This window comes from Rhinolophus sinicus, chromosome 12, assembly GCF_057876585.1.
Source record: "Rhinolophus sinicus isolate RSI-liver-muscle chromosome 12, RSI-T2T, whole genome shotgun sequence".
In the NCBI taxonomy this organism is placed as follows: domain Eukaryota; kingdom Metazoa; phylum Chordata; class Mammalia; order Chiroptera; family Rhinolophidae; genus Rhinolophus; species Rhinolophus sinicus.
Window position 1 is genome coordinate 29,891,485 of NC_142512.1, and position 62,086 is coordinate 29,953,570.

Below are 62,086 nucleotides of genomic sequence, written 5' to 3' on the forward strand. Positions count from 1 at the left end.
AGGCGTGCCAAGGGCTTAGCACAGAGCCTGGCAGAACGCTAGCCGTCGTCGTGGTGCCCTCACACTTGGCCGGCTCCGCTTCCCTTTCCCATTCTGTGCTCCCTCCACCCTGCAGATCATGGAGGTGGCCTCCCCCACAGCAGGCAGCGTGCTGGTGGACTTGTCACAGCTGCAGCTGCTGCAGGCGTGCAGCGAGGTGGCCGTGCGTACCATGTCACCCCATGGCGAGTCCGCCGACTCCATTCCGGCTCCTGTCGCCCCAGCCCTGACTGCAGCCTTCCTGCCAGCCAGGGTCTCCTGCCCCTCACCACGACCAGGCTCAGAGGCCAGACCACCCCTTGCTCCAGCCACCCCAGGGCCTGGAGACCCCAGCTCCCCTCTCCAGTGCCCTGAGCCCCATAGAACTCGAGAGCCCCCCGGGGACCCCCGAGCAAGCCCACCCAGAGAGATACCAAAAGGATCCCAAGAGGAGCCCCCAGCACCTTGCTCCCAGGTACCCTGCTGAGGAGGGGGGAGTAGGTGGAGGCTGGGAGAAGGGCCTGGGACTTGGGCTCTTCCTTAGTGCCTCCCATTCCAGGAGGAAGCTGGGGCAGCTGTGCTGGGCACCTCAGAAGATAGGCAGACCAGCGAGCCAACCGTGAGTGAGAGAGCTCCTGGCCCTGCAGCTTCCTCACTGGCCCAGGAGGAGGCCGAGTGGACCATGGGAGAGGCCAGCCCGGCACCCTGCTCCACCCAGGGAGCTCTGGCCCCGAAGGTGCCTTGTGCTGAGGCCTGCCTTGGAGGAGACATGGGGTCTGGGCTGAGGCCCAGGGCTGAGGTACAGGGTTGGGGATACACTGTGCCATTTCAAAGAATCAGGACCTGCTTCCTTGATTTCTTTGTCACCTCATCTTTCCTGATTTCTTTCTCTTTTGGTTCCCATTCTTTTCCCCAGCCCCCACATCGTGCATAACCCCATTTGGGTTGTGACCTTCTCTCCCTCTGCCAAGAGACCTCTTTCATTCTGGCTGGGGCTGACCCACCCCGCCCCTCTCACTGCCCTTCCCCCTCTCCTGCAGAAGGACACGGCAGAGCTCGGGGTCCGTCCAGTGAGCTCCCTTGTGGACCATGGCCGCAACTCAGATCTGTCAGACATCCAGGAGGAGGAAGAAGAGGAGGAAGAAGAAGAGGAGCTAGGTTCCAGGACTTGCTCTTTCCAGAAGCAGGTTGCTGGCAAGAGCATCAGGGAGAATGGGATCAAGGTAATGGGGTGTGGAGGGCTGGTGGGGCCTAGACCTCGGGTTCCAGGGGCCTCTGCCCCATGTGTCAGCAGCTGCTCCAGCCGCCACTGAGTGCCAGCAACATTCTAGGTGTGTGGCCTGGGCCCGGTCCTAAGCAGCAGATAGGAAGTGGCTCAGGCTTGGCCTCTGCCCTCCTGGGAAGAAAGGGGAGGATAAGAAGCTCTTTGCTGCACCTTCTTCCACTCCAGCCCACCAGATGCAGCACCCTGGCCATCGGAGAGCCTGGTGTTGGGAGCTACCGGGGAAGGGGTGGGGAGGCCTTTCTGCTGTGACTGGCACAGCCTGCTCCTGTCCCTCTGGGGCCCGAGCATTGTGCGGCCTATGCCTTGGGTATGTTCCCTCATTCTTCCTCTGCCTGCCCTGGACATGCCATGTGACTTTGGGCCATCCCCTTCTCTGGTCCTTCCTCTCGGAGGAAGCTGAGGGAGGGCTAAAGGGTTGCTTGCAAGCCCTGCCCTCATTTGAGGGCAAAGATCACAGCTCTGTCCTTTTCCCATGGACCTCTCTTCCCTGCTGCCCTCCTCCCTCCTGCCCCCAGCCCCAACACCAGCCCGAGCCCTTCTGTGAGACTGACAGCGACGAGGAGATTTTGGAGCAGATCTTGGAGCTGCCCCTCCAGCAGTTCTGCAGCAAGAAGCTCTTTAGCATCCCCGAGGAGGAGGAAGAGGAGGACGAGGAGGACGAGGAGAAGCCAGGGGCAGGATCTTCTTCCCGAGACCCCAGCCCGCCGGAGCCTTTGTTGCCTGGGCTGGACTGTGATAGCACTCAACCCCAAGGACCTGGCCCATGTCCCTTGTCTCCTGAGCCCTCCAGTGCCAGAGACCACCTGGAGGACACAGCCGGACTAGTTGGTGGAAGCAGCTGGAGGAGAGGAAGTGGCTCTACCGAGAAACCCCCAAACCGCAAGCGGTCCCCAGATCCCCGTGAACACTGTAGCCGCCTTCTCAGTAACGGCGGGACCCAGGCCTCTGGACGACCAGGCCCCACACGGGAGAGGGGCGGCTCCACTGTGGGCGAGGGCACCAGGGGTGGACCAGAGGCTGGTGGGAGAGGGGGCCTGGCCCCCTCCCAGAGGTGCCCACGTGGCCGGACCCCAGAATCTGGCCTGGCCAGCTGCCTCTCCCCCAAGTGCTTGGAAATCAGCATCGAATATGATTCTGAGGATGAGCAGGAGGCGGGCGGCGGGGGCATCAACGTCACTAGCTCCTGCTACCTCGGAGATGGGGAGGCCTGGGGCACAGCACCCATAGGAAGGTCCAAGGGGGCTGTGAAGGCGAATTCAGGCCCCAACCCCTACCCACGCCTCCCGGCCTGGGAGAAAGGGGAGCCAGAACGGAGAGGCCGCAGTGCGACTGGCAGAACCAAGGAGCCAGCCTCCCGGGTCCGTGCCCACTCCCACCCTGGGCAGCCCCCTACCTGCTGCCGCCTGGCGGCTCTGCTTGCTGCCCACCAGCCACTCCCATTCCACGCTGCCGCCTCCATCAGCAGAGGTGGGGCTGGGCCTCCGGGCTCCCTCACCTGCCTCCTCCCACCCACATTCCACTGCTTTGCTGCTTCTGCTGATCGGAACTGGGATGCACAATATTCTGTTATCATTAGTCACCAATTGCCGCCAGGCAGCCCCCTGCCTACGGGCTGAGTGGCCCTTTCCTCTGCTTAGGACACTGACTGTGATGGCCAGCTGAGAAGAGGCCCTCCTCTCACACGCTCCTTGGCCAACTCTAAGCTCTCATCTTAGTCCCCTCTACTGCACACATCTAGGGTGGCTGGAGCTGGGGCCTCCCATCCTGCCCTTCGTCTCCAGCAAGGTTGGGCCAAGGCTCCAGGAGAGGAATGTTGCGTCCCTGCTCTGCTGTGCTGCTTATGCTGACGGGGAAGAGCTGGGGAGAGCGTGTGGGGTTCTACCCCGCTGAGGTGCCCGCCAGAGGGATGGTGTGACACTTCTACTGTCTGTTGCCCTCTCTTTGCAGGCACCAGAGATTGGGGAGCCCAGAGGGCAGGACAGCTCTGGGCGGAGGGGCCCCCTGCAGAGAGGGGGCCGGCCCCCCAGGCCAGGCACCACTGAGTTGGGTGAGCACCTGATGAGGGGTTGGGTAGGCAGAGGGGGCCTTTCCTAAGGCCTTCGCCAGAGCTTATTATTGCTTTCTCTCTCTCCCGACCCCTCCACAGCCCCTCCGAGGAGCTCCCCAGAGGTGCTGGCTTCCCAGGACCTACCTGTCAGGGTGTTTGTGGCTCTGTTTGACTATGATCCTGTGTCGATGTCGCCTAACCCTGATGCCGGGGAAGAGGAGCTCCCCTTCCGGGAGGGCCAGATCCTGAAGGTGACTCACTGTCTGTGGACTCCCTCGTGCCTCCTTTCCTGCACTGGAGGGAGGTATCATAGCCATGCATGGGCGAGAACGCATCTTCTAGAGCCAGATGATGTAGGGTTGCCACTTCTAGCTGTGTGACCTTGAGTACATGAACTCCTCTGGGCCTCAGTTTCCTCCTTGGTAAAATGGGGCTAGTGTTAGTGTCTGCCTCATAGGGTTGTTGGAGGTTTTACGTGATGTACTACCCATAGAGTACTTCAGCTGCCTGGCATATAGCACAATAGAACTGCTGCTGTTAATGTGACAACTTTTATTATACTTCCAAGTGTTTATGAAAGGCTTTTGCTATTGCTCTGAGGTTGGGGAGATCTAGTTGGGGGTGGGCCCGGGGAATGGACGTGCATATAGTGATGATAATACAGAAAGGGCTATTTTCTCTCATCCCTCTGACTCTGATTCTTGGCCCTTTCCCCCATTTCCTGTTCCATGGCCCACCAAAGATAGAACATTCTCCTGCAGTTCCACGTGCGGTGCTGTGGGGCTCAGAGCCTGGAGCACAGGGAGCTAACTGAACTGGCCTTCTGAGACACCTGGTCTTTGCCTCCAGGTGTTTGGGGACAAGGATGCCGATGGCTTCTACTGGGGTGAAGGTGGGGGCCGGACGGGCTACATCCCCTGCAACATGGTGGCGGAGGTGGCGGTGGACAGTCCGGCAGGGAGGCAGCAGCTGTTCCAGCGGGGTCATTTGTCCTCAGATGTTCTCCTTGAGGGCTCAGGTATGACCTGCCGCTGTTCCTCACCCACACCCCACCATCCTACTTCCAATTCAACTCCCTTCTGATCTTTGTATTTCGGGAGGAGGGGAATTGGTGTATCTGGAGTAGCAGGATGCCTCATTTATCCAGAATCTAGCAGAACCTCTGGGGCCTCACAGAGACTGAGTCCAGTGTGGCCACAGCAGCGAGCTCGCCATATGGTGTGAGATCTGCTGCAGAGGTGTATTTTGGATCCTGGGGTTTGGGGGTGGGAGAGGGATGCCCTTCAGAAACCTGAGTGCAGGAACCCTGGTGCGGCCCTATGAGGAGATTCCAGAGTCACTGTCCTATCCCCTGCCTCCGTTTCTCTTATGTCTACTTGCCTTCCTGAATCAGGGAATGGTCTCTTTCTGTACTCCACAGCCCGCACAACTGGGCCTCCCCCCAAGCCCCGCCGGTCCAAGAAAGGTGGGTGACATCTCCCCTTCCCCTTCAGGGGCCTGTGAGGATGAATGGGGGTAGGGGGCACTGCTTGGCTTTCTGGGGAGACACATGTAGGGTTTTGAGCAGGGAAAGGGGATAAGGGTAGACCTTCATTACATCCATCCCCTCCAGGGGGAAGCTTCATTTTAATGGGGATGAGGAGTGGTTTGCCAGGACCTCGCTTCCAAAAAGTACCTGACTATATAAATTCTGTGCAACCTGGAATAAGTCACTTACCTTTTCTGGGCCTTAGGTCACTACGCAAACCAAAGGGCTGGGCTCATGTGCTCCCTGAGCATCCTCCTCCTGCTTCCCTTGCGTGAGGCTGAGCAGGGATGTGAGGGGAGGGGCGCTCACACACGTTCTCTCCACAGCTGAGTCAGAAGGTCCTGCCCAGCCTTGTGCAGGTGAGGGGCCATCCCTGTGCAGGGGAGACTGGGGGGGGGAGAGAGGTAGGGTGGGTGGCCCCTCTGGTCTCTCCCCAGGGGCTACAGCTAGTTGGGGAGGTGGTAAATAGGGGTCAACAGGCCTCCAGTGCATAGTATGGGGTGGGAGGTCTAGAGAAAGTCCAGAGTCTTCTCCCCCTGCCCCTATAGGCCCCCCCAAGCCAGTCTCCTCTGCCAGCCTGAGAGCTCCCCGCTCCATGGTGGCTGCATTTGACTACAACCCTCGGGAGAGCTCCCCCAACATGGATGTGGAGGTGAGGACCCTCAGAGCCCAGCCAAGGGGGGTGGTGGTGGCAGGGCCTCCTTGGGCCTGACACCTGCCTTTCCATCTCTCCATAGGCAGAGCTGCCCTTCCGAGCAGGGGACGTCATTACTGTGTTCGGGGGCATGGATGATGATGGCTTCTACTATGTGAGAACATTGGGGTGGGGGGTTACCATACCCCTTCTCACCAGATCTTTCAGAGAGGGCTCTCCCAGAGCTGGGGAGAGAATGAGCAAGGGTTCCTGATGGACACCTGGAGGAATGGACGGGTCACCTCGCATGACAGAGTTGTTGACCTCAGGCTATTCCCCCAGGGGCTTTGGAGTCAAGGGGGATGGGGCTGAGGCCTCTTTCCTGGTCTCAGTCTCACCAGCATCTCCTCCCCAGGGGGAACTGAATGGACAAAGGGGCCTGGTTCCATCCAACTTCCTGGAGGGCCCTGGGCCTGAGGTGGGCAGCTCAGACAGGGAGCCTGGGACACCCCAGGCCGAGAGTCAGGTCAGTGAAGAGCTGGGCTCCCACCTCAGCAGTTGGGTCTCTACCCTGTTGGTGTGGCGGTGGGACCAGGGCAAGGTCGTGGGAGGGCCATAGCAGGTGATGAGCCAAGTGAGCAGTGTCCAGGCTGGAGCTGCTGAGTTACCGCCAGAGGGCGCCCAGGCAGGGCCAGCTCCCTCCCAGTAGGTGCCGCCCTCTGCAGAGGGGTGATGGCTGTGACCCTGACCCAGCCCATCTGACTGAGCTGCCCACACCCAGGGATTGACACAGGAGAGAGAGCCCTGTGGACAAGGACCCCTAGGACTCCCACTCCTCTAACCAGTCATAGCTCCAGTTAAAGGGCACCTCCCACCCTGCTGGATCTCTGTCTCCTGGGAGCTTTTTAAAGCCAGTTAACCAGCAAGGCCCAGCTTCCTGGGTTCCCGTGCTTAGAGCTCGCCTCTTCTTGGGGTGGGTGGAGTACAATTAAGCTCCAGCTTCACAGGGCAGGGAGTGGGTGAGGAGGCCAGGACCTTACTGGAAAACGCTGGGCTTCCACCTGCAGCAGTTCCCAAGGCACAGGCTATGCAAAGGAGGCCCAGCCCCTGTGACCCAGCAGCGACCTGGTGACTGGGCGGAGAGCATGTGGGTCTGTCTGTAACCCATCTCCTCTCTTTGTTCCCTGTTCTTCAGAGAATGAGGAGGAGAAGAGTCCAGTGCTAGATGGAGATAGATATATGTAGAGAGAGCAACATGTAAGTGGGGTCTAGCCCTGATGTCCATGTGACCCCCACTCCCCATGTCACCGTAATCAGACAGCATGCCAGAGCTGACCTGACTTTTCCACTCTCTTCCAGGGAATGGGGGAGGGTGATTTTGCTATGAGCCAAATTTGGGTGTAGGATCACCCCCTCCCCTTGCCTTTGGGCAGTGACAGATGTCATAGGAATACATGTCATCTTAGTATGTAATGTCCCATATTATCTGACTCCTCATATTCTATAGCATCTGCTTATAGAATATGATGTGACATCCGTATTATGACTCATCAGTGTATTCTGATACCATATGACTATGGTATTACAATATTATGATTATTATTGGTGACAGAAGGATGACAGTGTAATGCCACTGATAATAATAGTATTGCCACCCTTGTTCCCTACATCATGACCTGTTAGGAGATCAGATGCATGATTTTACTTCCAACCCTCCATTTCCTCTGCTGGAGGAGTAAAAGGGGGACTTAAACAGTTGGAGGCCATAGATAACCCCACATCATTCGTCTCTGGGGCTCAAAGACCCCCTCTGTTTGTTTCCCCAGCAACCCCTCCCTCCTGGGCTATTGTAGAAGGAGCCCTGGGAGGGAGTGGGAAGGGCCTGGGTCTCCTGGCCAGCCATCAGCCCTGGCTGGTTGGCAGTGGGCACTTTCACCTCCAGGTGCTAGCAGAGCTCTTGGTGGACAGGCCCTGCCCCATCACCAGGGCCGTGGTGAGGGCAGGCTCCAGGCTGGGCACCCAGCTCCCTGCCTCTGGTCTGGGCTCCCTGGCTGACGCTGGCCCGGAGACTGCCAGGCTCTGGTGGCAAGTGGAGGTTTGAAAAAGGGAGTGGGGAGTGGGGGATGAGGAACATGCAGGCTGGCGAGACCTGACTGAGCTATGCCAGGGACAGGAGGTCATGGTGGAGGATATGAGATATGGGGGCTTGGGGGAGGCTTCCTGGTGGCTCTTCTGTTTGCCCAACCCCTGTCCTTAGACCACTAACAACAGTGTCTGTGTGGGCCTGTGGCAGAGGGACCACTTATGGTTGCAAATGGAGCTAGGAGGAGATTCAGCAAGGGAGAGATGTAAAGGAGGGGCCAGGGTAGCCTCTATACTTGTGATGAGGGCTGAGTGATGCCTGACTGTCTCTGGCCCCAGGCTGCTAGCAGCCCTCCCAGGGGCCATTCAAGGAAGAGTCCTGATCTCCTCCCCATGGGGTGGGCACTGGCTCCACACCTGAAGGCCCCAGGGCACCGCGTCTGCTGGGCTGGAGGACATGCTCCTGTCTCTGAGGTGGTGCAGGAACCACCTTCCCGGGAAGGGACGGCTCCCTCTAAGCCATCCTGGTCCTTGCTCTCCTTTTGATGAGAGGGGATGACATGGGGGACGTTGGGGCACCCATCCCAAGGATCAGGTCCAAGTTCCGCCAGCCCTGTGAGGAGACCCAGAGAAGGGGAGGGGTTTGCCCAGGGCCCCAGTGAACAGAAGTAGAACTGACTCTGCCTTTGTCCCTTTGGACTCTCACCTCAGTGCTCCCTCAGCATCACTGTTCTCAGTGGCCTCTCTGTGCTCTGCGTGTGTGGGCAAGCGGCAGGGTGCTGGGGCTCTGGTTCTTGACCATGGCTCTGACACGGGGGACTGTAGGCACGTGAGGTGGTGGGATAAAGGAGTCAGCTTAGGGCAGGGAGTCGGGCCCTAACTTTGTCTGTTTTCTCTCACATTCCAGGACTGGGCCAGCTCAATACATGGGCCCCCAGTGCTGCCAGGCTGGCCCTGTGCCCCTGGGCCTGGCAGCTTCCATAGGATGCAACTGGGGGGGCCACAGGGCACAGGTGAGAAGGTGCGAGGTCTCTTCTCCAAGGGGAAGCAGCTCCTCAGGAAACTGGGGTCTGGGAAGAAGGAGTGACGCTGTGGCCCATCCTGCAGGAAGAAGTGGCCCCCCGAGACCCCCAGAGCACTGTCCTGGCTTGGGGGAGATGGGGGAAGGCCCTGGACTTCTGTTCTTCTGTGTTAACACTGTGGCAATTGGAAGGGAATCAGAGACTCGGTGAAGGTCAGAGCTGGATGAGTCTTGAGGATGCATCCTCTGGAAAGGCACCTTTTCTTATAGGCGGGAAAACAGCCCCAGAGAGGGTAACTCTGCCAAGGTGGCTGAGCACCACCTCAGTCACAGAGCCAGGACTAGACCTGGGACTCTTAACTTCTAGTCCACTCACCTAGGCCTGGTTTCCCACCATGCTGTACTAATCCCTTCTCTGGCCCTCGCCGCTCCCAGGACCGAGGACCCTAGGGGGAGAAAGGGGCCTGGTCCCTCTGATGGCTGTCCTGATCGTGTCTTCCCTCCCTTGAAGGAAAGTTTGCACTGGATTGTCCCCAGCCCCCTCCCCACGGGGAGGCGGCGGAGCCATGTATATATGTACATACTCAGTGCCTCAGTCAGCTTCCTCCATCTCACTTCCACTGCACAGGCCCAGGAAGGAGAAAGGCCATGCCAAAGCGGGCCTAACCCTGCCCCCAGAGTGCTCCACCGCTCCCTGCCAGCCCAGCCTCTGGCCCCCGGTGTGTCCCCAACCCCAAAGACCCGGGGGGCCAGCAGGCAGAAAGCAGGAGTTGGGTTTGCCTTATTTTGATCATCGGATTCAATTTCTCTTTTGCATCGTTTTCCTCTGGCCCCTGTGGGAGTCCAGGGCTAGGGAAAAGGACAGATTTATGCAGCTATTTTCATACATTCCCTGTTCAGAGTCGGGTAGGGGCTCTCCACCCGTACCCTAACCACCCATCCCCGCCCTCCTGCTGGGTGAGTGTCTCTGCATGTTTCCTTTGCTGTGGTGGGAGATTGTTTGAACCCCTACTCCCACCTTGGTTTCCAGGGGTGAGGAATGGTGGGGGCATTTGTTTAAAAAGACATTTTATTATAATAAAGTCTATTTTCACAAAACCCATGCTGGGCTTTCACAAAACCTGGGGCAAAGGACTCAAGGGGTGGGTCCTGCTGGGCTTTTGACTTGACCTGAGAACCCAGAAGTTACACGCCAGGGCGACTGGGGCAAAACTCATGAATGGCAAGAAGACCAGGCAGCTCTTGAGAGGAAGGTTTGGCAGCTTCCTGAGTCCCTGCTCCCAGGGCCAGGTGTTTGGAGTTGGGGCTGGGTCCTGGAGGGAGCAAGAGACCTAGACAAGAGGGAAAATAAGATGAGAGAAGGCACATCCTGCAGTCTTGATTCCCCTCTACTAAATTCATGGAAGTAATAGATGTAAGAACAACCAAACAAGCAAACACCATGTGTAGTTCTGCTAGAAAGCAAGAAGGGGTGGGAGGGAATCTTAGTAGACTAGAAATGGCAGGATTCCAGAAAAGACAGAAACAGATGGGAGATCATACTCAGAAGCCTCCAAGCAGGGTGACGTGGAGAGTCCTGCACATTGCTCCAGGCCTAAAGGTGGCACAAACAGCAGAAAAGACCCGCATGGTGAGCTGGGATTCCATGTGGGGAGCAAGCAGGTCTATTGACTCGGGTGCATTCTCCCCGCTCACGGGCCAAGGGGCAAAGGTGAGGATGTCTGCCTTTAGATGAGAACAGTGGAAGTGGCAGCTTGGATCAGAGCCCAGGTGGCATTTTAGATGGCTGGCAGCAGCTGGCAGAAAGGAGAAGCATCACTGCCCAGGTGAGAAGCCACCAAAGTGCAGCATATTGTGTCCCCCGCGGTCTCATGGAAACCCGCCAAATCAGCAGCAGCTCCCACCCGCCACCTCGCAGGGACTCGCAGCTACTAAGGCAAGGACACAAGAGTGAACAAACAAATCATTTTGGAAAGAATTGAGATTTGAGCAAGGTTGAGTCTTCTGACCTATGAACAAAGTATATCTCTCCATTTATTTAGGTCTTTAATTTCTCTCAGCAATGATCTGTAGTTTTCAGTCCGGATCTTGCCCATCTTTTGTGAGATTTACCCCTAATCGTTTAATATTTTTGATGCTATTATAAATGGTATTGTTCTTTTCAATTTCAATTTCTGAATCTTTGTGGTTAGTATATAGAAACACAACTGTTTTTTTTTTTTTTTTTAATTTTGGCCTCATAGACTGCAACTTGACCAAACTCACTTATTCTAGTACCTTTTTTGTAGATTTCTTAGAATTTTCTATATATGTTACCATATTGTACATAAACAAAAACAGTGTTAAATCTTCCTTTCAAATTTTGATGTCTTTAATTTCTTTTTCTTGCCTCACTGTACTGGATAGAACCTCCAATACAATGTGAAATAGAAATAACAGGAGGAGACACACTTGCTTTCTTCCTGATCATAAGGAGAAAACGTTCAGTCACCATTAAGTATGATGTTAGGGACATATGTACATATTTTTTGGTAGATACCCCTTTTTAGGTTTGGGAAAGTTCTATTCTTAGTTTGCAGAGAGGTTTTTCTTTCTTTTTTTTAAATAATCGATAATGGGTGTTGGATTTTGTCAAATGATCTTTCTGTATCTAATGAGAGATTGTGGTTTTTCTTTCTTAGTTATTGCAAATTTCATTGATTGGTTTTTGAGTGTTAAACCACCCTGAACTTTCCTGGGATAAATTCCATGTGGTCATGACCTGGGAGGAGGATGAAAGCCTATTTCCTAGCTCGCGCCCCTCTCGTTGAGTTTGAGGACTATGCACAGGGCAAAGATAAGGGGGTGGCAGGTGGGGATGGTGGGGTCTCATACCCTAGAGTAGAGAGATTCTGGGGTTACAATCTGGCCTCGTCTCTTCTCTGTTTCCCTCTTCCCCTCAACCGCGGGACCTTACGCATTACGGAATCTCCATATACGTCTGTCAAGGCAAGAACTTCCCCTTAGGTCGTAATACTCTAGTCCTCAAGGCGGAGGACAGGAGCTGTTGTTTCCACTCCCTAACCTGGGCAGGGTCCAGCACCACTGTGTAACATCCTCTCCTGCAAATGTCTGCTGGCCTTAAGGGGCGGTTTTCCTACCTTGCAGTCACTGCAGGACCCACAATGATCTGATGAGGGCAACGTGGCACAAAGGGATGGGTACAACTGGAAAGCCCTGCCTACCCACCCCCTGCTGGAGACACCTGAACCTGCCCTCCTCCCCTCTAGTCTACATTCCCCTCACCAGGTCCCAGGCTCCTTCTCTCTCCCTGGGGGATTCCCACAACTCTCGTTATTTTCTACTCTCCAACAATTTCCCTTCTGTGTCTCGATTCTGTGACATTTCCATGGTCAGGTATGGCCGATGGATTCTGCAGGCCACGTTAATTCTGCTTTTCCTGAAATAGGTGAATATCCGTATTTCAGGAACTGGAAGTCTCCTTGTAACAGAGAACTTCCCTGCAACCCTAGATGCCTAAAGGGCATACTCAGAAGTATGTAAGTAAGTAAAAGTTTTGGAAAGACAAACACATAAATGACCACAGTGTTTATGCCTAAGGAGTAAGGAAGGGCCCTAGAATTGGAGATGGTGCAATACCCAGTCTCAAGAGAGCTTTAACCTGACCTGTGACATTTTAATGCTATTCAAGATATCTGCAGGAATTACCTGTATAATTCAAAATTAAGTTTTAATATTTGAAAGCAAGAGAGACAACAAGGTCTTTGGGCTGGGTGCCATTGGGGTGTCTGAGGAGTCATTGATCCCTGTCCCCTCCCCAGCTTCCATAACCTTCTTCTCTCCAAGCACACACACAGGAAATCTGACTGTAATCCCAACTGAATTGTTCCCCAAGCAGCATTAAGAAAGAACAAGCTGTTTTGCAAGCAGTAGTGCAGAGGGCCCGTTATCCCACAGGCAGTTGGACTTCACCCTAGGGGTGGGATGTTTGTGTGTGGGTGAGGGGAGACACCCTCAAAGGACTATCATCCTGAGATGTAGCAGTTCCGGTAGGGCCCTCCAGAGGCCACCCCTAGGATGGGGTAACTTACGGGAAAAGGCTTGTTTGGAATATCTCCTCAGGCAGACATACTCTCCTTCTGGTTACTCTTCATGTTGAGAAGCCCTTGAACCTAAATACACCTGGGTCACAAATATAGGGCCTAGATGAGGGATCAACAGAGGTACACTGGGCGGACATGTAGTGATCCTGGTTGGGTGGTTATTAATTGATTGGAAACACTGAAGTCACAGAGCATCTCAAGCCTCTGCACACACATGCAGGCCCACAGCCCAAGCCCTGAGCCAAAGGCAGGTGGCTTGGGATTATACACCTTTAGAATTCTCTCACTGCTACTTGGGTAAAGAGCAAAGGGCATCTTCACGTCATTCTTTGTAAAGGCTTTAGTTTTTTAAACATTCATTGCCTCATATCCACCTGTAAGAAAGCAGAGCGTCCCAGAGAAGCCTTGGTCTGTGTCACCCAACTGAACACTAACCACAACCAGCTCTGCTCCTGAAGGCCCCTGAATCACTATGATGCCTCTTGCCCAGAGCTCGGCCTCTGGGCCTGCCACCCTGCCCTCCACTCCCATCCCGTGCACCCTCCACTCCACTGCCCAAGTGACCTCCTAAAATATATCTGATCGTGCACTGCACAGCCTTATGGCTCCTTATGGCTCCCTGGAGCCTTTAGGACAAGAACTTCTCAGTAGGTCAGACAGTGATGGGTCCCGGGCCTCTGCCTGCCTTACCAGCCTCATCCTCCTGCCCCACCCTCGCCCATGGTGGAACAGCCTGAATGAAGCCCACTTGTGTCAAGGCCTTTGCTGTGTCATTCGCTGGGGCCAGATTGCTGTTCCTTCCTGTGTCCACTTGGTCAACTTTTAAACATTCTTCAAGGTAGTCTCAAGTACGAACTGCTTGAGAAAAACTTCCTAGGTCGCCCCACTTGGTCCAGTGCTTTTCCTTAATGCTCCCAAAGAACCCTACACAAAATTCTTGAGGTGTCATTGGTTTGCTTTTCTGTGTCCTCCTGTGTGCTCCTTGAGGATAAGGCCTAAACTTTGCTCAGCAGAGTACACCCAGTGGCCAGCACAGTACCTGCCTAGCACGTGCAAGGGCTCAGTAAGTACCTGTTGAATAAATGCCAGAGTTGAAGGTCAGGAATAATCCTGCAGAGACTATTGGGTAAAGAGCGCTGGTGTGGAAGTCAAGAGACCTGACAGCTAGATTATTCTAAACTGTGCCACTCTGTGGCCCTTGGCAAAGCCATTTCTTTCCCTGGATTCTTTCTCATCTGTGATATGAGGGGCTTGCATTAGATGTTTCTTCCCTCTTGAGCCTTAACAATTCCCCTAAAATTGTTAAAGGACTCTGTCAGAGTTGATGAGGGAGACAGGGAACAGGTGCTTCCATGCAAGGTTCATGAGGTGACGTGCCATGGTCACAAGGACATCCGACATTTTTTTTAGAAAGCCTTAAACATGTGGACACTCAAATATGCAGCCATTTTACTTCTAGGACTTCTTGCTTAAGAAAAGCATTGAAGATGTGACTGGAGATTTAACTCCATGGATGTTGCTCCTAGTACTGCTTATAATAGTGAAAACAGGAAACAACCCAAGTAGCTAACGAGAGGATTAGTGAATAAATAATCGTACTTTTACAAAATATTATGCAGACATTAAAATGAAGTAAATCTATATTGATTCACATAGAGCGCTCTCTGGGCTAAATTGTCAAGTACTGAAAATAGCTTGTAAAACAATATTTAAAGTGTGTTCTTATCACTGTTTAAAATGCATATATCCACACATAGGATACCAAATTATTAAATGCGGTTATCAGTGAATAGTGGGATTGCGGGAAATTATTTTCCTTCCTGCTTCTTATTTATGTGAAAAATGATGACAAACCTGGAAAGAAAAAACAATCACCTGTGATCTCACTTGATTATAAGTAATTTTGATTTATTTTTATTTTTGCTTGTGTGCGGACAGAGTCCCAGAGAGCAGTTTCCAGGCTCTCGGCCTCACGTGGAAAAGTGCTGGCTCGGGTAGTAGATGGCCGTCAGCTGTGATCAGATGGCCAGTGGCCATCAGCTGTAACCAGTTAGCCATTGGTCACTGATATAACTGCTGTGGCTAGGTTAGGGGGTTGGCTGGTTGGTAGAGAAGTGGACGGAGGTTTGCGGCCAGCAAGTGGGTTGTGGATTTCGGATCATGTTGATCCTACTTCCTGTGTCTCCCCTGGCCGCCAGCAGGACTGGGGTGCAGGAAACCCCTCATTGGGGTACTGGTGGACGTTTGCTTTTGTATCTCCAACCCAGCCGTCAGCGAGAATATAGTGGTATGACTCCCGTATCTATGGCTCCGTGGGTGTTCCTTTTTGGCCTCACCATAGCCTGCGTTCTTATGCGGGGAACGGGATCAGAGTCCCCGCATGACACCTGTGTTCTCTAACTTTTCATGAATGGGAATATACAGTAGTACCTTGGTTTTTGAACATCTCCGTTGATGAACATTTCGGTTTACGAACACCGTAAACCTGGAAGTAAGTGCTTCAGTTTTTGAACACGCCTTGCATGTGGAACACGTCACGCAGCTTCCGCTGAGTGCAAGATCCTGAGGCCTCGCTGTCGGCTGTTTTCGAACGTTTCAGCACTCGAACGGTCTTCCGGAACGGATTATGTTAGAAAACCGAGGTACCATTGTATCACTTAATGGATTAAAAAGTATTTTCAAAAGTCTATAAAATTCTAAAACCTGATTCACAAACAGCCACTTGTCCCAGTTCACACCTAGCCCTTCAGTCACCGGCTGAGCAAGCCTGGAAGAATGATTCCTGTCTCATAGGCCCCTGGGCTCCGCTACCCAGCAGGTGACAGGCTCTCTGGGCACACTGGGAAGGTGTTTTGGACATGTTGTTGTCCCTTGTTCCTTGGCTAATAAGATGTTGTCTGGGCATAGAAGGCAAGAGTGAAGTCAGGAAGTGCCTGGAGTAGGAGGGTGGCTGGACCAAACAGGACATGGGAACCGTGCCCTTCCTGGTGAGGTTCCAGGGAGGCGGACAAACACAATCATTACTCATAGGGTACTTTTCCTGCCTGAAAATGGCATCCCCTTTGGCAGACTTCTTCAGGGGAGAAACTTCCCTCTCTTCTATTTCAGAATGAATCTAAAGTTGAACACCAGTTCTCCTGATTGCACTGATCTTGTCCCAGAGAAGCCCTGGCCTGTGTCACCCAACTGACCACTAACCACAACCAGCTCTGCTCTCTTCTGGTTTCTGAAATCCAGGAGCAGATGGCAGGGGTGTTGGAGACAGCCTCCTAGCAAAAGCCAAGAAGAAAGGGGAGGAGGAGAGGGATAGAGGAAGTTACCTTGGTCTTGAACCTGTAGCCCCCAGGGTCCTCTTTCCTGTGAAACCCAACGGTCTCCAGCCAGATTTCCTGTCCCTTTAGCCCTCACCAAGAATGGGGGGCTGCCAGCCAGGTTTGGCTGTAGGGGACAGGTTACTATTGGGGGTGGGGGACATCCCCTTGAGGCTGATTGGATCATCATCGTGCTAGGTCTCCCCTTTACCTTCCCTCCTCTTCTGGGGTCACTCTATTTCCCACTATTGCTTAGGCTGTTGGTTCCTGCCTTTTGTCCCTTTCAAAGGAACTCTAGAGATTCAACTGAATCAGAATTTTGGAGACGGGTTAGTTGTCTTACCCCCTGGGGACAGCAGTGGTCTTGGCACACATGGAGAGAAAAACTCTGGGGTGGGGGTACTGAATTCAAAGGCTAGGGACAGTTCTGGCCCCTTCTTTCCTGCCCCTGTCTCCCCTGTCAGAGCTCCTTTTCTGTGCACCCCAACCCTAGTGGGCAGGAGAGAGTTCAGTTTCCAGGGGCGGGTCTCATCTGCCCTGTCCCTCCCCCAGCTTGGAGGACATAAAAGCCTAGATTCAGCTGAGAAATGTTGCCAATGTTAGGTCAACTTCGGAAGTGAGGTCCTGGAGGGTTGAGTGACGGAAGCTAGCAAAGGAGAGGCACTGTGGACCTCTTCCTCAAGGAGGGCTGGATTCTGTCTGTAGGCAGGGACCACTAAGGTGGGCCTGGGCATGAAGGTGGGAGTAAGGGGCCCAAGAGAAGAGGGATGTTGGGGTTCTCTTCTCCCAAATGAACTGTGGGTTTTGGACACTTGCTGAGCTTGGGGTCTTATTGCAGAGATGAAGCTGCTCCTGGCCCTAGTAGGGCTCCTGGCCATTCTGGCTCTGCCCCAGCCTTTGGAGGGTACCGTTCCAGGTAACAGTTCAGGAGGGGAAAGGTGGTGTGTTGTGGGTGGTTCTGAGTTCCAGGGATTCCTTCCTCACTGCAGGCCATCCTGGCTCTGGCGCCTCATGGGCAGCTTTGGGCCTATTGCTGACCTTGTGACCCCATATTCTGGGCAGCTATCCTGGGAGAGGTGGAGACCTCTGTGGTGCTGACGTGCATGGAAGAGGCCAAGCGGCTGGTGGACAAGGCCTACAAGGAGCGGCGGGAAAGGTGGGGCGCTGGGCACTGTCCACCTCTGGGCAAGGCCTTTCGGAAAAGAAGCAGGCATGGGGAGTTTATAGGTGGGGTGGTCCCCTTTGTGTGTTTGGGTGTGAGAACATCTTCAAACCCATCCTTCCCATGGCCTTGCCTCTGTCTGGACACCCAGGTCCGTAATCTGTTTATAAAGGCAAAACTTCTCCCTGTCTGTGTGTGTGTCTGCACTGTCCTGAGTGTCCATCTCCTGGGCTGTGGCTCTGCTGAGCATGTCTGCCCACCTCCTCTGGCCCTCACTCCTCCCTTCTCCAAGCAGCATCAAGCAGCGGCTTCACAGTGGACTGGCCAGCCCCATGGAACTCCTGTCCTACTTCAAGCAGCCAGTGGCAGCCACTAGAACAGCTGTGCGGGCTGCTGACTATTTGCATGTGGCCCTAGGCTTGCTGGAGGGGAAGCTGCAGCCCCTGTTGCCAGGGCGATTCAATGTCACCGGTAATATTGCCCCCACAACCCCAGCCCCTGCTCCACTAGTGCCCTTTTCAAGTGACCCCACCACCTCCCAGTGATCCCCCCAACTCCTCCTTCCAGGGAGTTTCAGGAACATTGAGCCTCTCCTCCATGCCTCAGAGTGCACCCACCAACCAACGGTCCCCAGCCTAGGATAGGAAGTTGGGGGGCTCAGCTCCCACACCCCTCTTCCCCTGGCCCTACAGATGTGCTGACGCCTGCCCAGCTGACTCTGCTGTCCAAGTTGAGCGGCTGTGCCTACCAGGACGTGGGGGTGACATGCCCAGAGCGAGACAAGTACCGCACCATCACCGGGCAGTGCAACAACAGGTGTGGCTGAGGACCGGTGTACCCTCAGCGGGTGGGAGGCTCAGGGAGGCGTCCTGGTCCTCGGGCGGCCTGCAGCGCCACCTCGTGTCAGCGCCCTGTCCTTGCCTCACAGACGCAGACCCACGCTGGGGGCCTCCAACCGCGCCTTTGTGCGTTGGTTGCCGGCGGAGTACGAAGACGGCTTCTCACTGCCCTACGGCTGGACGCCCGGGGTGAAGCGCGGAGGCTTCCCGGTGCCCCTGGTGAGCCCTGGCCCACAGAGAGGGCGAGGCTGGCCCTAGGCGGCGCGGCCCGAGGCGGCCCCTGACGATCTGTGTCCCCCAGGCTCGGGCTGTCTCCAACGCCATCGTGCGCTTCCCCAATGAGCAGCTGACCCCGGACCAGGATCGCTCGCTGCTGTTCATGCAGTGGGGCCAGCTGATTGATCACGATCTGGACTTCACCCCCGAGCCGGCTGCCCGGGTCGCCTTCATCACTGGCCTCAACTGTGAGACCAGCTGCCTGCAGCAGCCGCCCTGCTTCCCACTCAAGGTGCTCCCTTCTTTCTGCCCTGCCACTGCCTGCTGGGTGGGGAGAGTAGGCATCGTTCCTGGGAGTGGCCACCTGCTCAGGTTTCCTTCAGCTCTTGAGTAAGGCTGGCCCTGCCCCCTCCCCCACCCCAGGCTGAGGACCTGCCCACTGTCCCTCAGACCTCTGTAGGTACCACGTGCTCAGTCCTCTTTCCTCCCCACAGAGGGACACCTTCTCCCCAGCCCACATTACACAGAGCCTGGGTTGTGGGGTTGGAGCAGGGCTGAGAGGGGGACTGGTTGGTTGAGGCTGAGTGGGGAGAGAAGGAGAAAAGGAAAGAGAATCTAAGAGAAAGACGGGCCAAAGTGAAAGACAGGAAAGGACAGGGAGGAGAGAGAGAGGAGAACAGGGAAGGAAAAGGAAGAGAAGTGACTGAGAATGCAGACCACGGGAGAGGGAGGAGCAGAAGCAGAAGAGAGAAATAGTGAGAGATAGGAGGTTTAGGGGGTGGGTCAGAGCACTGGCAGGTTCACCTCCAAGGGCCCCACAAGGGCCCACATTCCCCAGTCCAGCTTTCTAGTCATCACCCCGGAAACTCAGAGGCGCTGTGCTGGTGGGACCTCAGCCAGTGGTCCTTTGTGGACTTGAGAGGCCTCCCTGTAGGGTGAGGGGGCCAGAAGTCCCGAGGGACCCCTGTTTTGGTGTCTGGGTCTCTCCTTCTGGTCCTGGACTCCAGGCTGCTTTGGAGGTGGGATTGCGGCCTTCAGGAGGGTAGAGGGGGTGGGGGGGAGCCACTCCTGCCCACTGTCCCTGCCCTTGGCGAGCTGGTGGGTCTCTGTGCTGCAGATCCCACCCAATGACCCCCGCATCAAGAACCAGCAGGACTGCATCCCCTTCTTCCGCTCCTGCCCTGCCTGCACAAACAGCAACATCACCATCCGCAACCAGATCAACGCGCTCACCTCCTTCTTGGACGCCAGCATGGTGTACGGCAGCGAGGACCTCTTGGCCATGAAGCTGCGCAACCAGACCAACCAGCTGGGGCTGATGGCCGTCAACTCCCGCTTCACCGACAACGGCCGGGCTCTGCTGCCCTTCGACGAGCTGCACGACGACCCCTGCCTCCTCACCAACCGCTCCGCGCGCATCCCCTGCTTCCTGGCAGGTCAGACCTGGGCGGGGACCTAGAATGGCACAGGGGTGCTCCCTGATGGGGCCACAGCTGGCCTATTTGTAAGCAGCTAGTGGATTTGCATTGAGCGAGACTCTACCCTCACCAACTTCATGATATTAATTCAGTTGCCTTGGTGACAAGTTGGGTGGAGCCAGAAAGGAAAAAACAGAAAAAACCCAACCTAAGAAGACTCAGGGGTGGTTGAGGAGCCTTTGTCCACCCCCTTCTGTCTCCCTCTTTCCCTCTGGATGCTGGCAGAGAGGAGAGTTGAGTCCCCCAGGGACAGGGAACTAAAGGGACAGAGAGCAACGTGGTGCCCTCACCCTCTAGAACCATATTATCCAATGCAGTCACCACATGTGCTTTTCATTTAAGTTTAAGGAAATTTAAATAAACTTAACGTTAAAAATTCAGTTTCTCCACTGCACTAGTCACATTTCACATGCTCATTAGCCTCATAGGCTAATGGCTCCCACATGGAGCAGCACAGACATAGAACATTTTCAGTTCAGAAGGGTCTATTGGACAGAGCTGCTGCTCAGGATATCGCCTCCTGCCCATCTTGATTGCCTGTAATAAAAGAGGGTGGGAGTTTACATGTAAACAGCCGTCAGCCCCGGGGATACCCTTGGGGCCATGATAGTACCCATGCCCAGAAATTTTCTAATGTAAACCCAATAGTGGACCTGAAGCCCTTTCCTCCAGCCTTCCAACCCCTCTTCCTGGTGGCTTCTGGTGGTCAAGCCTTGGGGAGGAGAATCAAGGCCAGCACCAGTGTGGACTTTCCTTAGCTACTGCGAGGAAGAGCAGCTCTCCTCAGCCAGTCATGGCTGTCTCCAGCCTGGCGTTGACAAACTGCATGTCCGTGTTCCAGGCCTGGATAGTCATGGGATGGAAAAGCTGCTCTCATGGAATTTCCTTCTCACCAGCCTCTATTGCTGGTGAGGACTGAACCTGGTGTCCTGCTGAAATGGGACTCAGGCCCTTCCAGAGAAGGTTTGGGAGAGGACTAGAAGGATTAGGAATCTCACTGAATTCTTTTGAATAGTCTCAGGTGTGGACGTGAAACATCCTGTGCCCTAGTCCCCTCCCCTGAGCAGGCTGCGTGATTAGCATGTAGTAAGGGTGGGTGTGGCAACTCTGATCAGATGGTAGTGGCTTTCTGGAGTCCTGTGTTAAGAAGGATGCTGAGGTTGCATCCAATTTTAGCAGGAGAGAGTGCTGGGATCATTAGCTGTGTCAGACATGGGCATGGAAGTAGGGAGTGCTGACTTTGGCCTCCACTGAATCAAGAGACTAAGTCAACCAGGCAGTCAGTGTTCATGGATCTCCTGCTTTGTACCGTGCACTGCTAAACCCCGTGTGTCTATGTGTGTGTTTGGTGAGCGGGTTGGATACAAAAAAGGCAAAAGACAGCAAGCTTTGTTCTCAAGGACCTCCCAGTCTCAGGTACGGGAAGGTGGCAAGTCACGTGTCAGGTCTGATGTCTGTTGAATGAGCATCTCCAACCAGCTGTGCCCCCAAACAGGAGAAGAAGCTATTATGGTGGACTAGAGCATCAAGGCAGGGGAGATATAAACTGAACATGGTGTGAAAGGTGGTTAGAAAGGAGGGCTGAGTAGGAGGCAATTCAGGCTTTGTCTGGGGAGGGAATTTCAATGGAGCAAGTCCTTTCTGGGATGGAGGTCTTAGGAAAGATACCTTTTGCTTCCCCAAGGGGACACCCGCTCCAGTGAGATGCCTGAGCTCACCTCCATGCATACACTCTTCCTGCGGGAGCACAACCGGCTGGCTACACAGCTCAAGCGCCTGAACCCCCGCTGGAATGGAGAGAGGCTCTACCAGGAAGCCCGGAAGATCGTGGGAGCCATGATCCAGGTAGGTAGCCCTGATCATCAGTGACACCATGGGGCAGGCAGACTTGGGATCCATGTGTACTTCTGCCACATCCTGGCTGTGTGACCTTGGGCAGGTTACCCCTCATGAGTCTCAGTTTCTTTATCCATAATACTGTAAAGATTAAAGGACATATATGAAAGCACCTGGCAGATACCAAGTGCCTGACAAGGGTTACTTGCCTTCCATTCCTTCCTTCCTTCCCAGGCTTGCTCCCCTTTCTTCTTTCCTGTCTGTTGGGAATGGGATTGCGATGGTTAAATGGCTGGATCTAAAGTACCTGGCGCATAGTAGCTGTTCAGTAAACGCCTCTTATTTCCGTCATCTCATTGTTACACTTGACTCCTTCACCCATTCACCTCTTCTTTTTGGCTCTATCATAGCTCACCCAATCTCCCTATGCTTGTTTATCCCTGGGCGGTGTTTCTGGTTCTCCTTCCCAATCGTTGGTGCTCCAGCACCTCCATCCGTTCCCCAAGACTTAAACACTAACACACACACACAAACACATACACACCTTTTTAGTACTCCTAGACTCTGGAGTGTGAGAGAGTTGCAGGAGTTGAGGGTGAGTTGTTGAGTTGCACTAAGAACTTAAATGAGATTCATTTAAGCCTCAGAGCACATTCCAGAGTCTAGAATCTAGAGTGAGGCTGTTCTATAGCTCCTCTTTTCACTGGGGGAAATCATCTACGGTGGCCCTTTTCCTTCTTGCCTCCACTTTTTCCACAGTCACATATTGAACCCTACTGTGAGCCAGGTACTTGCTGGGCACTGAGTAATTCCAAGAGAAATGAGGTATAACCATTGTCTTCAAGGAGCTTATAAGTTAGTAGAAGAAACAAGACATTAATAACTCAAAGTCAAGGGAGCTATAGCAATGACGAATAAAGCCCTTTGTTATTTAATCCTTTAAGGCAGAGGGCAGCATAATTACCCTTAATTTACAATTGAAGAATTAGAGCACAGAGAGGTTAATAACTGGCCTAAGGTCACACAGTAGGCAAGAGTTCTGTTTATGCCCCTCAGTGCTACTCAGACCCACATCCAGTGCTGTAAAAGGCAGTTCCCTGGTCCTAGACATGTGGGAGGAATCCCCCAAGCCAGGAGCAGGTGAAGACTGCAGGAGGGGTGAGTGAAGAGGCCATGCTGAGTGACTTTTCTTTAGATCATCACTTACCGGGACTACTTGCCGCTGGTACTGGGGCCAGCGGCCATGAAGAAGTACCTGCCCAAATACCGCTCCTACAATGACTCAGTGGACCCTCGCATCTCCAACGTCTTCACAAACGCTTTCCGCTATGGCCACACTCTCATCCAACCCTTCATGTTCCGCCTAGACAATCAGTACAAGCCTACGGGGCCCAACCCCCGTGTTCCCCTCAGCAAGGTCTTTTTTGCCTCCTGGAGGGTAGTGCTGGAAGGTGAGTAGGACCTAGGCTAGGAGAGAGGGAGCTGGCAGCTGAAGGTGGGGTAGAGGCGGGCTTGGCCACAGGGAACTAGGGCAGGAGAAATCCTCTTTCCTTTCATCTTTGGGGATTTATCTGATCTGACTTCCCAGCCTGAGTTCACCTGACTCTGCTTTTGCATCTAACCATAAAGGGTGGGGTGCGGATAGCTCCTGAGGAGCTGGCTCCTTCCTATGTGTGGTGACTCTCAGGGAGCCAGGAGGCCAGGGGCTGGGAGCACCCCAACCTTGCAAGTCTTAGTGGCATAATCCCCTGAGAGCTTGATGCCCTGGTGAGGATCTGTCCACGGGACCACCTTGGCCCCAGGAGCCGCATGTGCCCTGCCCTTTCCTGCAACGCCCTGACACCACCTTGGACTTGCTCCTGACTCCAATCTCAGCTGTGATACTGAGCCAGATCCCCGCCCCCAACTTTGCTGCTCTTGCCCCCAGGTGGCATTGACCCCATCCTCCGGGGCCTCATGGCCACCCCGGCCAAGCTGAATCGCCAGAACCAAATTGTGGTGGATGAGATCCGGGACCGGTTGTTTGAGCAGGTCATGAGGATTGGGCTGGACCTGCCTGCTCTAAACATGCAGCGCAGCCGAGACCATGGCCTCCCAGGTGAGGGGCTGCAGGGGTTCCCCTCCCCCACTCCCACCTCCCACGCAGGGGCCCTGCCCTCTCCAGTGGCCCCAGCTGCCCAAGGCTTCCCCGTACCCCAGCACCTTCCTCTTAGGAAGTGGTCTGAGGTCAGGCATCTACCTCTCCCTGGGCCCACCTGGTCTCTTTTCAGCTCTTCCTTGCAGCCTTCATACTGATATAACCCTTAAACTTGGAGCATCATCATAATAATACCAAGCTCCTAGCCCCCATCATCTGAAAATCTGTCTCCATCGTCATTTCATTTTGCTTCATTTCACATGAACTCTTGAGGGGAAGAGAGTATTATCACTTGAATTTTACTGATGGGGAAACTGAGGCCCAGGTTCTCCAGCCAAGTCAGTGACAGAGCTGGAATTTGAACCCAGATCAGCCTGACCCCAAAGCCTGGCCTGCATTGTGGGACAGCCTGTGCGGCTGAGTCTTCTAAACACCCCTCACAGGTCTGAGATTTCCAGAGGGGGACAATGAGTTGTCCCCCTGATAGGAGTTATGGCAATTTAGGATTTGCCTTAGGATGGGAGGGCAAGGGAAAGCAGAGAGGGTCCTAGAGCAGCCCAGCTGTCCCCTTGGCCTGAGCCAAGGGTTCAGGGTTCCCTAGGGTTTTATAGCCTAAGAGAAGCCCTTCTGTGTCCTCCCCCTCCCTCATGTACCTCTACATATGGCCTTGGTGTATCGGGAAGGTGGGTTTTGTGGGATGCACCCACAGCCACCTCTCTCCTATCCCCATGCAGGGTACAACGCCTGGAGGCGCTTCTGCGGTCTCCCGCAGCCTAGCACGGTGGGCGAGCTGGGCACGGTGCTGAAGAATCTGGACCTGGCGAGGAAGCTGATGGCGCAGTACGGTACACCCAACAACATCGACATCTGGATGGGCGGTGTGTCCGAGCCCCTGGAGCGCAATGGCCGCGTGGGCCCACTTCTCGCCTGCCTCATTGGGACCCAGTTCAGGAAGCTCCGTGATGGTGATAGGTAAGGAGACAGGATGAGCGGCTCAGGCCCACTGTCTGGCTGTGGCCCTGTCCAGAATCTCTTGGGGCCCCAACTTCTTCCTGTGAAATGAAGGGCTGGATGGAATCTGACTTCTCAGTACGTTCCAGGGAGCCTCAAGGCCATCCCTAATGTGCTCTGAACCTGTCGGGAATGCAGCAAGGAGGGACCTGGACCCCTGGTTGTGCAGGAGGGTAGACAGAGAAAAGGCCACGCTTCTCTTCTCCGTGTTCCAGGTTGCAACCATGATGTTGTCAGTCACAGGCCCATGGAACAGCCCCATCCTTGCTTCTCCTAATGTTATTTCATCATGGTTCTGACATCTATCATACCTAGCTCTTCCCTAGCCTGTGTTATACCCTTGAGAAAGTTACAATAAGGTGTCCCTTTCTGGGTGGACACATTATAAACCACCCCCAAGATTCTCTCTACCCCCATTGGTGCAGCCCATGCCAGAGCACAGGTTTCATGAGCAAGAGCGGGCTCAGCTTCCTGTCTAGCAACACTGGTGCCTTGGAAGCCTCTGGGGCAGGGCATTCAGGCAGCTGGGCTTTACTCTGTGCCATGAGTGAGGCTCCACTTGTTTGAGCCCCGCTGGCTGCCTGAGGGCTTGGAGCTCTCCTGTGCCGTACAGCAGGTGTCTGCTGTGGTCCTCTTGCATCTGGGGAGCAGTACACGCCAGGTGATGGCCTCCTGGTCCAGGAGAGCTTTAGGTATGAGGTCTATGGGTGTTCCCGTGCAGGTTTTGGTGGGAAAACAAGGATGTGTTCAGCACACAGCAGCGGAATGCCCTGGCCACGATCTCCTTGCCTCGCATCATCTGCGACAACACAGGCATCACCACCGTGTCCAAGAACAACATCTTCATGTCCAACACATTTCCTCGGGACTTTGTCAAGTGCAATACACTTCCTGCATTGGACCTGACTTCCTGGAGGGAAAGGGACTAGAGGCTGGGTTAGGGGTACAGAGGTGAGGTGAAGGCTGGGCATCCATGGGCTGGCCAATCGGAATCACAAATCTCCCTTCCCTGTGTAAGCCCATCCATATTCTGGGTGCTGGCCAAGAAAACGAATGACTAAACATTCATTCATTCGTCTGTGTGTGTCCATGTGCAATGTGTATAAATTGTTTCCTATGTGTGTGTTGTCTGAACATGGGTAGTATTTTGTGTGCTCTGTATGCATGTTGTTTATGTGAGTGTGTGTTTGCCGTTTCTGTGACTATATGGAAGGCAGCAGAGTGGATTGGTGAGTCGCACAAGCTCAGCAGTCAGACTGCTTGGGTTCAAATCCTGGCTCTGTAGCTGTGTGACCTTGAACACTTTATTCAACCTTGTCAAGCCTGAGTTTCCTTCTTCGTAAATAAGAAGGAAACAGCTGTCATTACAGCTGTCATGCCTTCTTAGAAGGCTTGTTTGCATCCTCCAGTTCTTTGTTTATTGAGTACTTACTATCTGCCAAGCATTGTTCTAGGCATGGGAAACAGAAAGTCAGACACCATTTCTTTCCTCACGGAGCTTGCACCGTGAGGGCCTCCCGGTTAGCAGAGGTGAACCAGTGATTCCTGGAGGAATGGCCATTAGCAGTTGGGCTGTGTGTGGTAGTTGAGTTCTGGGCCCAGGCAAGCTAGGCTCAGCTCATATCTCCCCTTTTAATTCCTTACCCTGTTCTCTTGCTTATTCACAGGAGCTGCCTGGAGAGGAACTGGGGCCCATTGGCCCTTTTGTACTATTTGTTTGTATCTGATATCTATGATAATAAAGTAGCACTGATGGGGATCTTTACTCTGTCTATGTCTGCAGGGGGGGGGGGCTGTAGCCTCAGCATAAGGCTTGCTCTGGACTCTGAACCTGAACCAGTGTGGTCTGTCCCTCAGGGCCCTGTGTTTTCTGAACTGAGGGTAAGGATATCCAGGAGCCTTCCTTTGGCGGATCCATGGAAGGCAGTTAGTTCTTAGAAGCCTAGAGGCTGGGCCGAATCTGGCAGACTCTCCTCCCTCACCTGCCACCCATACCACCTGGAGAACAGGAATTGTGGTCACCAAGTCTTTATGCTCGTTCTTCACTCTGGCAAATACTTGCTACCTGCTCATTCTGTGTCAGGTGCTGGGGAACAGAGGGGACAATATGCTGTCCTGCAGGAGGGAAAGAGTAGAGGTGTGATGGTAGGCTCTCCCCAGATGACAGACACCTCTGGATCCTGCCCAGCAGCCTGGCACAGTGGTTCAGGGGCCCTCACACACTAGAGTTCTCAGTCCTGGCTTCATGTGGCCAGAGCTGTGAGAGGGGGGAGGAGGCCGTTTCCCTAATAATCTTGCCTGGAACTTGGCCCCTATATCTGATTGGTAAGTTCCCCTCTTCTTCCCACATTTGGAGAGGGGCACCCAGAGCAGGGAGCCTGAAGGTGTGTAGGACGCGGAAGCTGATGTACCCAGCTCAGACTAGGACCTCGCCAGAGCAGGATAAATACTACTTGTCTCCAGGCTACTGATGATGAGCGGGGTGCTCGGAGATGTGAAGGGGCTTATCTGAGACCTTGAAGAAGTGGGTACGAGAGCCAGGGCTGCAGCCTGAGTCTTCTGGCTCCTGGGCTCTTCCCACAAGATGGCTAAGTGCCTCTCATCCCACCCCACCAGTCAGAGGCCCTGGAGGCCCTGGCTGGACTGACCTTACCCCGAAGGTCTTTTTTTTTTAGATTTTTTAATATTTTTATTGGGGAAGGGGAACAGGACTTTATTGGGGAACAGTGTGTATTTCTAGGACTTTTTATTGGAGGACAGTGGTGTGTTTTTCCTAGGACTCTCGTCAGTTCCATCCAAATCAAGTTGTCCTTTCAATCTTAGTTGTGGAGGGCACAGCTCAGCTCCAGGTCCAGTCACTGTTGTTAGTTGCAGGGGATGCAGCCCACCATCCCTTGGGGGAGTCAAAACTGGCAACCTTGTGGTTGAGAGCCCGCGCTCCAACCAACTGAGCCATCTGGGAGCTCAGCGGCAGCTCATTGACTCATTCTAGTTGTAGAGGGTGCAGCTCGCTGGCCCATGTGGGAATCAAACCGGCAGTCCAGTTGCCCAGAGCCCGTGCTCTAACCAAGTGAGCCACCCATTCACACCCAGAGGGTCATTTTAAAAGAACACACAAGCGCAGCCAGATGGCTCAGTTGGTTAGAGCATGAGCTCTGAACAACAGGGTTGCTGGTTCGATTCCCACATGAGCCAGTGAGCTGTGCCCTCCACAACTAGTAGATTGAAGGCAACGAGCTGCCACTGAGCTGCTGAAGGGTGGCTGGATGGCTCAGTTGGTTAGAACCCAAGCTCTCAACAACAAGGTTGCCAGTTCAATTCCCACATGGGATGGTGGGCTGCACCCCCTGCAACTAAAGATTGAAAACGGTGACTGGATTTGGAGCTGAGCTACACCCTCCACAACTAGATTGAAGGACAATGACTTGGAGCTCATGGGCCCTGGAACAACATACTGTTCCCCAATATTCCCCAATAAATCTTTAAAAAAAGAACACATGACTATGCATTGGGGAGCAGCATGAGGTATATTCTGGAGATGTCCCTTCAGGGCCTCCCAGCCTCCGAGAAGAACAAGAGAGTATTTCCCAGAAAGGTCTCTGGAAGGAAATTAACTCTAGCTGTAGGGGAATCCAGGCTTGGATTTCCTCCCTGTTTGATCACTTGGCACCATCCCAAACCCTCTCTCTTGCCTTTCTATGGCCATTGTTTCTTTTCCCAGGAGCCCTTTGCCTCCTCCTTTTCTTGGAGAGCCCCTTGAAATCCCACCACATTGTGCTCTCTTACCCCACAGACCAGTGCACACATCTTAGTGGTGAGACATGTCTGGACTGTAAACTCTAGTTACTTAATTGGCAGTGGTTCCAAGGTCTGCCTTCTGGAAGGGAACAATGTCATTGCCAGCATCTTTAGTCAATCAGCAGACGTTTATTGAGCACTTACTCTATGCCAAGCACCTTGCTGGGTGGCATGGGAGACACTCGGAAGCAGGCTGAAGTCCCTAGCTCAAGGAACTTACACTAGTTTGAGAGGAAAGGAGAGGAGGGTGCAAAGGCCACCACCCCAGCCAAGACTTGTTCCAGGGAGAGGATGGGTGATATATGGCAAGCTAGATTGGAAGGGCATTGCAGCAGGTGTAAGTCATGACAGAAATGAAATTTCCACAGGTAGAGGCGATGGAGTGAGAGCAGTGGATTTTAAGTGAAAGGGCTGGAAAGGCTGAGATGCTGGCCTTGGGCTTGCGTGAGGTATGCATCTGGCAAGTGGAGCAAGATCTGTCTGAAAAGAGGGGCTGGGACAGGGTGTGGAGGTCTCAGGGACCAGATCACTGAACTTGCTTGAAAGGGCATCGTGGACCAAAGGGCGCTTTACTGCACAATGTGATGGGCCCCTAATTCTCCACTGAGGCCCAGGGTGAGAGGTCCAGCTTATCAATGGCTGAGCAATCCACAAAGTCTTGGGGGTAGCTGTTGGCCTGGAATGGGTTCAGTGGGACCTTGGTGATATGGGTGTTGTCACAGACAAAGCGTGAAAAGGACATTTTCTGTAGAGAGTCCCGCTGCTTTTCAGTGAAGACTCCACGGTTCTCCCACCAGAACCTGCAGAGACAGAAGCACAGGTCTCTCCATACAGCCCAGCTGTCGGCCCCTCCCCACGCTGTGCAAAGGGAAGGAAGGAAGTCATTGGGAGCGTGCTGAGTCTCCGTTAGTTCTCACTCAGGGCAGGACACGGCATACCTACCTCAGAGAAGTATCTGACCTCCCCGGCCCTCCCGCTGAGGTTTCACTCGCCTGTCTCCGTCTCGAATCTGCTGGAACTGCTTCCCCAGGAGGCAGGCCAGAAGAGGCCCCACTGTGCCTCTTTCTACCAGTGGCTCAGCGATGCCCCCAATCCAGATGTCAATGTTGTCAGGGGTCCCGTAGACATCCAGCAACTTCTTAGCTAGCACCTCGTTCTTCAGCACCGCGTTCAGCTCCTCCAGCGTCTGGGGCTGTGAGAGGCCACAGAAGCCTCTCCAGGAGTTGTATCCTAAGCGGGAAAGGCTGAAGCTGCCTCATCCCAGGGACTTCGTGCCCGTAGCCCCCCTTGGGAACATACCTACTCTGGCTCTATCAGCCCCAGAAAATCTAGGCGCATAGTCTTTGGGATGGGTTTCCATTGTTTTCTATCTGGCACTTTATAGTCTCAAGAGGGCTAGCAGGTTATATGGGTCCAGGTACTATTCTAAGCAAACATGTAAACTGAAGAACAGAGATGTTAAGGAACTTGCCTAAGGTCACAAAGCCAGAACTGGCACAGGTGGGATTTGAACCCAGGTAGTCTGGCTTTTAATTATAACATTACATTGCCTTTCATAGGTACAAAAGAAAGGCCTACAGTCATTGGTTTCTCTCTACTCTCTTTTTCTTAATTTTTTTTCCCCTGGGCTTTTACACTGGTTTTACAAGTCCGTTGGTGATCTCTTTTTCATTTGAGGGGCTACAAGATGATACCAGATATGTTCTGTTGTCTCTGCATTAGGAACAAAGGAAGATTCCATTTCACAGATGAGCAAAATGAGTCTTAAAAGCTGACATCTCTGTCTTCTGTTTTAGAATGGACCAGATCCTCAGGATTATAGGAGAGAGCCCTCTGAAGCTTCAGAAAGTAGCTAAAAGGTTCCCAGGCCCGGCCCAACCCTGGCCCACTCACCAGGCATCCCATGGTCTCGGCAACGCTGTATGTTGATGGCAGCCAGGTCAAAGCCGTGGATCTTGTGAGTGGGCTGGAAAAGCTTGTCGCGCAGCTCCCCCGTCATCATTTTATCCTGATTCATCAACTTGGACTTCTTGGCCAGCAGGCCCCGCACCAGAGGGTCAATTCCACCTGCCAGGGAGACTCAGAGGTCATCCTGGGGATGGGGGTAGGGTGTGGACATCTTTCACTGTTGATCTCTCTTTCTACCAGACATTTTTTCTCAGGTGAAAATAGGGCCAACTGAACATCTCAAGCTGGAAGGAGGGATAAAAAGAGGTTGCAGGGTGTGCTGGGGGTGGGGGGCAGTCCAGACTGCTTGCTTTGGGGATGCAAAAAAAGCCATTCATGGGATGATGGCCTGAATATAAGCTTCAGGATTTTTTCTGAGCTCTAGTTCAGAAGGTTGGCTTCTTCTCTTTGAATGTGTTTCCTTGAGGAATGTTGCAACGGGGGAAGAGATAGCAGAAATCTATAAAAAATGGCCCTGGCTTGTCAGGCCTTAAGTAAAGCCAGTTTCAACATAGCCCAGTCCAGGATAAAGGGAGCTGGGTCCAACCTTAATGGAGGTAGAAAGCCCTAGAGGGGAGCAGAAAAAAACAATTTATTTACCAAACCAATGAATTCTTTCTACAGGGGTTAGAGAAGCCTGAGGCAGGAAAAAGAGGTAGGGAAAACCTAGCACCTTAGAGGCTGGAGGAGGAAAGAAAGAATAATTACTAGTATTTACGGACAGTCTCCTGTGTGTCAGGAACTATTGCAGGGTGCTTTACACATATATCTCAATTTTTCGTGTATCCTAGGGAGATAGGTACTATTATTGCCCCCATTTTACAAATGAGGAAACTGAGGCTCAATGAGGTCAATTCACTTGCCCGAGATCACGTAGGAAGTACCTGAAGACTGACTTCCAAGACAAGTTTCCCCAGAAGCAGCCTGCAGAGTGAGACAGCCAGGCGACAGCACTTCCCTGAAAGGACATACCATCTTTGACTATCCTCCAGGTGTTGAAGAACAGGGTGTGCAGGGGAAGCTCTGGTTCCGGACACCGTGGCTGATAGTTCTCATCCAGGCGGGACACAGTGGAGGGGACCTCCAAATGGCCGAAGCGCAAGGCAAAGGTAAACACATTGGAAATTCGGGGATCCACAGATTTGTTGTAGCCTTGGTATGGAGGGATCCACTTCTGCATCTCAACACCTAGCACATTGGGTAGGTAGTCCCTAAAGGTGATAATCTGGAAGGAGAAACAAGTCATGAGGAAAGGGTGTGAGACCTAAACCTTTGCAGTGAGGTCGGAGCGGGGCTGCGGGCAAGAGCGCTGAGCGGTGAGAAATCAAGGATGGCAAATGGATAGGATGTGTGCCAAATTCCGTGCCTATGACCCTGGCAGACATGACTAATTGTTCATGACATTCTTTCTGCTGATCTCTCATGATTTGTCTCAACATAGGTTCGACGAGCGAGTCATTTGAATTTCGCACTTGAGATGTATTCTCTGCCATCTTTGCTCTACGTTTATGACCTCGAAGCTAAAGTGACAATCTTTGTGTGTCACTTTAAACATAACCATGTCAGATTATTAAGCTTTTTCCCATAGGCCAGGGCAAGAGGAATGAAGAACCACAGGAATGGTTTGCAGGGGAACCAAGGGAAATGTATTCAACCTCCAATTTTGAAAGAAGGCTGTACCATGGAGAGATCGGTTTCTGGTTTTGTTTTACCCAAAACAGTGAACTAGCATAAATTGAGAAAATTTTGAAAAAAGAAGAAATCTTGCCACCACCTGACACAATTACATTGATTTTTATTCTTTCTAATCTTTATCTATATTATACATATTTTTACACAGCTGTGATCCTAGAGAATGCATACTTTTGCATTCTGCTGTTTTACTTAACACTTCTCACATTTCTTCCTGGCTCACAATTATTATATAATTAAATGTGTATAATATTCTATTGCACTCATGGGTCCTTCTCTTTCTGTCTTACTCTTAGGTTGCTTTCAATTTGTTCAAGAGCACAGACTGTGGATGGCAGCCTTGGAGCAGGCGGTCTGCTCCTTGGGTCGTGGGAAGCATCAGGAGAGAGAACTCTGCCTCTGGCCACAGTGGACTGGCCCAGTTTGATGGCGCTTGATCTGAGGGGACAGGTGGGGTCATATGTGTTTTCATTTTTTACTGTGTGCAGAAAAGCAGGGAAAACCCATCTGTAGAGAGAGAGAATAAAAAAAAAAAAAAAGAAGTGAAGAGAGGAGCAGAGAGGAGGGAGGGTTAGAGCAAGAGTAGCAGCCCTGATTCCAGATGGTTCTCAGTCTCTGGCTCTAATCCTTGCTGAGGCCCAACTACACGCCCCTGCCCTGGGGTCCCAGGGGAAATCCTTATCAGTTTCCATTTGACACATGTACAGGGTTGAACATGTGTCAATATTGAACATCTGAACTAGCCTGAGTGGGTTTCTTTTTCTTGTAGTCCAAGAAGCCTTGTTATGAATGGAATTGTGACCCCTCAAATTCATATGTTGAAGCTCTAATCCCCAGTGTGACTGTATTTGGAGATCAGGCCTATAAAGAGGTAATTATGGTTAAATGAGGTCGAAGGGCAGAGCTTAATCCAATAGGACTAGTGTCCTTATAAGAAGAAGGAGAAATATCAGGACTGTGTATGCACAGAGGAAAAACTATGTGAGGACACAGTAGTCATCCTGCAAGCCAAGGAAAGGGGCCTCAGGAGAAATCAAACCTGCTAATACCTTGATTTGGACTTCTAGCCTCCAGAACTGTGAGAAAATAAATTTCAGATGTGTAAGCTACCAGGCCTGTGATCTTTTGTTATGGCAGCCTGAGTAAGCTGATACAAGCCTTAACTCAGATAATCTTTAGGTTGACACTTTTTTGTTCTTTGGATGAGTTCCTACAAACATCTCTAGCAGCAAGATTCTTGGACCCCCCCCCCCCCCCAAATTTTTAAATACATATTGAGTTCTGGAGATTTTGAGATGAAACAACTGGAAATAGATCTCTTTGATGGTGACAAATAGGTGCATAGGGCTTCTAGTTTCAGAACAAGATGGAATAGACTCATTATTCTTTAGTCTTCCCCACTAAATATAACTAGGAACCCTGGCAATTGTTCAACAGACAACAATAAAGAGACTCTGAAAGCTGGACTGGCTAAGGACCTCAGGATTTGCAGCATGACAACATGGAGAGTTCCTACGCATCCCAGACTGGATACAGAGAGGCTGGCAGGAATAGACAAAAGAAGCCAAGGAAAGTCCTCTCTCTCTTTCTCTAAAGGACTGGGACAAAGGAAGTCCAGGAAAGACCTAGTAAAGAGCCCGCAAACCTACTTCACAACACATGCCCTGAGCCATCCCAGCCCTGGATCCACAACCCAGGCTGTTGGATGGTCTGATCTGCTGGCAGCGGTGGCAGCCGTGAAGCCCTGTGTCTCTCTCTTCTTCACTCACTGGCATAAGGAGACGCAGGTGCAGTGGCTTCTGCTCCCCTAGAAGATTGCTCAGCAGCAGAAGGCAGCCAAGAAGGTCCCTTCCTGCCTTGCAGACAGCAGGGATTGAGTGGGAACTCCAGAAGCACCAGAAGGATGAAGCAGACCAGAAAAGCATTGCATGGGCTCAAGAACTAAATTGTCATAGGAACTAAAGCCCACAAAAGTATACCAGGACCCACACACCAAAATAACCAGGGCAACAATGTGCTTAAATAGAAGATTTAAATAGGATCAAGCATCTCCTAACATAATAACTAAGATGTCTAGAATACAATTGAAAATCACTCATACTTCCTGAACCAGGACAGCCACAGTTTGAATGAGAAAAGATAATAGTGATATGAATCACATGTTGGAATTTTCTGATAGAGATTTTAAAGCAGCTGTCATAAAAATGCTTCAATAATCAATTATACGTTATCTTGAAACAAACAGACATCTCAGCAAAGAAATAGAATTTATGTATATAAAAAAGTGAAATTATAGAACTGAAAATACACTAACTGAAAACAAAACAAAACAAACAAACAAAAATACTTGTTGGATAGACCCAGTAGTAAGGTGGAGATGATAGGATAGAATGGAAGACAGATCAATAGTATTTAGTCAATCTGAAGAACAAAGAGAAAATGGTTCACGTATTCAACTATGCCCAAATAATATTTGACAAAGGAGCAAAAGCAATTCAATAAAGGAAAGATAGCCTTTTCAGTAAGTGGTGCTGAAGCAATTAGACATCCATAGGCCAAAAAAATGAACCTTGACCTAAACCTCACACTTTGTACAAAAATTAACCCCCAGTAGCTCATGGACTTAAATGTAAAATACAAAACTGTAAAACTTCTGACCAAACAAACAAAAAGACAAAAAAAAAAAAAGGACTAAAGTCTTTGAAACCTATGCCTAGGGAAAGAGTTCTGAGACTTGAGACCCAGAGCACAATCCATAAAAAGAAAAAAAAATTGATAAATTTGACCTCATCAAAATTAAAAACTCTTACTCTGCAAAAGACAATGAAATGAATTAAGAGAATGAAAACACAAAGTACAGTTTGAGAATGAAAAGACAAAGTACAGTTTGGTAGAAAATATTTAAAGTCATGTATCTGACAACCGACTTGTATCTAGAATATATAAAGAATTCTCAAAACTCAACATTAAAAGACAAACAATCCAATTTGAAAATGGGCAAAATATATGAACAGGTATTTTATTGAAGAAGATATACAGATGGCAAATAAACACATGAAAAGATATTCAATATGATTAGCCATTAGAGAAATGCAAATTTAAACCACTATGAGATATCGCTACATATCTATCAGAACGGTTAAAGAAAAATAGTGATAACACCAAATAAAGACCAGGATGCAGACAAACGATCATTTATACACTGTTGGTAGGAATGTAAAAGTGGTACAGTCACTCTGGAAAATAGTTTGGCAGTTTCTTTTAAAACTAAAAATGGACTTACCATATGACCTAGCAATTGCACTCTTGGGCATATGTCCCAGAGAAACAAAAACTTATTTTCATGTAGAAACTTATACATGAACGTTCATAGCAGCTTTATTTATAATAACCCCAAACTGGAAACTATTCAAATGTCCTTCAATAGGTGAATGGTTAGACAAACCCTGGAATACTACTCAGTAACAAAAAGGAATGAATTATTGGTATATGCAGTGACTTGGATGAACCTTAAGGAAATTATGCTGAATGTAAAAAGGCAATCTCAAAAGGATACATACTGCATGATTTCATTTATGTAACATTCACGAAATAACATCACTTTACAGATGGACAACAGATTAGTTGTTGCCAGGGGTTAGGGATATAGGAAGGGGAGGGTGGATGTGGCTATAAAAGAGTAGCATGAGGGAGTCTTGGGATGGTTGAGTTAAGCATCTTTATTGTGGTGGTGGTGACAGGAAGCTACACATGTGATAAAATTGCATGGAGATACACACACACACACACACACACAGATTATTGCATTTATAGCTAGTAAAATCTGAATAAGCACTACGGTTTTATCAGTGTTAACTTCCTGCTTTTGATCTTGTACACTAACTGAAATACACTAACTGAAATCTCTCCATAATTATGCAAAATCTTGGCATTGGAGGAGGCTGGGTGCACATACTTTTTTTTTCTCTCACAACTTCTTGAGAATCAACAATTATTTCAAAATACAATGTTTTAAAAATACATGCATGGTTAATATCAACATATCAATCTTTCTAAGTCTCTTCTAGTTAATCAGTCAACTGACAATAGCAATTGACTATGCCTGTGACATGTGGCTTAGGAGAAGAGAATTGAAAAAGAAGATAATCCAATCAAAATAACCAAAGTAACTGCTAGGTAACAGTCCCAGGAATGATGGAACCTATGGTCCCAGTAATGATACCTGGATAGGCACACTGAGTGACCAACATATGAATGACTCCAATACTCTGAATCCAGGGGTTCATTTTGGGACAGAAAAGTGGAAGAAACAGAAGGGGAGGTTTAAAAGAATGAGACAATGGGAAAGAAGCAGTAGAGGAGAAGAAGGGGGAAATGGAGGCATGGAAAGCAGAGGTGTGGCAGCGAGCAGAGGGTAGAGCCAGGAGCAGAAGCCAGGTGGGCGTGTGAGGAAGTCTCTTGGGCTTCTGTACCTGCATGAAGGCTCCCAGGATTTTCCGGGCTTCTTGGTAGAGCTTCTCTCCATCCCACTGAGGGTTGAGTCTCTTTAGTTTTCTGGCCAGCCGGTTGTGCTCCCGGAGAAAGAGGGTGTGGGAAACAGCCAGCAGGGTATGCTCTGAGGCTCGGGAATCTCCTGAAAGCCCAGAAGGCAGGCAGGTGGGTTTCCCCTGAGCAGCCTCAGAACCCAGTAACTGCACCAAAAAATAAATGACGGTGCCCCAAAGGGACCCTCTCCTAAGCCCCTCTTTGTAGTTAACTTCAGGGAAGTCAGATGGAGAGGGATCAGGGCGGGAACTCACAGTGTTGAATCTCAGCTCTATACACACACTTTTTAGCTGTGTGACTTTGGGCAAGTGACTCAACATTTCTAAACCTCAGCCTTCGTATCTTTGAAAATGGGGATAGTAAGGCTGACCTCACCAGATTGTGGTAAAGACTACAGATGACATTAACAAGTAAAATTTCACTAATTACAATCGCAACTGCCTTCTAAGACAGGGCCGTACAAATACATGAGGGCTTTTTATTGTGTGGAGCAACTTTGAAGATTTTAGGAATGCAAGTTTGAGGGTAGGAACCTGGGTAGGGTTGAATTCCTCTGTGTGATAAAGGAAAAAGACTCTGGAGATGGGGGGGTATCAGGTGGAAGGGAGGGAGGAACAGGGTGGGGGGGCGTCACTTAAATGGCAAAAGACCAGGTGTTTCATAAGGGGACTTGTGTCCTCTAATCATCAGGAAAGTCTGTTAAAGTCACAAATGCTTGGTCTTAGTGGATATTTTTGTGGAAAACAGGAAAGGGCTCAGTTTTGTGTGGAATTGATATGGAATATGTGAGGACACAGAATCTAAGAGATCTACCACGAAATCTAGGCCTACAGGCCAGCCTCTGCCATGTCAGTGTGGGCAGGGGGTTTGCCCTGGGAGAGTGGGTTTTTGGAAGAGGGAAGGCCTCCAGAAGCTAAAGGCCGAGAGGACCGGGAGGGCATGAGCCCCAGGAATGAACAGAATTGGGGGGCTCTGGTTGTGCACACGCCATATGGAGTGTGCCAAGTGTATAAAATGCCTTAAAAATATACATTCCTCTTAATCTAGAACTTCCTCCTCTAGGAAGTTATCGTAATAAAATTATGTAAATGAGCACAAAGGTTCATCAACAAGGATGTTCATTACCTAAAAACAACAACAAAATCACAGACAAACTGCAAATGCCTTAAACGTCTCCAAATAGGGTTGATAAAAAAAAATTATGGTAACATATGTCATAGAAAAGCAAGCAACCATTAAAAATTATGTTGTAGAAGAATATTTCAATGTGATATATTAAGTGAAGCCATCAGGTTATAGAGCATTACTTATAGTATGACCCCAATTATGTAAAATGATGTGGAACTATATAATAGAAAAAAAAAAAACTGGGAAGATAGGCATTAAAATGATAATGATTTTCTGTGGGTGGTGGGATTTTGTTGATTTTTTTATCTTCTTTGTGCTTTTCCGGATTCTCTCTCTCTCTCTTTTTTTTCTTTTCTTCCTTTTACAGCGAACACATGTGCTTAGATTCTGTATTCATCTGGGCCCTTCTGCCAGTCCTGAACCAGTGCCAGAGGTAGTGTTGGCTTGGTGTGCATTTTGCCCGAAGACGATGAGAAGAAGCAGTGGTAAAGCCTCCCTGGAAGCTGCCTAGTGGCCTTGTGAAGTTTCTCTGGCCTACCTCTACTCTCAGTCCCCTTGAACTTGAGTCCCTCTGTTCCCAGCCTAGACTCACCCGTCAGGAAGCAGGGCACGTGGGCAGTGGTGTTGATGAACTCGCAGGGGCTCCGCTTCTTGTTCTCAAAGGGCGGGTAGGCCAGCCCATGGTCCCAGACCTCCTGGTTGATGGCCATGAGGCCCAGGGGGCTGCTGAGGTTGCGGAGGCGGCTAGCGAGGCTGGGCTCGGGACCATACACGAAGCTGGCATCCAGGAAGGAGGTCAGAGCATTGATCTGGTCACGGGCCAGGGACTGGTAAGGTGGAGTAGGGCAGACAAACCCAGCTCGGAAGAAAGGCATACACTTCCCTTGAGTCTTGAACTTGGGGTCATCGGGTGGGATCTGCAGAGAGATTGGGGGTGGATGACTGGGTAGAGGTGGTACAGCTGGGCCCTGGCAACCTCTCTCAAAGTTGGGTCTGGATAAAGCTGGCAAAGATGCTGATGGTGCCCTCCTGGGACCCTGGGACCAGACACTGACTCCGAACACCTTCTGCTGCTGCTACACATCCTGGACCCACAATACCCTGAAGTTCATTATATACCACGGTGTAAAAGAGCCGAGGGGAATCATTCAATCTTTCAGAGATAGGCCTCCAAATTTTTGTTGGGGAGAGATTCCTGAGATCCCTGGACAGGGAAGCAGGGCAAGAGATAGGAAAGGAAGGGTTTGTGAATAATTACTACCAACAACAGCTACCACGTATTTATTTTGGCCCTACCATGTGCCAGGCATTATGCATACTTTATCTCACGTTGGTCCTCATAAAACCCTGTAAGGTAGCCAACTCAGTCCTGTTTTACAGGTAAGAAAACTGAGGCTCAGAAAGGTTAAGTAACTTGCCCAAGAACTAACAAACTGGAAGGGGATATTATGTGAACTTCAAATCCTCACTCCACAGCTTATGTCGTTTATACCACAGCACATAGCCTTGATTTGTGGTTTGAGTGAATAAATTCCTCTCTAATCATAAAATCCATGAATAAGAAGAAAAGGTGCACCACTGAAAGTTCCTTTCCTTTCCTGCTGGAAATTCCCACAATTTCTGATTCATCCATGAAGTTTCAACTCTTTTTGGGAGTAGCATTCCCAGACCCCAAGATAACTGACAGCAGCATTCCCCAAACTGTGTATAAAATTAATCTCCTGGAGACCCTGGTAAATTGTAGGTCCTGTTTCGCCGTGTCTGGGATGTGGCTTGAGATTTTATATTCCTTATAAGTCCCCGTGTGATACCAGTGCTGCTGGCCAGGGACATAAACAACCCTCCTCAGAGCTTCCCAACTTTGCCATTAGCGGTTACTTGTCGATTTCCCACACAAGCCCTTTGTCCTTGAGGGAAGAAACAGTGTGTTTATTCACTGTTGAATCCCCAGTGCACAGTGCACTGCCTGGCACAGAGTTGATGATTAATGCCCACTTACTGAATAAATGGATGAATAGTGAATGAATGGACATGTGAGGCTTGGGAAGCTGTCAAATCAACATTGAAGATCTAACAAGCGACCGTGGCTGACGGGCTGGGAATGTCTGCCCCATCAGGGAGGCAAGGGGCTTGTCAGGGACAAGATGCAGGGCCTACCATGATGGGGAAGCAGTTGTCTCCCTGGATACAGTACTTGTCACACTGCACTTTGGAGTGCTTGCTGCTTCCCATCTCGGTGTCGGGGGCAAAGTCCAGGTCATGGTCCACAATTTGACCCCACTGCATGAAGAGCAGGGACCTGTTTTGGTCCAGAACACCCTCCTCATTCAGGTAGCTTACAATCTGGTTCGATACTTCACGGGCCTACAGAAGGAGAGAGAAAAGAAGGGAGAATTGGGGGACAAAGTCCTTTGAGGATTCAGATATTGCAGTTTATTGAGTACCTATGATGTCATTGGTACATTTAATCTCATGACAAGTTTGTGACGAGGGTGGCATTACCCCCATTTTGTAGATGAGGAGACTGAGTCCTAGAGAAGTGAGGTCAATTCTCCAAGGTCAGCTATAAAGGGGCAGGGATTAAACGCAGGTCAGTATGACTTGCTGGCTTGCAAGGCCAGTGCCCTTTCCACTATGGGGAAGGAAAAGAAAGACAGGCTGCCTTTGAAGTGCCATGGAGGTGCCAGGTGTCTGGGAAGAGGAGAGGGGCTCAGGGGAAGGGCTGCCAACTCAGATGAGGCCAACAGATAGGACCTCCAGGCAAACGACAGCTGATGCACTCCAGGGGCTGGGGCAGGGTAAGCTCGAACAGGATGGGGCAGGCAGGCCATCTGCTTAGGAGACCCCAGGGTATCTGGCCTGTGGGCAGCTGGGACATGACCGCCACGTGGCTGCGCTCCCGGCTTCGCGCTCTGCTGCCCTCTTGTGGCACTTTGGGGAACATCGCTAGGCAGCAAGTCCAAATGTCCATCTCACTCCTTGATGGGGTTCCACGGCACATTCCGGTCCTGCCACTTATTTCTTCTTCTTCCTTTGTGTTGGGGGGGGGGGGGTAGTGCATCCTCTCCCCTCTGACCCCCATCCTTTACCCTCCTGCTCCGAGCTAGCCTCACCGGTGGGATCGGGAAGCAATTCCGCTTCTTCCCCGGCGTCCACCCAAACGGTAGAGAGAGCCCGTCCTCGTACTCAGCCGGCAACCAGCGCGCCAGCGCCCTGTTGGCGGCGCCCAGCGAGGGGTTCCTCCTGAAACCAAGTAGGACCCGACCTCAGCCTCGGCCAGTCCACTCCTCTGCAAACCCCAGGGGGATCCCATGGGGAAGGACTGGGAGCCTCTGCCCGACGGAAAGGGGGAGCGGAAAAGGCACCTCTCAAATGTGGGGTTTCTAAACTACACCCCCCACCACCACCACCAAAGCGCGGGGCTCCTCTGCCCTGAGGCAATGTGCTGCTTCCAGTGGGATTCAGTGGTCTCTCTAGAAGATGGGGGAGTTAGGGAGTGGTTCCAACAGAACAGATTCCAGTGGGACGCCAAGTTTAGGAGGGTAAGGTAGTGACAGTTCTCCCTGGAATACGCAAACTGCAAAGCCTCTGGCTGAGCTGGGTTGGACAGGTGGGCGGGGTAGGTGGGCTGGGTAAGGCAGGTGGGCTGCACAGGTGGGCAGGGTAGGGCAGGTAGACTGGGCAGGTCAGGTGGACTGGGCTGGGCAGGTGGGCTGGACATGGTGGTTGGAAGGCCTGTCCCCCACAGCAACCCAAGCCCACTCACCTATTATTACACTCTCCCGTAATGGTGCGGTAAGGGCTGCTTTTGTTGCATCTCACCACAGGAACGGGGACCTCACAGCCTACCTCCCAAGAGAGTGCAGTCAAGTCCAGACTGGGGTCTGAAACAGAAGGGATGCCAACGGAGCTGAGTTCTTTCTCCAATCTGAGGCACTGGGGGAGGCAGGACACCGAAACCAGGGGTGAAGTCACATTTTTTGGAATACATTCTATGTTCTAAGTAAGAGGTGGTTTCTCATTTAATCCTGACAACTCATTAAGATAAGGATTTTAATTACCATTTTACAGAGAAGAAACTGACACCATATGCTCAAGAGACTTGCCCAAGGCCACATACACAGATAGTACCTGTGAAAGTCACCAGCATTGTTAATAATTTTTTGTCTATCAGGTAATTTGAATTAAAAGATCTTTCTTTTAGAATAAAAATACCCCTGAGAGGTTAAGCACATGCTAGTAGGAGTTAGTTTGATAAGGCTGCTTTTCTTCTAAAGGTTCATTGACATCTAAAGTACCAAGCAAGCAGGAATCTACATAGGAAAGATTTGGGGAAGGGGTAGGTAATTTTTTTTTAAACAAGAGGTTTTTAAAATTTAATAAATTTATTTTAATTGGGGAACAGTGTGTTTCTCCAGGACCCATCAGGTATTATCCTTCAATCTAGTTGTGGAGGGCACAGCTCAGCTCTAAGTCCAATCGCCATTTTCAATCTTTAGTTGCAGTGGGCAGAGCCCACCATCCCCTGCAGGAATTGAACCAGCAACCTAGTTGTTAAGAGCTTGTGCTCTAATCAGCTGAGCCATCCGGACGCCCCACCAGGTGCTCAGCGGCAGCTCATTGTCTTCAATCTAGTGGTGGAGGGCGCAGCTCACTAGCCCATGTGGGAATCGAACCAGCAACCCTGTTGTTCAGAGCTCGTGTTCTAACCAACTAAGCCATCCGGCCGCCCCAGGACAGGTAAGTTTTAAGTGAGGAGCACTGTGGTCTTGGGAGGAGTAACATAGTAGGGGATCTTAGGCTTCAGAGTTTTTCATGTGGGCACAGAATGGAGAGAGCTGCTGACCTCGGAATGCAGCCTGTGATCCATCCCGGCGCCTGCAATGAAAGATAGGCAAGGGAATCTGGTCCTACGGGGCTTCTTCAGGAGGGTCATTTGTCAAAGTCAGAGGAGCCAGGGTTCTATCCCTGACACCTTTGAGTCTCAGAGCCCAAAGTGCTCGTTCCCTACTTCTCCCTACCTTGTCCCAGTTTCCTTCTTTTGGAACTTTGGAATTTGCCCAAGTCCTAGGCCAGATATCTTCTTCCACTGGGTGTTTTCCCAAGGAGAACTTGCAACCTCTTGCTCCGGTCAGGACCAAACTCCTTCCTCCATGACTCTATAAGCTGTGACATTTGGTAAGAGGTGGGGGTGGAGGGGTTGGAGGAAGTTATGATCAATCCATTAGCTCATTCTTTCAGCTCCACGTTACCCGGAACAAGATGGAAATCTCATCTTTTGTGATATAATCCCAATAAATTCCCCAGATACAGTTGCTTAAATGTTCTTTTCACAGACGGAAGTGGTGACACACTGTGGTTTGGAACAGGGAGCCCCTGTTTATTGACTTTAGTACTTCCTCACGATAGAGGCCTTGCAGATGGTATTATACCAAAAGCATGAATGTCCCCTCATTTGGAGTTGGCAATGTGACCTTGCTGGGCTTGAGTTCCTTTTTCTGAAACAAAGCACTTTGGCCTAGCTGTCCTCTCAGCCCCTCCTTGGAAGATGCATGATTCTAAGAAGGGAGAGACAAGAGTGCTTTTCCGAGGAGATGGCTCCTCATAGGGAACAAAGGTTTTCTGTACCTGTAGCGTTGGTCAAGGTGGCTTTCTTCGTCAGTTTCTTTAATGACTCCTCCCACACCTGCCCATTGCGGATGGCCGTGCGAGTCCTGCCCTTGGCATGCTTGAGGTACTCTGAGAGCTGTCGGGTGGTGGGCGCCTTGGAGCTCATGGCTGTCTTCAGCCTATAGTGAAGAGCAAAGGGAGAGTCATGACCTGGCCCCTCCAGGGTGTGAGGTGGTATGTGTATAGCAGGGAGCCACCTGGGAGGCACGGTGTGAGCAGCGCGCAGGAAACAAGCACTTCTTGTGTTCTCAAGATCTTTTCTCAGTTCTCTCCTGATGCCTCTGGAATCTCTCTTCTGGGAGGAAGACGTTATCGTGTGCCTTTAAGCTTTGTTAAGTGTGGTTTGGAGGGAAGGCCAGCAGCTGGATGAGAATGCTGCCTGAATTAGAATCAGAGAGTTGCAGCTCTGCTTGTTGTGTCAGAATTGATTGGGGAACCTTAAAACACCCAAGTCCCAGGATGTACTGATTCAGACTGAAGAACTCCTGACATGTAGCTGGCACCTCATCGAGTCTTGTGGACCGAGAATTCTAGAAATAACATGCCCATGCACCTTCTGTTCTGCCCATGAAAACATCCTTAATTGCCTCTGGCCCTAGAGTTAGTGTGGAGTTTGTTTAGATGTGGGACATGGTGTCCAACCCCTTGCTGACCATTTCTTGGGTTTAGTCGTTACACAAGTTCCCATGTGTAAAATGAGAAGCCAAAAATCCTTTTATTGAGTTTGTGATGACATAGAGATGACTGATGCAAGGTGGTGTCAGTAAAGTACCTCCATGAGAACCCTCTCCCCTTCCCTGTGCCTCAGTTTCCTCACGTGTGAGATGAGTGGGTTCTCTGAGATGATCTCTGTGACTCTAAGACTCTGAAACATTGGAAGTGGCTTGAATTCTCACAAAAGACAACCCTGCTCTGGGAGTACAATTCACTGGTTGTAACACCTGGCCTGTCACTATAGATCAGTTATTGACTCTATTTCAAATGGGAAGGGGCACGGTGTCTCAGTCTGAGGGGCTACATGGGCGAGTGGGGCAGACATAAGACTGTGGTGATTGGGTGGTAATCACCAGGCCTACCCACGTCTAGCTTTCTCCAACCTTGATAAAAAGGAACCCAAGAAAATAAGCCAGAATACCTTTGTGCTACTGTTGCATGACATTGTGCCCAGTGGCCCAGAAGGCTGCACTGTCCAATATGGTAACCACTAGCCACATGTGGCTATTTAGATGGAAATTCATTAAAATGAAATAAAATGAAGAATTCAGTTCCTCAGCAGTACTAAGCCACACTTCAAGTGCCCAATAGCCACATGTAATTAGTGGCTCCTGTGTCGGACAGCTCAGAGATAGACTTTATATCTGTTGCCTATCTGACGGCCCTGGCCTAGACTTTAGGCCTGGAGGCAAAGTCTGAAGCCTGGTTCCACCAGGATCTGTTTACTGATATGACCTCCAAGTGGCCTGCCTCTCCTCTGCGAACCTGGACTCAGCATTAGTGACATTAGAGCCTGCGTGTGGCCCTTGGAACACACAGGCTCGGTTTGGTTCCTGACTACCATTTTCTAATGCTTGCCTGTAGGCAAGTTATTCAATCTTTCTGTCCCCAGTTTCCTTATTTGTAAAATGAGGACAATGAGTATAACCTTAGATTGAACTATGCTATTTGCTCATTTTGACCTTGAAAGCAGACACTTCATATAGTTTGATTTAGTACTTCTTAGGATTTTGAGGAGGAAGGAACTGTAACTACTTAGAGCTGTGTCTGGCACAGAACAAACACTTATGTGTATTAGTATCAATGACATCATTGCCATCAGCCAGGTCTCAAAAGGTCCCTGACCCCAGGAACAAAGAACAGTTGCTGGGCCTCCTGGGGCTCCATCTGAAAGGTCCCAAGCAAAGTTCTATGTACTTTCTTCCTTCCTCTGTCTGCTCTGCGCTCTGTGTGTGTTCTCCTGCCTGCACACTGACTCACCAGGGAGTTACTCCTGCTTTGCTTCAGGCTGGGCTCTGTGGGAGCAGGCAGGGCTTTGGAGGAGCTCTCTGTCCATCTCCACGGCTTCCATTTCAACCTAGTCACCATCCTCTTCCATCTGCAGGGCCACAACAGCCTCCTCACTGGGCTCCTGCCTCCGTTCCTGTCCCCTTCCCATCTGTTCTCCACAGTGAGCTTTTAAAAATGAAATTCTGACCACGCTATCCTCTGATTAAAGCACTTCATTGGCTTACCCTGGGATGTGGATGAACCCATCTGTTTACTGCATGCATGCTCATTATGTGGTACAATCTTTGCCTCTATCTGGTTCCAAAACATTTTCATCACCCTCAGAGGAGACCCCATACCCGTTAAGAAGTCACTCCCAATTCCTTCCCCCACCCCGCCCTGCCAGCCCCTGGCAACCACTAATCTGCTTTTGACTCTGTGGCCCTTGGGATCCACCCCTCTGTCCTCACGTGTATGTCTCCTTGCCTACCACCTCCACCAGCCTCTGTCCTGTTTCCTGAGCACCCTGGGCTCTTTCCTGCCCCTTGACCTTCGCCTTTGCTGTTCTAAGTGTCTGGAATGCCATCCTTCTGCCTCTGTACAGGGCTGGCTCCTTCTCATCTTCCATCAGCCTTCCCTGACCCCTGTACTAGGAGCAGCAACCATTGCTCTGTATAATCTTTCATTGTCCTTATCACCAATTCTGAGTTACCAGCTTGTTTGATTGTGTGCTTATATAACCAACTTGTTTAAATGTGATTCTCTATGTCCCCATGAGGCCAAGTTCCAAAGCAGGGCTGATCATCCTGTGCATGACTCGCGAAGGAGGTGATGAACACCGATTTTGTGGCTTTTATTCCATCCCCAGCTTGGGGCTATAAAAGGATTGAAGTTAAGGAAGGAGAGAGAATTTTCATTTGGAGATAGTTGCTGAAATACCGAATATTTCCCTCCCCCCACCATGGGAACTCCCCTCTTTGCTTTATTTAATTCTATTAACCAGGGCCTTGCTCCCCTGGGTGTCGGGGAGCTGTGGCTGGGGTTGATACCTGCCCAAAGAGCCTAAAGGAAAAAAGTGGTGGCTGGCCCTGTGCACCTAACAGCAAGGTAAACCAGACAGGGCAGCACTGGGCCTCAATCTGCACATTCGCCAGCAGCAGGCCAAAGCTATTAATTATCTGGAGCCTGCTTAAAAGGGACCTGGCTCAAGAGGGTGTGGGAGCGGGGTGAGGGAGCAAGCCAGAAGCTTCCAGGCTGAGGGTTAGAACTGTAAGCTACTGGACAGAAACTCTGGGTCAGGGAGTTGGCAGTTGAATCTCTGAGAGATCCAAGAAGTGCCCAAGGAGGGGAAGCGCTTCTGCCCCTCATGGGGCACTAAGTTGTCCAGGTGACTTAGACCTTGCCATCCCTTAGCTCTCCTTCCTCCCCCAGCTTCACCCCTAAGGAGTCAGAAATCTTCCAGGGGTAGGAGCGCAGGAAAGGGGACAGGCAGACCCTTCTCCTACAAAAGCTTAAAGATGCTCTGAACTGAGGGAGGTGAGAAGCTCGGAGCTTTGTCTTATGAGACATTTGAATTCCTGGAAGGACACCGTTCTTGGGACTAGAAGTGACCAGAGCACATCCTATCATCTAGAAGTTAGCACAAAAGTTCTGAGACTGCTTGAGCGTTCATTCAAGGGCCAAGAAGGCATGAAGCCTCAGGTCTAGTGTAAAGCATAAGGTTGTTTTCTGCTCAACACAATGGTTGTTCTTGTTTGTCTGTTTCTCTAGCTGGAGTTCCTGAGGGCAGGGACCCATCCACATTGCTTAGGAATCTCAGCCCTTACTGTGTTTGGAGGGTGGCTGACTCTGCTGGTGCCCTGCAGAATCCCTAAGTACCCTTGGATCCTTTTACAGGATTGGTGTGCTCCCCCATCTTCTCCTGTTGCAGCTACTAAAGGCTCACACCTGTCACCTTCTTGAGTCCTGAACCAATGGGGCTGCCTTGCTGGAGGTGCCTGGGGGTTACTGGTGTGTTACACCTCCCCTAAAACCCAAGCCACTCTGACTGATGCCAAGGAAGCATTCAGCAGATGAAAGCTCTGATGAAAGCTCTGCTCCCTTGCTCCAAGATGGGGCAGGCTGAGGTGCAACCTTCGCTCCAGCTCTCTCTGTGAAGCCTGCGGAGGCTAGAGCTTAAACCACATCCTTGCTTCGCTTCTTCCTTTTACCTTTTTGCTCTTTTACTCCATTACAGTTTTTCTGAGCGCGCTCCCTCATCAGTCACCTGCACATGAACCCAGGTCTCAGGTTCTGCTTCTAGGACCTGATCTAAGTCAGTCATTATTAGTTGAATAAATGGAGAACTTCTACCTACAGGCTTTCTGAGACTCTGGAATACATGACCCAAGGAAACATTGGCCACGTGGAAGGAAGTGCTTATAGGATTAGATTAGACATCCTCTTCAAGACAAGCTACAGGAAGAGGATTGAAGGAGTTGTGGACTATTGCTCCTAATTGTCACATGCTCTGAGGTGGGGAGGTGGAAAGGCGAGCTGTACAATTGCTTTGGCTCGTTGGCTTGTCAGGGGTGGCCTAGATATGCTTGTCATTAACAGGAAACCTAGGAAGGGAAGTATGGTGTGTGTGTGTTTCTCACGTACCTGGTCCGGGAATCCAGGAAGGCCTTGTTGACTTGGCCCTTGACCTGACTCACGGCATCAGAGATGACAACAGTCCTTGTGGTCTGTGCTTGGAGGGGGAGGAGCAAGCAGCAAGGTATCAGACACCACTCCTTTGACATACCCTCTGCTTCCATTTCCCTCTTTCTCAGCCATTACCTTCACCCCTCAAATCTGAGCAGACAGAAGATCAAGGTTAGGAAGCTTTCTCAAGAATCCTTAAGGACAGAAAGCACAGAATGGGAAGAAAACTCTGTGATTCCCCAATAAGAAGTCAAAGCTCTTTAGGAGTCCACTGGACTACCCAGTGATGGGCTTAAGAGGGAGTGTGACCCCTCAGGTTGGCTCAGATTACTGGGTTGCGGGGATTTTTCTGATTCTTGGTGATCTGAACCCTTACATAAGTCCATCAAGGGCTTAGCTGACCACTAGGGCCCTGAAGTAGGGAGGAGATGGTGTAGAATAGAGGTGAGATTCCTTGTTTCCACTCGTATTGGGGTCTGGGGATGGGTGGTCAGGATGTGTAATGGGTTAAATAGTGTGCCCCCAAAATACATATACTAGAAATAAGGTCTTTGCAGATGTGATTAATTAAAATGAGGTTATATAGGTATAGGAGTAGGGAGGGCTCTAAATCCAATGACTGGTGGTCTTACAACAAGAGGAAGGGACACACAGAGGATATATACAGAGACAGCCATGTGAAAATGGAGGCAGAGAGCCGAGTGATACAGCTATAAACCAAGGAGTCGCAAGGATTGCCAGGAGCCACTGGAAGCCAGAAGAGGCCAAGAAGGATTCTCCTTTAGAGACTTCGAGGAGTATGACCCTGCTGACACCTTGATTTTGGACTTCTCTTGAAATATAGGAGAATAAATTTCTATTGTCTTAAGCCACCAAGTTGGTGGTCTTTTTTTTACAGCAGCCCCAGAAAAACCAACACAGGGAGAGACACTTACCACTTATCGCAGATGCTACAACATGGAGCAAGGTCAGGGAAGCTAGGAGAGCTGGGAGATGGTGAAGGACCTGCATTGCTAAAACAAGATAAGGGTCATGGTGAGAGCCTTGTAGAATCCCCAGGGGAGGGATTTAATCATAGAAAGGGGATGGTAAAGCAGAGCAAGCCCAAGGAACACCAGACACCCTGACATTGGAACAAAAGGGGAAGCTGCAATAATTAAGCATCTACCGTATGTACATCTACCATATGCTCAGTACGGGAAAGAAGCAGTTGTAGGAGGGAAAGAACTCAAGCTTTGGGGTCTGGAAGTTCTGAGTTGTCATTCTGCATTTGCTCTAGCTAGCTCTATGACATTGGACAGGTTACTTAATATTTCTGGGCCCCTTGACTGCCAAGTGAGCCGGTTGGACCAAGTGATCCAGGTTGTCTCATTCTGCCCTGACAACCTGTGACCCAAGATCGTGTACCTGTCTCGTCACAGGTATGAGACATGCTGTTACCAAACTGGGAATACATCAGTAGAATTTCCCTCCTTCTTTCCCTTCAATATTTATTGCTGTCTGCAAGCTATCATGCTCTGGCCCAGCCCCAGGAGAGTGTGACCAAGAAGCAGACACTCAGCTCCTCCCTTTAGGGAACGAGCAGGGACTTCACCTTCCCTCAAAAAGCCAATTTCCTGGGGACACTTGAATGAAAAGTTGTGGCAAGGTTCAGAATCACCTGAGCCCATAGCTGCGTCCTAGGCTGCCTGGAGAGATTCCAGTTCTTAGATTCACCCCTTTATCATGAGCTTTAACTCCGAACCTAAACCGTCAGACTGAAATTTGTGAAGCTTCGTTTGCTAATGAGGGGCGTTGGGGCTTAGCATGTTTGTTAGGTTTCATGGAATAGACCCGAAATATCTTTAGAGGAGATTCTAGCTCCAGCCCAGGGAGGCATCCATGATGTGTGGATGGAATGATCATGTTTTTAGACTATGCTCTTGAGAGGCCCTCAGCTTTCACAGGACGGCACAGGTTATCCCCTCAGGGTGCATTCCCTGGTGGACTCCAGAAACACACCAAGGAGAACATTCTCAGTTTGGCTGGCCCCTCCATCCATACCTATTCGAAGCTCCCTAAGAAATCATGGTTCTGGAGTTTTGCCTGAGAGACCACCCAGGCAGTCCTCCAGACACTGTCTGGATAATCTCCCCTTGGGTTAGGCCAGACCAGAAAAGGAGAACTGTATATCTGGACCAGGTGATGTCTGCCTCTCTCACACTCCCCCAATCTTTTCCCCTGACCTTTTATGGTTCCCCCTAATAATTTTTATCTTGTTGAACGTACTTTTTATAAGCTAACTCTAGAAAAAAGGCATAGTATGAATAACTACCTCTCTGGTCAAGAGTCTCCCTGTCATTATTTTTTCCGAGAGGAGTTCTCAAATGGCTTGACCCCTCAGGTGGCTCCTGTCCGTATCCCTCTATGGCCCAAGTAGAACCAGAGCCCTCCTCTTTTGACTTAAGGAAACCATTGAACCAGCAGAAACCTACCTTTTTGGGCAAACAAAGATGATGGTTTGGGAGTCAAAGGTATTGTTGCTATATATTTTTTATTTGGTAAAAAACACATAGCATAAAATTTACTATCTTAACCATTTTTAACCATACAGTACAGTCGTGACAAATATATTCATACTCTTGTACAACAGACCTCTATAACTATTTCATCTTGCAAAACTGAAACTCTGTACCCACTAAACACTAACTCCCCATTTTCCCCTCCTCCTCACCCCTGGCAACCATCCTATCATTGATTTTTTTAAAGACAGCTGGAGGGCACACAGTATTCATTATGCTATTCTTTCCATGATTAATGTATTTCATAATACAAACAGGCATGAGAGGCTGGAAACAAGATGAGGATCTAAGAGCCCTGGCCTAGGAAACCCTTTAAAACACAGCAAAAATTTCATCTGCTATCACATCAGTCTCAGGAACACCACACAGAGCATCATTTTGTTCTTATTTCCCCCAACTTTCTGTGTGCCCTGGACGTGTGATATCTCTTGGGCTTCAGTTCCTAAATAGGATGGGTGAGAGGTCTATGTGTACCTTCCAGCCCCAAGAGTTTGTGATTCTGTGACTCAGTTTTCAGACTCAGAAAAGCCTCCTTGCCCCCCAGTGGATTTAATCACAATTCTCCCTTACACCAAACAGAGATGGGCTGCCATGGTGGCAGCCAAATCTGACACCAGACAATGCCCAGTAAAGACAAGTTCAAATCCAGTACCAAGCTTTCTGAGAAACTTTTAAGAAATGTCATCATCAACTTTGCAGAAACTAGGAAGATGAAAGTTAATGAGGCTTACCTGCCAAGTGCCTTGGCCTCTTGTGGCAGCCAGAGGAGCTGCTCTGCTGGGAGGAATGGCCTTATACCAAGAATTTACTTATGAGAAAGGCCCAGAAAGACAGATTTTGAGGGGCTGATGTGGCTTGGAGGAGACGCTCAGGTTCAGCAGGAAATGCCCTGTGTCTCCAGGCTGATGCATGAGGAAATTGCAGAATGGCAGGGATTGGTTGATGTAATACAAGTGTCACTGACTCGGGGTAAAGCAGATCCTCTTTAAATACATGGTCCTTATCCAATCATGGAAGGCAAAACTCCAAGTTCTGAGCAGGCTGTCCCTTTCAAGCCCCTAGTAGGATCTGAATCCCTCTCTTTCTTAACATTAGGAATAAATAAAGGTCTCTCTTCCTCATTCATTTAGTCAATGCCCTTTTGATCTCTCCTTCCCTTACCTTTCATCTAATCCATTATGGGAGCTAATAGAGTCAACTTTTAGATTTAAAGTGATGAAAAAGATTGACTTTTTTTGGCGGGGTGGTGGTGGTGGGGTGTCAAAATACTGCCGATTTTTGGCCACTTGAGAGGTGAGAAGAGCCCAGGATATGACGTCACGGCAGTGGGTTAAGTCTCTGCCTCTGTCACTGTATGGCTCTAAACAAGTCATCTCACCCTCTGGTGCCTCCTATTCTCTAGTTGCAAAATCGATGGTTGGTTTAGATGATTATTAGGATTCTATGACTTCATGCCTTCTACAGGGTAGTCCATTAAAAAACACCAATATCTGGGAACTTATTGATTTAAGGTCCAAGTCTAATATTACATACCACCCTACTGACTCCTGAAATTTCAAGTTCATTGGGTCCATCCAGGAAGGAAACAGGAATGTTCAGAGAAAACAAAATTTCACAAAAGTGTATTTTACAGACAGACATAAGCATCTTTATGAAATTATACTTTGGGTTGAAAGTCCTCTGGGGGACTGTCAGAAATTCATCAACCAAAAACCAAACCCGAAGTTTACCTTTCAAAAAGTGATATCCCTTTTCTACAGCGGATGTAATATAGTTAAAAGCTGCTTTTTTTGTGATGAATCCAGGCAAATGAGCTGGGCATTTCAGAAGAAGGCAACTGGCCAAGAAAGTGAGGGCCTTTAGGTTCTTCTTGTTTTCTTTGAAAGATGTTCCCTTTCCTTAGCCAGGCATTATTTTTCTTGGTCTGATCATTCCCTGAATTTTGGAGCATGTTTCTCAAGGCTCTCCCTTCCAGGTTTCGTGTTTTACGGGTTAATGAAGCTGTGTCTTTAGATGGCTATTGACCTAGTTGCTTCTGAATGATTTCAAGGTGGAACTTCCTTCTGGAAGACCCTGTGGAACACTGCCTTCCTATGTGCATACTGGCTAATAGCAAAATGCAGTTCTGATTGTCCCTGGGTCTTGATCATATTATGACAAGACGTGATATGTCTTAGGTTTAACCTTTTTGTAATGGGCATGGATGGGGCAGTGTCAGCTCCACACCAGCGTGGTCCTTCCTTTGTTTTTGGCATGGAGCTTTCCTGGAGGCAGTCACATTGGACATGTAACTTTCCTATGGCTAATTTGTATTTTGAGAGCTTTGCTGACATGTTCTTGTGAACTTATCTCAGTGTAGTTCAATCTGTTTAGCATAATTAGATGTCTCCCCATTAGGGAATGGCAAATTGGATTGAGAAATGGAGACTGGAAGACAGAAAGTCCAGTAGACAGCTAAACATCCAACAGTTTTTCATATATCAGACAAAAGTTTCTAAGATATTTTAGTAATACCTTGTTTCCCTGAAAATAAGACCTAGCTGGACCATCAGCTCTAATGTGTCTTTTGGAGCAAAAATTAGTATAAGACCCGGTCTTATTTTACAATAAGACCGGGTATCATATCATATCATAAATACCGGTCTTATATTAATTTTTGCTCCAAAATTAGAGTTGATAGTCTGGATAGGTCTTATTTTTGGGAAAACATGGTAGCAACAGCAGCAGGAAGTATCCAATTAAAATAAAGTCCATCGTTTGCACATGGCAGTACACACACACACACACACACACACACACACACTTTCCAGGAATTCACAATTTATAAATGAGACTGACCTTGGACATGGTTGGTTATCTTCTATCCCCTTCTAGAAGTACGATTTTGTATGCTACATACAAAACCTTTGGCTGATCAAAGGGACATAGTCAGTGACAAAGTGACCACTTTGTTTGTATGACGTGATCGTAGCTCTCACACTGGGCCATGGCTTCTCAGACATCCCCACCATTTCAGATTCCACCTCCCTTGGAAGCCCAGCCAGTCCCTTCCTTGGCTGTCTGTTTTCACTCACTCCCACTGACTTGGCTGTCATTCACAGCTGGACAGGTTGTTTTTTTCTTTCCTGGCTAAAATGCATTTCCTCTTATTGGTTTCCCAGAACATGAAACAAATAGACTTCTTGTCCTCACCAGGGCTCCATATGTCAATATTTACCCTCTCTGGAACTCATCCATTTGTTCTAACCCAGAGAAGAGAGGAACCTAAGTGCTCTGGCATAAGCCGTCCAGGCCTCCGGAGGGGTGTGTGAAGATGACAGTTTCTCTGACTGGCGTGACTGGGCAGGACAGGACCTTGGGGGGTGGGGGTAGGGGGAGGGGAGTGGGAACATTGCCAGGCAGTCCCCTGCAAAGTGAGGAAGGATTTGTGGGAGAATAAAATGTCTGGGATGGTTTATGTGTTTTGCTCAGCAGACAGGAAGAGGTTCTGTTTTCTTCTCTAAGTATTTTGTAGGGGGAGGAGTCATCAGATGTTTGGTGGCTTTTGAGATTGTTATAACATCAGGGTTCTGAGTGGCAAACCTAGTGCCAATGAGTTTTTCCAATTAGCCACAGAAGTTGGGAGTTGAAGGGCTAGGTCTTGTTCAGGGCTTCCCCAGGAAGCACCCTGGTGGAGTGGGCAGACTGTTATCCCTTCCTTCTCCTCATTAGTCAAAAATCCTTTACTCAGGCAAGGCCATTCTCCCATTTCCCATCAGTGTTCTGTCTCTCCTTCCTTTCTTTTATCTCCCCCTTAGATATTCACTGAGCACCTAGTATTATGTGCTTCCTGGTTTTTCCTTTTCTTACTCCCAATTCTCTTTCTTCCCAGTTAGTTTAGAAATGATGACTTTGATAAGTTTGTTTCAAGTGAAAAAGTTGTCTGTTCCCTGCCTTGGCAGGGTAATGTAGGGATAGGGCTGGGAAAGGTGACAGATCTCAGAGCTCAACCAAGATAATCTGACCCAAAATAAATCCTGAGATGGTCTGGGTTGTGATGGGGGAGATAAGCCAACTATCATATAAGTCACAAATAAACTCAGGATTTTAAACAAAAGACGATCTTGAATTATTATCATTATTATGTGAGGAGTCTGATGAGGTATCCTTTGAGATAAATCCTCAGAGAAAATACCATTCCAATCAAATGTCGTCTGTTGCCCAAGCAAGCCTGTGTGTGCCTATGCACACACACAGACAAGAACTAAGCAACAAGTGGAAATGCACGGAGTGCTGGATTGAGACTCAGCAAGCCAGGCTCTAACCTTAGGTTACTACTCACTGGCTGTGTGACCTAAGGAAGTCTCTCTTCATTTGCAGGCCTGGTTTCCTTACCTGTAAAGATAACTGAGTCCACTAAATAATTGTGGGATTCCTTTAGACTCTGTTACCAGGCTTCCGATGTGAATGATCAAATCTAGTAGGACCTAGTACCAGTCTGCTTCTGCCCCATTGTACACTCTTGTGCAAGCCACATACCCTCAGGTTTTCTTCATACACAAAGGGGATCAGAATCCTCTGTTAGTCACTGTAAGGCCAGCTGGGATGGGTTTTCCTTTAGTTCTGAGGGCCAACCAAAGTAAAAGAATGAGAGAAATCTTGTGAAGAAAGGGGCAGAAAAATTCTGCTGGGAATGTGCTCATTCTCTCCACCACTCAAGTTGGAAGCCATGGAGTCATCCTGGGTGCATTTCCTCTTTTTTCTATTCTCTTCCTCTTCCTTCCTCCCATCTCACTTCTGAATTCCTATTCATTTGTCCTTCATATGTCTTGTGCATCTGTCACTTCCTTGCCTTCCCCACATCCTTGCTCTGCTCTAAACCACCTCACTTTTGTTTCATTAATCTCCCTGCCGCACATCTTTCCACCCCATCCCTCCTCTACACTAAAGTTTTCACCACTGAGTTCCCCATACCCCACGACATTCTCAAGTTTTAGCCAAGGTTTTATCCTGCCAGCCTTCCAATCTTTTCCAGTCCATTACACATCACTCCTCTACCCAAGCTCTCCATTCAAGCCAAACTAACCTACTCTTTGCTTCCCAACATGCTATGCACATCACTGCTTTTGTGCTTTTCCCTCGGCCATCTTCCATGCCTGGCTTGTTCACTTTCTTCTTGTCCAAGTCCGATGTTTAGCTCAAACCTTAGCTTCTCCATGAATGCTTTTCTGTCTGCGAAGCTCCAGAGTGTATTATACGAGGTCTGGTAATTAAGTTCGCGAACTTGTTGCAAAGATGTTGCTAACCTTTTTTGATATCAGAGGGATTATTCATTATGAATTTGTATCAACTGGACAAACAGTTAACCAAGTTTACTATTTGAAAGTGCTGAAAAGGCTGCATGAAAAAGTTAGACGAAAACAACCTGAACTTTTCATCAACAATTCATGGCTCTTGCATCATGGCAATGCACCAGCTCACATGGCACTGCCTGTGAGGGAGTTTTTAGCCAGTAAACAAATAACTGTATTGGAACACCCTCCCTACTCACCTGACCTGGCCCCCAATGACTTCTTTCTTTACCAAAAGATAAAGAAAATATTGAAAGGAAGACATTTTTATGACATTCAGGACATCAAGGATAATATGATGACAGCTCTGATCACCTTTCCAGAGAAAGAGTTCCAAAATTGTTTTGAAGGATTGACTAGGTTCTGGCATTAGTTCATAGCTTCCCAAGGGGAGTACATTGAAGGTGACTGTAGTAATACTCAGCAATGAGGTATGTAGCACTTTTTCTAGGATGAATACGGGAACTTAATTGTCTGACCTCCTATATGGGTTATCTTTTTCTTCCCTTTGCTTTTCCTATTTATTATCTCGTTATGCATCTTTCCTGTTGCCCAAATTAGACCATAAACTCCTCAAGAGCTCTACATTATTTTGGGCTATCAATAATATTTGTTTTGATGATAAAGATGATGACACTGGTGTAAACATTACCTTGGCTTAACTTAGTCATTCAAATCCAAGTTCTTGACAGTCAGTTCTAAAGCTTTTTCTGGAAACCCTTTCCTAGCTTGAATACAATACTGTGTTTAAAGTGTAGTTAAAGGGTAGAATTTCTGGATTATTTTTTTCTCTTTTAAATTTTCCCCAACTTCGAGCCCCGCTGCCCATCCTAAGCTGCATAGACAGCTAAGATATCATGAGGAATATCTGGATCTTGGTCCTTTTACAGTTGGGAAAAACAGCAGGCTCAAGCCCCTTTTTGAACCTTACGGTGGAACTTCAACACGTATTTCCCAGATGGCTAAAGAATCTTTCAGAAGAAGCAGAACCCATGTGCCCAGTCTTGTAAAGTTGCATCCTTAGATATATGTGCTGGATGGAGGATAGAGTCCTGAGTGGACATCCCTGGGAAGGCACCCACTCCCTTGCTAACTAGCCCAGCACTAATAGGTGGTAGCCACTGGGAGCCAGGGTGTGTGCCCTCTGGGACTTACTGTAAATGGATGAGTTTTCACTACTTCTTCCTGAGGCTCCACCCAGATGATATGGGGGTGTACAAGAATAACTTGCTCCGGAAGATTGTGGTGGAGGCTGGAACAGGGTGAGGTATACTTGTGGTAATAGAATCCCTTCCACTCAGGTGGGAACCTGGGGAGGCCTAAGTGGTTAGTTGCCTGTCACTCTTCTCACAGCATTAAGAGGACAGAGGCCAGGGGAGGGAAGTGAAAAAAAATCCTTACTGTTCCTCTTCCTTGTTCTTCTCTTAAGAAACGCGGGCTGTTCAAGACGCTACAGAATGTCCTCCTACTGTAAACAACGGGGAGAGGGCAATGCTTTTTAAACATTGCCTCTGATGTACCTCTGACAAAAGAGGTATATGACCAGGTACCTCTGGAAGAAACTGAGATTCTACAGTTTCTATGATAGCTCACATTTTTTAAAATAAAATTTTTATTTCAGAAAAGTTTTAGATTTACAGTATTATGGGATAGTACAGAGTTCCTGTACACGCATGCCCAGTTTCCACTATTATCACTATCATCTTACATCACTATGGTACATTTGTAACAATTCATGAAACAATATTGTTACATTATTATCAACTAAAAGTTCAATATCTCACATTTTAACTAAAGAAAAAAAAGTCATGCTTTTGTGTCCTACTCCAGAACTTACCTACTCGTATATTTGTTTTTATATAAAATATTTCAATTCACTTAATATCAGGCTAAAATGCACACCCCAAAGAATGTGTGCCGTGTTCTCTAGGCGACTCCTGCTTTCCCCAGGAGGTGTCCAGCCAGCTTGGGCAGCACGAGTCTAAGAGAGTGAGCTTGGAACGGGGCCAGAAGATCTCACTGGGTCCTGACAACCCTGCGCAGAGGCTATGTCACCCGTCACTCAGTCTCTGAGCCTCAGCTTCCTTCTCTGGCAGACGGGGACAATAGCGCCAGCTGGTATTGCTGGGTGCTGTGAGGGCCACCCGAGGTCGTGCATGCTGACACGGGGAAGCACGGTTCACATAAAAGAGATGATTATCAGGATGAGTCTTACTCATGGGAGGAGAGCAGTTCCCATGAGTTTACTCTTGAAGCATCACGTTTTGTGCTGTCTCAGCCTCATCTGAGTCTCTAGTTACAATCCTGAGGAGGATCAGAAGCTGGAACTAAGAAAGAAAACTACTTAAATCCCATGTCCTCATTTCCGGATTGTGTTTCACAGACTGGGTGTGGGGGGACGAGGGGGAATAAATGGAAAGTTTCTTTTTTTGGCTTCTGCTGCTGGACTTCCTGTCTGTCCTGGTGATTGTGAAACCCCACTCCACCGCCTTTATGGGCTCCTTGCTGTCTGATGAGGAGAAAGACAGACGTAATGGGGAACATGGGGACCACCCTATCCTCCCAAGGGGCCAGCTCCAGTTTTTCCATTTTGGGGGGATGTGGATGTTAAAAACACCACCTCCAGCCTGTGGAAAGCAGCTGGCACAGACAGGATTTTTACTCTTGAACTTAGCAACCTAGGCTAGCTGCTGCCACCCAAGGGCCTGGCTACTAGATAGGTGGTGATGCTTATCTCCCAGAATATAGTCTAGCAAGGTTTCCTAGCTTTACATCTTAAAACCAGCCTGCAGTACTCAGAGTAACCCAGGTTTTCTCCTTTCCCTCTGGCTGCAGGCTTTAGGAGGCCCCCTGCATCTGAGTACCTGGGCCCCCTGAGTTGATGGCTACACTGTTAGCTTGCCTGTCCAAACCCTGGAATTTGCCCCTGAATCCCAGCCCAGTGCCCCGGGCATGGATACTCCTGATAATTTAATTCAGTTCAGTACAATTTAAATAATTATGTATTGCACCATTATTTGAGTTATCTGTGGATACAAAGATAAATTGAGCTTGGTTCTTCACCGGTTAGTGGGGCAGAAAGATATAAAGAGATACTTGTTCGTTCATTAAGCAAGTGCCTACCATATGCTGGGCACTTAAGTTCTGGGGATGTCTTGGGACCCAAGACAGACATAATTTCTGCCTTCGTAGAGCTTAGAGTTAACAGGAATTTTTTTTGAGGCATACTTTTAATTGTATACATGACAACTGTAAGAATGCTGAGAAATGGGATGTCTGTGATCTGAGGGCATGAAGCAGGGGCTAACACAGTCGAGGGCGGAGGAGGCTGCCCTGAGCAGGGGGTGTTTGAGGTCAGTATGAAAGGAAGAGAAAGAAGCATATCAGACAGAAGGGATACACTGTGCTTACGCTATCAGAGAACATCCTGTATGTTGGGAGGACCGTGGAGGAACACCTGACCCAGACTGATGGGAGTGTGGTCAGGATGCCCAGATGCAGCCTGCCTACGGGTCTGCCTCTTTTCTTCCCCTTGGCCTGTGCCCACCTGCCAGGGCGTATCTTATAGCCCTTCCCTAATGCTTGCTTCTTTCCAGGCCACCATCTATAGCTCATCATGGTTTTCACCGGGTTTTACATCCTGCCAATTCAACAGGCCCTTCTCCTAACCCCTGCAGGGGGCAGAAGTCCAGCCTCTCCCTCCAGTCCCAAGTTCTAGGACCAGGCTTCTGCCTATCTCCATGAAGCCTTCCACAGATGGCTATGTCACAAGAGAGGATACTGATGATGAGCAGGTAGGAAAATAGGAATTGCTCAAACCAGTCTGTGATTTTGCCCTCCTGGAACTTATAAAATCTGTAGTACTAAAAATCTACAGCTTCAGATCAGGGAGATGCAATTCTTGGCTCTAGATGCACCTAGAGCAAGAACTCATGGCCCTAATAAGCTCAATTTGGATCACTCCTGTCTGTAGGATATTTTCAGTGTGTCACACAACTCTAGATTTCCTTGTTATTTGTCTTTTGAAAAATTCTCCAAGAAACCTAATGTGGAAGTGCCTCTTTTTAGCATAATTAAGTTGTGTCCTAAGGGGTCGATGGAGCTCAAGAAATCATTAACTGAGCTATTTTTGAGAGCACAATGGAAGTCTGCTCTGCAAAAGTGTGGAAAATGCCAAGTCCCAGGAAAGGGAGTGAATGTAAATCTAGGACTCCTACATAACAGGGAAGTATTTTGACTTTGTGCTATTTACAGTGTAAATACAGTGGGACAATAATGGCCAGCCTGGCTTTGCTCCATCCTGATTTGTATTTGTCACATTCTTAAGAAAAGGAAGCTTAGAGTTTGAAATACATTTAGAAAGCCTATGGTTCAGTGGTTCCCAAAGACTGTGTCTGAATCAGTGGAAAAATACAGGTGTCCAGGGCCTGCTCCTTACACAGAATTTGAATGTCTGGCGTTAGAGATGAATCCAGTAAACCTCCTGGGTTTGTATGAGATGCAGGCAGGTTTGTAGACTACTAATTGCACTTTCCACAAACTGTAGGATTCCCCACAACATCCCTTCTACTCCAAGTATGGTCAAAGGACCCGCTGCCTTGCAATCTTCTGAAAGCTGTCTAGAAATACAGAATCCCAGGCCCTACCCCAGACCTACCAAATCACAACCTTCATTTTCACAAGATCCCCAGGTAATAGCTATTCATATTAAAATTGGAGAAGCACTGCTCTATCTCCTCATTGATGAATGGTCACCAAGTCACTGCCCTAAACACCTGGGTTGGGGATCTCATTACTGCTTCTTTGCTGGGCAACCTGCTTCTTTGCTGGGTGTCTAGATTATTACCTCTTTCTTATAGTGAGTTCACTTACCCATTCACATGTATTTTTTATAAATATGGGCACACTCTAAAATGTTGGCCAAGATAGACATAATGACATTATCACATTTTAGCTTTTTTTTTTTTTTTTTTTTAACTGCAGTTCACAGGCAGCAAAAAACTCTCTTATCAGAGATGTATTTTCTTTTTTCACACAGGCCAGTGTGAGGCTAAGCATGTCTCTTCTTTGTAGAATTTTACTAAGGGCTATAAGAAGTTGCTAACACAGTGCAACATCCTGAATTTTCTCCACCATCCTCCTAATGCAACAGCCTGCATGGCACATGACCGCTCTTCCAGGGCACATCAGTTTAATTCCTTACTATCCAAAGTGTGGTCCCTGTGGTCCCTGGATCACCAGCACTGGCATTGGCATCACCTAGGAGCTTGAAATTTATTTATTTATTTAAGTTTTATTGGGGAATGTTGGGGGACAGTGTGTTTCTCCAAGGCCCATCAGCTCCAAGTCGTTGTCCTTCAATCTAGTTGTGGAGGGCGCAGCTCAGCTCCAAGTCCAGTTTCCATTTTCAATCTTTAGTTGCAGGGGGCGCAGCCCACCATCCCATGCAGGAATTGAACCGGCAACCTTGTTGTTGAGAGCTTGCACTCTAACCAACTCCCCTCTGGCAGCTCATTGTCTTCAATCTAGTTGTGGAGGGCGCAGCTCACTGGCCCATGTGGGAATCGAACCAGCAACCCCATTGTTCAGAGCTCGTGCTCTAACCAACTGAGCCATCCATCCGGCTCACTTGAGAGCTTTTTAGAAATGCAGAATTTCAGTTCCCACCCTAGACCCACTGAAGTGGAATCGTCACTTGAACAAGATCCCTAGGTAATTTTTTATACATCAAACCTCAAGGGGCAGATAAGCCAACTATTTCACAATCACCTAAAGAGGATCCTTAACTTTCTAGCCCAGGATCAAGCCCTATCCCTTCAACTTAGCCAATTCCATCAAGTTTAAGGTGTGTTAATTGCAGCATTCCTACTTACTGGCACCAAATTCTGCATTACTTAGCATACATGTGTTGAGTTCAAGTCACCAAAAACCCAATTCAAATTGGCTTAACTTAATAGAAAAATTTTCAAGTTGGATGCTGGACACACAAGTGGTGTCCATAATGGTACTATTCGATCCATATTTTTGTTATTAAAACTT

The 62,086-nt window shown here is 49.5% G+C and overlaps 3 protein-coding genes across 15 annotated transcripts in view; 2 read left to right on the forward strand and 1 right to left on the reverse strand.

Moving 5' to 3' along the window:
• The window catches only part of TSPOAP1 (TSPO associated protein 1), a 26,113-nt gene extending 16,398 nt beyond the window's left edge, over positions 1-9,715 (forward strand). For 7 of the 10 annotated variants that reach the window (XM_074320869.2, XM_019736372.3, XM_019736375.3 and 4 more), the window contains 13 exons: positions 116-493; positions 578-817; positions 1,059-1,241; positions 1,819-2,661; positions 3,251-3,350; positions 3,450-3,601; positions 4,200-4,368; positions 4,744-4,815; positions 5,205-5,237; positions 5,427-5,530; positions 5,616-5,687; positions 5,928-6,038; positions 8,502-9,715. In XM_074320869.2, coding sequence (XP_074176970.2) covers positions 116-493; positions 578-817; positions 1,059-1,241; positions 1,819-2,661; positions 3,251-3,350; positions 3,450-3,601; positions 4,200-4,368; positions 4,744-4,815; positions 5,205-5,237; positions 5,427-5,530; positions 5,616-5,687; positions 5,928-6,038; positions 8,502-8,681 — 2,637 coding nt within the window. In that variant the 3' untranslated portion in view covers positions 8,682-9,715. Of the gene's footprint in view, positions 1-115; positions 494-577; positions 818-1,058; positions 1,242-1,818; positions 2,662-3,250; positions 3,351-3,449; positions 3,602-4,199; positions 4,369-4,743; positions 4,816-5,204; positions 5,238-5,426; positions 5,531-5,615; positions 5,688-5,927; positions 6,039-6,707; positions 6,770-8,501 lie in introns of all 10 variants that reach the window. The other 3 variants (XM_074320873.2, XM_074320874.2, XM_074320871.2) reach the window with 3 other exon arrangements.
• A 6,522-nt stretch (positions 9,716-16,237) lies between these two features.
• MPO (myeloperoxidase) lies at positions 16,238-26,473 on the forward strand. Of its 2 annotated transcripts, none has more exons than XM_088802126.1 (14): positions 16,238-16,358; positions 16,868-16,945; positions 17,092-17,185; positions 17,487-17,662; positions 17,884-18,007; positions 18,120-18,249; positions 18,332-18,538; positions 19,364-19,682; positions 21,409-21,569; positions 22,756-23,011; positions 23,488-23,658; positions 24,432-24,669; positions 25,430-25,659; positions 26,376-26,473. In XM_088802126.1, the coding sequence occupies exons 2-13, from the start codon at positions 16,870-16,872 to the stop codon at positions 25,635-25,637; spliced, it is 2,160 nt and encodes a 719-aa protein (XP_088658252.1). In that variant the 5' UTR covers positions 16,238-16,358; positions 16,868-16,869; the 3' UTR covers positions 25,638-25,659; positions 26,376-26,473. The 2 variants fall into 2 exon arrangements, with proteins under 2 accessions (XP_088658252.1, XP_019591854.2); XM_019736295.3 differs by lacking the exon at positions 16,238-16,358 and adding an exon at positions 16,593-16,749.
• Positions 26,474-28,615: 2,142 nt separating this feature from the next.
• Positions 28,616-53,795, reverse strand: LPO (lactoperoxidase). Of its 3 annotated transcripts, none has more exons than XM_019736407.3 (13): positions 53,556-53,795; positions 49,092-49,169; positions 48,115-48,202; positions 43,447-43,607; positions 41,585-41,702; positions 40,932-41,061; positions 39,976-40,182; positions 38,411-38,735; positions 36,618-36,778; positions 31,426-31,678; positions 30,400-30,573; positions 29,499-29,736; positions 28,616-29,306 (listed from the first exon to the last, which is right to left on the reverse strand). In XM_019736407.3, exons 2-13 carry the CDS (start codon positions 49,165-49,167, stop codon positions 29,099-29,101), a joined length of 2,139 nt encoding a protein of 712 aa, XP_019591966.2. In that variant the 5' UTR covers positions 49,168-49,169; positions 53,556-53,795; the 3' UTR covers positions 28,616-29,098. The 3 variants fall into 3 exon arrangements, with proteins under 3 accessions (XP_019591966.2, XP_019591965.2, XP_074175789.1); XM_019736406.3 differs by lacking the exon at positions 53,556-53,795 and adding an exon at positions 51,449-51,671; XM_074319688.2 differs by lacking the exons at positions 48,115-48,202; positions 53,556-53,795 and adding an exon at positions 51,449-51,673.
• Positions 53,796-62,086: the final 8,291 nt, after the last annotated feature.

What these genes read in the sequence shown, in the direction of transcription:
- MPO (XM_088802126.1), top strand. Translation starts at nt 16,870, where the DNA reads ATGAAGCTGCTCCTGGCCCTAGTAGGGCTCCTGGCCATTCTGGCTCTG. An exon ending in AGGGCGATTCAATGTCACCG is followed by an intron (nt 17,663 to 17,883) that starts GTAATATTGCCC and finishes CTGGCCCTACAG; the next exon opens with ATGTGCTGACGCCTGCCCAG. An exon ending in CCGAGACCATGGCCTCCCAG is followed by an intron (nt 23,659 to 24,431) that starts GTGAGGGGCTGC and finishes ATCCCCATGCAG; the next exon opens with GGTACAACGCCTGGAGGCGC.
- LPO (XM_019736407.3), bottom strand. Translation starts at nt 49,167, where the DNA reads ATGCAGGTCCTTCACCATCTCCCAGCTCTCCTAGCTTCCCTGACCTTG. An exon ending in TCCTGGGAGCCTTCATGCAG is followed by an intron (nt 31,679 to 36,617) that starts GTACAGAAGCCC and finishes TTCTCCTTCCAG; the next exon opens with ATTATCACCTTTAGGGACTA. An exon ending in CTGGAGGATAGTCAAAGATG is followed by an intron (nt 30,574 to 31,425) that starts GTATGTCCTTTC and finishes TCTCCCTGGCAG; the next exon opens with GTGGAATTGACCCTCTGGTG.